The sequence below is a fragment of the Nicotiana tabacum genome, chromosome 17 (assembly GCF_000715075.1).
Source record: "Nicotiana tabacum cultivar K326 chromosome 17, ASM71507v2, whole genome shotgun sequence".
Classification (NCBI taxonomy): Eukaryota; Viridiplantae; Streptophyta; class Magnoliopsida; order Solanales; family Solanaceae; genus Nicotiana; species Nicotiana tabacum.
In genome coordinates, this window is record NC_134096.1 from 97,851,625 (window position 1) to 97,923,713 (window position 72,089).

General features: G+C 39.8%; 1 non-coding gene across 1 annotated transcript; it reads left to right on the top strand.

Moving 5' to 3' along the window:
• Nucleotides 1-70,887: 70,887 nt before the first annotated feature.
• LOC142172232 (small nucleolar RNA R71) lies at nt 70,888-70,993 on the top strand. The gene has a single exon (XR_012701606.1). It is a non-coding gene; the product is annotated as a small nucleolar RNA R71 (small nucleolar RNA).
• Nucleotides 70,994-72,089: the final 1,096 nt, after the last annotated feature.

Below are 72,089 nucleotides of genomic sequence, written 5' to 3' on the forward strand. Positions count from 1 at the left end.
GGTTACACCAAGGTTCTACGCTCAGCCCGTTCTTATTTGCCCTGGTGATGGACATGTTAACACACCATATTCAAGGGGAGGTGCCATGGTGTATGTTATTTGCCGATGACATAGTTCTGATTGATGAGTCGCGAACCAGTGTTAACGGGAGGTTAGAGGTCTGGAGACAGGCCCTTGAGTCTAAGGGTTTCAAGCTGAGCAGGACAAAGAAGGAATACCTGGAGTGTAAGTTCAGCACTGAGCCAATGGAATTGGACGTGGAAGTGAGGCTTGAATCATAGGTCATACCAAGTAGTGGAAAATTCAAGTACCTTGGGTCGGTTATCCAGAAGGAAGGGGAGATTGACGAGGATGTCACACATCGTATTGGGGTGGGGTGGATGAAGTGGAAGTTAGCATCTGGAGTCTTGTGTGATAAGAGAGTGCCACTGATACTCAAAGGTAAGTTTTACAAAGTGGTAGTTAGACCGTCCATGATGTATGGAGTTGAGTGTTGGCCTATTAAGAACTCACATATCTAGAAGATGAAAGTAGCAGAAATGAGGATGTTGAGGTGGATGTGCGGACACACTAGGATGGATAAGATTAGGAACGAAGATATTCGGGAGAAGGTAGGCATGGCTCCCATTGATGACAAGATGCGGGAAACGCGACTCAGATGGTTCGGACACGTATAAAGGAGAAGCCCAGATGCCCCAGTAAGGAGGTGTGAGTGGCTAGCTTTGGAGGGAATGAGAAGAGGTAGATGACGGCCTAAGAAGTATTGGGGAGAGGTGATCAGGCAGGACATGGCGAGGCTTCAGATTTCCGAGGACATGGCTCTTGATAGGAAGTTGTGGAGGTCGAGTATTAGAGTTGTAGTTTGGGAGGTACATAGTTGAGTCTCCCTTACTTCGTACCTTTGTGAGGCTAGTCTGGTAGGGTTTTGTCTATGTCAACTAGTGGCAAGGTTGTGTCTTACTACTTTTTTGTTTTTCATAGTGTCAGCTCTATGTATTGTCTATTGCGTTTGCTTTGCATTTACTTTCTCATTTTCATGATGTTATTTTTCCTATGGTTTCTGTTGGTGATATCGATATTGTATCTTTTTGTCTTCTTGAGCCAAGAGTCTTTTGGAAATAGCCTCTCTACTCCCTTGGGGTAGGGGTAAGGTCTGCGTACACACTACCCTCCCCAGACCCCACTAGTGGGATTTCACTGGGTCGCTGTTGTTGTTATTGTAAGCGCTATTAAGAAAGTTGATATGTACTAATTACATTATTTTATGTGCGGACGAGGACTATTAATATGATGGATATTAATTGGGTATGATAATAAGTGTACAAGGAATGTTATAAGTGATGTGGGGTGTAAGGAGAGCCCTAAGTCTAAGTCAAGTTGGAAATTACATGATAGACTAAAGTTTCAAATGAATATGCACAAAACCTAACTTTGGACGATTATATCTATATATATATATAAGAAGTTATGTGATGGACAACCTATCATATGAAAGATCTTTGAGTCTAGTTTCTAACACTACAAATCGTTCATCATTTGGACATTTCTACAAGAAGTTATGATCAAATTACCAAAGACTGGCAGTGAAGTACCGCCATAGCGTCCAGGCTTCGAAAAGGAGTGAAATGGGGATGCGAAGCATCCGGGGCCGCCTCCGAAACCCAGAAATTTGGGCCTATAAGTACAAGGTCGGGTGATAGGGTATTTTGGAGCTAGGATTTGGTGCTGTCATGGTGGATTCGACCTTTGGGACAACTTAAGAATACAAAGTGAGTTTTTATGGACACTTTAAGTTAATAACATCCTATTAACACTAGTATTAACATCATTCAATCTTTGAAATCCCTAGAAATCTTTCAAGTTGTTCAAGAACACCAAATTTTCCAAATATTGAATTTTGAGAAAAAACTTCAAGAAGGTAATCCTAATGCTTCAAACTCATTTCTTATGAGTCGGTGAGAGTAGTTATAATATTTGTTTCAACTTGTTATGGTTGGATAATTGAATTCACAAACCCTAGTTCATGGCATGAATAGTGTTTTTGAAAAAATAGGGAAGATGAAGAATGTTCTTAGAAATGAAATTAAAGGATGCAATGAACCTATGGAATCATTTTCTAGGTAAATTGAAAATGTTCAACTAAGTAATCACCAAATTGAATATTTTGGTAATGTTGGTTAATGAAGACGATGAGTAGTAATTTGGCGGTATTGGAGAATTAATGTAGTTTCATTGATGACTTCAAATGGGTATTAATTGATAAGAGTGGAGTTGAATATTCTAGTAAGTGAACTTATTTGGCGATTTGAGTTGTTGGAGGCTTGTAGTCAACTTATGAGCCATAAATGGATATTGATCAATTTTTATGTCATATTTTGATGTAATTGGGATACTAATTGTAGATATCAACTTTTTGGTGATGCTTGAGCATTTTAATCAACGTTGGAACGATGGAAGAAGATTGAAAGCTTATGAATATTAATAAAGCGAAAGCGAGGTAAGTTGATTAAAACCATGTGCTTTCGAGTTAATACTTAAGTTGTTTCTCTAAAATCATGTTTCGAGTTAATACTTAAGTTGTTTGCAAATGTGCTTTCGTGCTTGTGGGGACAAAAAAGTACAAATATCTCCATGTACAAAAATATTATGTTGCATATGTGGTGTCATGTTGTTTTATAAAATTCTATTTAAATCTTGTTAGCAAAATGACACTCAAGATAAATGTTATAAGTTTTTATCAAAACTTTCGTATTGACAAGAGTATACATATTTGAGTGCTAAAGGTAAGTTGTTACGGAAAGTATTCCTTTTAGAAATTGAGGAGCAGAATAGTACTTGTGGTGTCTTTTAAAGACTGATGTTAAATTGCTAAAGGCTTTAACATGTAAAAGTTGTTTATTTAATTTTTGTTCAAATGGTTTAGATTTTTTTAATTTAATGCTACGATTTGATAAAAATAGATCCTTTGAGGCTACTTTGCTATGAATATATTTTTGAAATATCAAATATTTTGGGAGTTACTTGTGTTCACTGAGATTGACTTTAGATATATTGTATTTCTCGTCATGAAACTATACGTGCCGGTATAGGCGTAGATGGCCACTTTGTGGTATAGACTATGGCAGAATGCACTCCCTCGAGAGGGTACTATTTTGTGCTATTATTAGCATGGCTGAGTTAATTCGCACGGCACTACGATTGCAATGTCCCGACCAGTCATTTTGAGTATTACAATCATGTTTCCCCATTTACTCCTCAATTTATGCTTTACAATTGTTTTATGACTTAACGGATTAATTGGTTCGGGTCCGGTGAGGTTTTGGAATGAATTGGAACACTTAGTTCCAAGGCTTAATGCTTAAGTTAAAATAGTGACCGGATATTGACTTATGTGTAAACGACCTCGGATTTGAAATCTGATGATTCCAATAGCTCTGTATGGTGATTTTGGACTTAGAAGCGTGTCCGAAAAATTATTTGGAGGTCCATAGTGGAATTAGGCTTGAAATGGCGAAAGTTGAATTTTTGGAAAATTTGACCGGGGGTTGACTTTTTGATATCGGGGTCGGAATCTAGTCCTGAAATTTTTCATAGCTCCTTTATGTCATTTATGACTTGTGTGCAAAATGTTAGATCAATCGGACGTGATTTGATAGGTTCTGGCGTCGTTTGTAATAATTGGAAGTTTCAAAGTTCATTAGGCTTGAATCTATGTGTGATTCGTATTTTTAGTGTTGTTGGATGTGATTTGAAGACTCGACTAAGTTTGTATGATGTTTTAGGACTTGTTGGTATGTTTGGTTGAGATCCCGGGAGTCTTGGGTGAGTTTCGGATGGTTAACAGATCAAATTCGGACTTAAAACCACTGCTGGAAATTTTGCTTCTGGTATTTTTGCACCTGCGGAGGTTTGATCGCAGGTGCGAAGCTGCATGTGTGCACCATCCATCGCAGAAGCGAGCTTTCCGCAGAAGCGGAGCTAGCCTTGCAAATGCGAGCCCGCAGAAGCGGCTCTTAGCTCGCAGAAGCGACTCCAGTGGAGGCTTGGCAAAATCGCAGAAGCGGTTGAATTCTCGCACTTGCGAGACCGCAGAAGAGGCTAAGTGAGTTGCAGGTACGGAATCCCTCGACAGTATACATTTCGAAGGGGTTCCGAGTTTTTCCATTTTTGGACCTTCAAGCACGATTTTTGGGGCGAGTTTGAGAGAGAATTCAAGGAAAACTCGAGATAAGTCACTTGTGATCATTTCTACTCCATAATATTGAATTATCATCGAATAATTCGACTAGATTACATGATTTTGAGGTGTAAATCAGAGATTTGAACTTATGGATTCGGAAATAAGATTTGATGATTTGGAGAGCGAGTTGAGGTCAGATTTTGTTAAAATTAGTATGGTTAGACTCGTGGTTGAATGGGCTTTCGGATTTTAACTTTTGTCAAGTTCCGAAACGTGGGCCCCACAAGTGATTTTTAAGTTAAATTTTGGATTTTTGTTGGAAAATTATTATTTTCTTATGGGATTAATTCCAATAAATTTTATTGACTGAATCGAATTAATTATGGCTAGATTCAAGGTATTTGGAGCCAATTAACAAGGCAAAGGCATAGCGGAGTAAAGAATTACACGGTTTGAGGTAAGTAACACTTCTAAACTTGGTTCTGAGGGTATGAATCCCCAAATTTGGTATGATATAAATTGTTTGGAGGTGACACACACGATAGGTAATGAGCATGTGGACGTGCACCATAGAAATTGTGTATTGAATAAATCCTGTGCATTTGTAAAATTAATGAATCATGTTATTATCTGTACATGTTCCACGTGTTAGAGAAATTGAGCTAAGACTCTTATTAAATATCATGTTTAGGCTACGTGCCACTATTTTGGGACCCATGGGGTTGTGTTGCTGTGGAATTAATTATTTCAAAAATATATATTTCACACTTAGTCACATTCGTCCATTATGAGGATATTTATGGGATCGAGCTGCGCGCCGCAGCAGACCATATTGGCTTTATATATGTTATCATTAACGGGATCGGGGATGCCTTCTTGCAGCAAGCCAGAATGGCTTTATACATTATTATTATTATTATATAGATCGGGGCTGCCCCCTGCAGTAGACCTTATAGGCTTTACTATCATTTGGATCGGGGCTGGCTGCCTGCACCAAGCCTTATAGGCTTTACTATTTTATGGATCGGGGCTACCCACCTGCAGCAGGCCTTATAGGCTTTATATCACGATTGGGCTGAAGGAGTCCCTTCGGAGTCTGTACATACCCCCAGTGAGCGTAGATGATCATATATATTTGGGATGGATTTCCCAGGGCATCGACTTTCCTTACTGATTTATATTATACTGAATATTCGGCTTGCCTAATATTGAGATAGGAGCCATCACGATAGGTGAGATCTTGGGTCGTGACAAGTTGGTATCAGAGCCTAAGTTACTTAGGTCTCATGAGTCATGAGCAGGTTTAGTAGGGTCTTGCGGATCGGTACGGAGACGTATGTACTTATTTTCTAGAGGATGTCAAACCCTTAGGTAATTTCACTTTATTGTATTCAGTCGTGCGAACTTGTTGATTCCGGAAACTAAAAGTCCTATTATTCTATTCTCTCAAAAATGGTGAGGACACATACTACCGGATCGGGCGGTTAGCCGCCAGTTAGGGCTGCGAGATGTCGGGGCCGTGGTAGAGGTCGGGGCCGAGGTAGAGGTCGAGGTGTAGCTCGTACCACAGTGGGACCAGCACCTGTAGTACCACCAGTTGCACCAGCTCAGGCACCAGCTATGCCCATTGAGATTCCAGGCCTTCAGGAGACTTTGGCCCAGATATTGATAGTTTGCACTGGCCTTGCTTAGGTGGATTTGACTCAGGCCGCACCTGCCACTTCTCAGGCCGGAGGAGGTACTCATACCCCTATTTCCCGTACTCCAGACTAGGTAGTACAGGGACTTCAGATACCGGGGGCACTACCAGCCCATCTAGTTGCAGCCGCTCAGGCCCCGATAGTCCATCTTATGGCAGATAATGAGCAGAGAAGACTTGAGAGATTTGGGAGGCTTAGACCTCCATCATTTAGCGGTGCTGAGTCAGAGGATGCTCAGGGTTTTCTGGATAAGTGCTAGCGGATACCTCGAATAACAGGTATTCTGAAGACCAGTGGGGTCTCGTTCACTACTTTTTAGTTTTGTGGGGCTGCCTTCAGATGGTGGGAGGCTTATGAGAGGTGCAGGCCGGTTGGTGCAGTACCACTTACATGGTAGGAGTTCTCCGTTCTCTTTTTGGAGAAGTTTGTGCTTCAGTCTTGTAGAGAGGAGCTGCGCAGACAGTTTGAGCAGTTACATCAGGATGGCATGTTCGTGACACAGTACGAGATGAGATTTTCTGAGTTGGCTCATCACGCTGTTTGGTTGGTTCCCTCTGATAGGGAGAGGATTATGAGGTTCATTGATGGCCTCACGTATCAGATGTATTTGCTTATGACTAGGGAGAGGGTATCTGGTGCCACTTTTGACGAGGTGGTTGACATTGCTCACAGATAGAGGTGGTCCATAGCCAGGAGCGTGGAGACAGGGAGGCTAAGAAGCCTCGAGGGTCGGGCAGTTTTGGTGGGGTACCTTCTGGAGGGCAGTTCTACCACAACAGGGGTCGTCCAGTTCACCGTGGTGCATCATCCATCAATGGTTCATACAGTTCTCATCAGAGTCAGTCAGCTCTCAGTGCCCTTCCAGCCTCGAGTACGCTCTGTGCACCATTAGTTCAGGGATCATATGTACCAGGTCCTTCTGGTAGTTATTCTGGTTCCCGAGGTCCGCCTCAGAATTTGCCACCATTCTTCGAGATAAAGTGGTATGAGTGTAGAGAGATGGGCCATGTGAGGAAATATTGTCCCCGCCATACACGAGGTCAAATTCAACTAAGGAGTCAGGCTACTACTTCTGCACCAGTTGCTCCACCACCCGCTCAGCCAGCTCGAGGTGAGACTCAGTTAGCTAGGGGTTGCCTAAGAGGGGGAGGCCAATCCGGTGGCGGTCAGGGCTGATTCTATGCTTTTTCTGCCAGACCAGATGTTGTTGCTTCAGATGCACAGATCACAAGTATTGTCTCAGTGAGCCACAGGGAGCATCTATATTATTTGACCCTGGTTCCACATATTCGTATGTTTCATCATATTTTTGTTCATTTTCTGGATATGCACGTGAGTCCTTAGTTTCACCTGTTCATGTATCTATCCCGGCGGACGATACTATAATTGTGTACCGGGTGTATCGGTCGTGTGTGCAAATTATTGGGGGACGAGACCATAATTGATCTTTTATTGCTTAGTATGGTCAATTTAGATATTATCTGGGTATGGTGAGATATCAGATATTTTGTTATATGACTTTGAGCCAAGTGGGGGAGTCTGTTATCTACGATTTGATTGTGCGATTATGTGCGGTATTGGTTTCGTTTCGAGGTACACTTGTGGATTAGTTATGACTTGCAGAGGTTGAGATCGGGGATGGATTGAGTAAGAAAATTTCTTGAATGCGGGTTATATTGCAATTTATGAAAAATCATGAGATGATTAAATTGTTATTTTGAAGAATGTAGTGCGCACAGAGTATGAATTTGATTGGTTGTGTTAAGGCAGGGTTACTTCTTTGGGGGTTGTTGTGCTAATGGGAGCTTGTGTCTTGTGGCCCGTTCGGGCGGTGCAATTTAGATTTTAGCATAGAGGGTGACTTTCGAAAGGGTTATAATGGATTCAAAATGTATATGTGTCAATTAAAACTTTTTCAGAATTTGTATATCGCCAGAATTGGTTATTGCACTGGATGGTGTGGGACTTGTGGTGATTCTGTATGACTATGGATTCTACATTCCAGTATAAGAAGGGAAAAAGAATAATTTTAAATTCACATAAGGTATTTTTAGTGTGAGTGTTACGGTTGTGGTACTTTTGTGGTGCTTAAGAAGAATACGATGGCTTATGAACCTTAGGACGGTGTGGTTTTATGTTGGGATCTCTTATAGTGAGCTTTGGGTAAGGGTAGTAGTGTTCTGATAACGAGAAATATCAACTTGCAGGTAATTCAGGAGAACCTCAGAGAAAATAGGACCACTGGATTGTAGGCTAGACCAGTATGGTAATGGCATGCTCAGTTCTTTTGGGTAATAATAATGTAGAGGCTTTACAGATGTTTTGGTGGCAATATTTTTGGGTTTTGGTGACCAGCGTGGCTTGGACGAGATAGAGGAAATTAGTTCTGATAGCTTGATTAGGTGAAAATGGATTTCAAAGTGTTCTTAATGGTTTCTACCATGGTTTGAACCGGATATTTTCTATCGGTGTGGGGAACGTGTTGTGCATTGTGATTTCCTCCTGGAAAGAAGCAAGAGAAAAGTTTCCAACTAATAGGGTATGTAATTTGCTGGTAACTCAGAGTTTATAATGAGATTCTCGTGCTTTTCACATGATAGGTGTGGTGTGTTGTGCGGGATTTAGATTTATATGTACGAGGTGGAAGTTCATTCTTGAAAGGAAGATCACGAATTCTGGATGGAATGGTCAGTGTTATATATTTAGATGAATGTTATAGTTGCTGGTAATCCCTGAGAAGGGTGTGTGGTTGAAAGGGGCATTATGTTTTGATTTACGGATGTGCATTGGTATTACGGTACTCTCCTGGTTGATAGACTGTTGATATTCAAATTATTGATATTATTGGCATGTGAGTTGTCTGTGCGGGTTCAGATATTGATACTATAGCACATGAGTTGTCCGTGCGAGTGATGTTAATGTGAGCTCTAGAAGAGCTGATTACTGTTATTAAATTTGTGTGTCTTGGTTCTACTATATATAATGAGCTTATAACATTACAGTTGTGGTGGTGCTTGTTGAACTTACAATACGGTTCTCTACTTTGAGACATCTTCCATTTTAGGTACAAGGTTGCACAGTTGTGGATTGAGTTGTATTGGTGTGGCATGTCAATGGGATAGTTGTGTTTAATAATATAAGGTCATTGGACCTAGAATGGATACCATCAGGTTTGATTTCTGTATATTGGGAGGATAATATTGAAGGTCAGCTTAGAAAGTGATTATGGTTCTGGTTGGGGCGAGAGAGCTCCATGACTTGTCGATCTGATAAGGTGCTATGAGATTTCGCGTGTTTCTTTTATTATTAGCAGTGCACGAAGGTTTTAAAATGAGGTTTTGTTTGATATGGGGTTTAATACTATTATCGGGTTACTTTGGAGTAGTCAATGTGATCGAAACTGGTGCTGCGAGCATGCGAGTTGTGTAGTCTGCTAAGTGATTATATCTGGGGTTATGGTTATGGCTTGATACAACTTGTTCAAACTCATACAGCATGTAGATGTGAGATTCAGGTCTTGAAAAGAAATTTTGAATTTTGGAAATTGAAGTCCAAGGTTTATGGGCTAAGACTGAAGTAATGATTTTCAATTATGATTGTGTTTTCAGGCCTACACAATTTACACATAATAGGGTGACGTGGGATCACCCTCGGTTATGTGCATGGTAGATGGAATAGTGATGTGATGGCTTGGAAACACCTCTTGGCACGTTCGAGGAAAAACGTATGTTTAAGTGGGGGAGAATGTAATGACCCGGCCGGTCGTTTTGAGTATTACAACCCTGTTTCCCCATTTACTGCTCAATTTATGTTTTACAGTTGTCTTATGACTTATCGGGTTAATTGGTTCGGGTCCGGATGTTGACTTATGTGTAAACGACCCCGGATTTGATTTCTAATGATTCTAATAGCTCCGTATGGTGATTTTCGACTTAGGAGCATGTCCGAAATATTATTTGGAGGTCCGTAGTGGAATTAGGCTTGAAATGGCGAAAATTAAATTTTTGGGAAGTTTGACCAGGAGATTGACTTTTTGATATCAGGGTCGGAATCCAGTCCAGAAATTTTTCATAGCTCCGTTATATCGTTTATGACTTGTGTACAAAATTTGAGGTCAATTGGATGTGATTTGATAGGTTCTGGCGTCGTTTGTAGAAATTGGAAGTTTCATAGTTCATTAGGCTTGATTTTATGTGTGATTCTTGTTTTTAGTATTGTTGGATGTGATTTGAAGGCTCGACTAAGTTCATATGATGTTTTAGGACTTGTTGGTATGTTTGGTTGAGGTCCCGAGGGCCTCGGGTGAGTTTCGTATGGTTAACAGATCAAATTCGAACTTAAAACCACTGCTGGAATTTTGCTTCTGGTATTTTCGCACCTGCGGAGGTTTGATCGCAAGTGCGAAGCCGCATGTGCGCACCAGCCATCGCAGAAGCATACTTTCCGCAGAAGTAGAGCTAGCCTCGAAAATGCGAGCCCGCAGAAGCGGCTCCTAGCTCGCAGAAGCGACTTTAGTGGAGGCTTGGCGAAACCGCATAAGCGGTTAAATTCTCGCACCTGCGAGACCGCAGAAGCGGCTAAGTGAGTCGCAGGTGCGGAACCCCTGGACAGTATACATTTCGAAGGGGTTCTGAGTTTTACCATTTTTGGACCTTCGAGCATGGTGTTTGGTGCGATTTTGAGATAGAATTCAAGGGAAACTTGAGGTAAGTCACTGGTGATCGTTTCTACTCCATAATATTGAATTATCATCGAATAATCTGACTAGATTACATGTTTTTGATGTGTAAATTAGAGATTTGAACTTAGGGATTCGGAAATAAAATTTGATGATTTGGAGGTCGAGTTGAGATCGGATTTTGGTAAAATTAGTATAGTTAGACTCGTGGTTGAATGAGCTTTCGGATTTTGTAACTTTTGTCGGGTTTCCGAGACATGGAATTTTTAGCTAAATTTTGAAATTTTGTTGGAAAATTAGTATTTTCTCATGGGATTAATTCCAATAAATTTTATTGACTGAATCGAATTAATTGTGGCTAGATTCGAGGTGTTTGGAGGCCAATTCACAAGGCAAAGGCATAGCGGAGTAAAGAATTACACGGTTTGAGTTAAGTAACACTTCTAAACTTGGTTCTAAGGATATGAATCCCCGAATTTGGTATGATATAACTTGTTTGGAGGTGTCACACACGATAGGTGACGAGCATGTGGACGTGCACCATAGAAATTATGTTTTGAATAAATCATGTGCAGTTGTAAAATTAACGAATCATGTTATTATCTGAATATGTTTTACGTGTTAGAGAAATTGAGCTGAGACTCTTATTAAATATCATGTTTACCCTACGTGCCAATATTTTGGGACCCAAGGGGTCGTGTTGCTGTGGAATTAATTTTTTCAAAAATATACATTTCACACTCAGTCATATTCGTCCATTGTGAGGATATTTATGGGATCGAGCTGCGCGCTACAGCAGGCCATATTGGCTTTATATATGTTATCATTAAAGGGATCGGGATTGCCCTCCTGCAGCAGGTCAGAATGGCTTTATATATTATTATTATTATATGGATCTGGGCTGCCCGCCTGCAGTAGGCCTTATAGGCTTTACTATCATTTGGATCGGGGCTGCCCGCCTGCAGCAGGCCTTATAGGCTTTACTATTTTATGGATCGGGGATGCCCGCCTACAGCAGGCCTTATAGGCTTTATATCACGCTTGGGCTAAAGAAGTCCCTTCGGAGTCTGTACACACCCCCAGTGAGCGTAGATTATCATATATATTTGGGATGGATTTTCCAGGGCATGGACTTGCCTTACTGATTTATATTGTATTGAATTTACCTGGACATGGATCTTGTCCGTATCATTTACATTTAGGGACAAATTACCCCAGGGCTGGATTAGCCTTATATGGTACTGAGTGACTGGCTGTCATTCGATGTGTATTGATATACGGGTTGGAACACCCCTGGGTTGGATTGGCCATAAAAAAAGGTACCGAGTGACCGAATAATTTGTGACCAGTATTTACATGAGGTCTTTCTACTGAGATGTCATATACCTCATACCATGCAGTATTGATATTTCACTTATACTGAGTTTAACTGTTAAACATGAAAGCATGCCTATATTTTTGTACCACTATTTATACTGGACTGTACCTGCGGAGCTCATCATTGCTTTCAGCCCAGAGGTTAGTCTTGTTACTTATTGAGTTAGTTGTACTCATACTATACTTTGCACCTTGTGTACAGATCCATGTGCTCCCGGATACGGCGGCTGCTAGATTTCGAAGTTAATTCTGTTGGGGACTATCAAGGTAGCTTCTTGACATTCGCAAACTTGATTCCCTTCCTGTATTATTATTGTATTGTTCTATATTTTCAGACAGTGATTTTATCAGTCAGACTTTGTATTCATATTAGATACTCATGTACTCAGTGACACCAAATTTTGGGAGTGTTATATTTGAAATTATGAGTTTCTTCCGCTGAATTTAATTATTATGTTTTCAAATTTAAAAGATATGGTGATTTATTGAGATTTTTGGCTTGTCTAGTATTGAGATAGGCCCCATCACGATATGTGAGATTTTGGGTCGTGACAACGATGAGACGACCTGAGCAAGTAGGGTATATGATACTTGCCGCTAGGTACATAACCTAGTTGACCTTCTTATGTCGGTGATGGTATAGTAATCTCAGTGAAAGTTAAGGATGATTTTCTTATGTTTAGGCCTAAGGAGCCGAAAGTGAATTTAATGACTTAAAGCAAATGGAATGGTTTTGTATGATTTTATCCAAAATCTTGGTTGATATAAATATTTTAAAAGTTTACATTGTGGGTTATATTTCACTTGGCTTTTATTTAAAATGACAAGGATCATGAATGAATAAATTTTTTTATTGTTTTATATCAAATATTGCTGCATTATTTTTAATAAAGTTTGTCCCAAGAACTTAAGTTAGAGAGAGTCTATGATACTTATTGAGTACCGCTGTAGTGTACTCAGCCCTTAGAGGGGACCTTCAGGGTCCCGCTTATTTTACATATTTCGGGATGAGGTAGGATATGTGGCATGTGGTCAGGGCTAGAATGACTCTTTTCCTGAGGTATATGGTGAGGCACCACTCCTATTTCGTGGTAGCTATCATGTTGCTTTCTTAATTTATGCTAGTCGGGTATTAGCCCAAATATTTAATTCTATTCTCTAGAGACTCCATAGATAGTTGTGAAAAGGTATAGTAATGGGGTTGTACATGACATACATGAAAGTATATTCATTTTACTTAGTCTCATTGTTATTATCATGAAAGGCGTCATGTGTGATTTTGAATTGAAAAATATTTTATCATTTCACTTGAAAATAAAAATGTATATGATTTTCAAGAAGCTTCTGCAGTTAAATTGGTTTTCATGCATATGATTTGGGTGCATCACATGGTTTGGTTCTCTAGGGTCGGGTAGTGTGCTGGGTGTCGGTCACGTGATTTTGGGTCGTGACAGTGTGCCAAACGAAAAAAGACCTTTCTAGTCCCTCTAAAAATTGAGTTGAGTTAAAGGGCCATTTGGTACAATGAATAAGGATAATAATTCCGGAATAGGAATTTAGATTGTATTTATCCCATGTTTAATTATAGGTATTAGTTAATCTCGAGATAAATTTTATACTAAAATAGTGCGACTAGCTATTTAATATAAAAAGTGGATAACTAATCCCATGAGATATTCTTGTTTAATCCCACCATTATACCCAACGAAGAATGAATTAACCATCAAAAAGTTGGAATCAGATCTAATCTTGAAAACAAATTTGCATCTTAATAGAGGGAAAATTAATTATGATGTCTAAATTTTGGTGAACAATAACAAATGTACACTTTTTTTTTAAAAAAAAAAAACAAGGTAGGTGAAAAATAAGCCATAACATTATAGTATTGCCGAATTTTTGTAAGAGTAAACCATAAGAGTACAATTTGTTTTTTCGGAGAACTACAATTATCATATGTTATAAATTCTTACAATAAATAAAGATGTTTCTCCTTGGGCCCTACTCGGTCCTTTTCTTTTTCTTTGAGGTATTCTGATATTTTCTCCTTACAAACAGAGCAACTTGCATTTTTGATACTTTCTTTTAGTATCGAATATTCCCAAAGAAGAGCCCCATACGCAACCTCAAACATCTCAGCCTCTCTCTTTGACCTGAGTAACCAAAAAATAAAAACGCATGTGAGCCATAAAACATTCAAGATTAATAAGAAAAATGGAGAGAAGAACAAGAAATGTCGAGGAAAATAGAAACTCACTCTTCAAGCTGTTGTTTGATTGACTTAGAATGTTTTCCTTGAGATGCCATTGGTTAAAAAGTTGAAGTTGATCCAAGAATTTTTCTTTCTTGAACCGATTCTTAGATTTTCTTTAGCGGCGAAAAGTTTAAGATAAGCAAAGTAGGTTTTGACGAAAAATGAATTGGATATATATAGTACATTTTAGAGTTTGTTTGCGTATAACTTACGCATGTGAGAGGGACCACTCCTTAAATGAACGAATTTTGCATGGTATTTAGAGATTACATATTATTGTATAATTAATAAATAATCCTGTAAGAAATGAGATTGTTTCTTGAAATTAATGATACATATATACATTTATGGCTGGTTTTTCTTTTTCTTTTTTTTTTTGTTTAACCATCTATTTATGGGACCCACTAACTCACTAATTCAGATCCGCATCGCGTAAGTCCCATTTAAGATTGAAATGCTCCTTACTAAGAATATCTCTAGAATTTGAACTCGAGACCTCTGGTTAAGGAAAGAAAAATCACATTCATCCACTACATCCCATTTGTGGTCCTTCTGTCAACTTTTGGAAGGTGTAACTAAATAATTATGTAAATATTCATCTAAAATAGTCGAGTTAGTGGGTCAAAATTTGTACTATTATTAAATTTTTGGTTCTACAATTTGATTCGTTTATAATTAGGGGGCTTAATTCCATTTTAAAATAATATTATTTGTGTAAGTTGTAAAATTATTAAAAAAATCGTAACTTGAAAAATTAAAAAGTTACTTTAAAGTTCACACAATAGGAAAATATAAAACAATTATAGAAATTTGCAGGGTGGTAATTGAAGCGATCAAAGGTGTCATGAAATTGATTAATCACTAAAAGGCATCTTGAAATCAACCGCCTCACGTGAAAAATGGAAACAATATAAATTGTACAATAAATAAATAAAAATTACAATGTTGAGTCTCTTTTACTAGTAAATCCCCCCTCCCCATAAACATCTCAAACTATTTTACGAACTCCCTTTATTGCAAAAAATTATCTTAGAGAGAGAGTGCCCCTTTCTCTCTAGGAACAAAATAAATTTGTTACTTTTTATTACCGTTACCCCCCCTTTCCCCATCTCTTACTGTTCCGACTAGCACATGGCCCAACCGGTGCAATCACTCGCCCCCCTGACCCACCACCATCACCAAATCTTCCTAATAGATTATCAAACTACCTTCCACCATCATTTATTACATCCCTCTCCCACACCACTTAATTCCCATCTAACCCCCCCCCCCCCACCCATTAACTACTATGCAATTACTTCTTCAATTCCCCTAAAGGATTTTCCACCTCTAAATGTTCTATCTTTAAATAGGGGCATGCTCAATAGTGGTGGTCTTGAAAACTCTGCGCCAACCTCCTACAAAGGGGCCTTAGGAAATAGACCCTCTATCTCTGAAAGAAATCGTGTCAAGCTTCATCATAGACCATTCGAGGTTGTCGATGGTAAACCCACTATCATATTCACCAAAGAGGAGAATGGCATCCTTGCTTAGAACTACAAATGGACAATTGTTGGAAAGTTTCTCCGAATTCGGCCGTCTATTGATATCATCCGTAGTGAATTTGCAAAAGCTTCCCAGGTAATGGGATCATTAAAATTGGAGCTTATGATTCGAAACACATTTTTATTGACTTAGATAATCTGGATGATCATTTGGATGTCATCTCGAGGAAATTTATTATGATTAGTCCAGACACAGTGTAACGACCCGACCGATCGTTTTGAGCTCTAGCGCGTCGTTAATCAGTTTGAGGCCATGAGCAACGTCACTTCAGGTATTATGACTTGTAGACATAGTCGGAATTTAGATTCAGGGAATTCATAGTTGATTTGGAAAGAAAATTCTCATTTCGGAAGTTTTAAGTTAGAAGAATTGACTAATGTTGGATTTTTGAGTAAACGATCTCAGAATCGGGCTTTGAAGGTTTCAACAACTTCGTATGATGATTTCGGACTTGGGCGTATGTCTGGATCGGATTTTGGATGACCTGGGAGCGTTTCAGCGCCTATTATAGAAGTTGGAATTTTTGGAAGAATTTTATAAATTTGGGTTGAAGTGCATTACAATGTTATCGATGTATGTTTGGAATTCCAAGTCTGAGAATAGCTCCGTATGGTGATTCCGATATTGGGAGCGCGTCCGGAAGTGGATTTGGAGGTCTGTAGGTCATTTTGGAGTTGTTTGGCGAAAGTTAGGAAATTGAAGGTTTTTGTGAAGTTTGACCGGAAGTGGACTTTTTGATATCGGGGTCGAATGTAACGTCCCAAACTCAGGGAGCGTGACCGGCGCTCAACCGAGAGAACCCGGCAGAGCAAGCCTATTAGACTTCCTTCTATCCAAACTCATCCATGAATAAAGACGAGTTGTACTCCATTAATAATCACTGAAAAGATTTTATTAACAACTTCCTTTTCATTCCCATTAGCATCTTCATTCATAATTTCCAAAACATTACGAGTTTATAGAATTAATGAAAAATATAATTTTCAAGTACCAACATTTCTAGTTCAATTCCCAACATCAACCATAACCCACAACCTGTCTACGGAGCCTCTAAGTACAATAGAAGAGTAATATGGAAATGCCGGTAATAAGGCCCCGGCTATACCTCAAAATACAGTACATGAGAAACAAAAGATACATGACCCCGAAATGAAATGGGGCTCACCAAATCAGCTGAAAAAAGTGTACTGCTATCACTGATCAATGCCGTCTGCTGAAGAACCACGTGCATCTATTAAAGATGCAGAGCCCCCGGCAAAAGGGATGTTAGTACTATCGAACAGCACTAGTATGTATAGCTAAAAATTCTCTTTCAAAATAGAATTCCCATACAAGAAAAGGCAACACATAGAAACAGCAAGTCACAATCAACAATATCCAAACGTCCAGTTAAGACATAATAATTTTAAAAATACGAACTTCATATATAATTTTGGTTGGGAGATCATTAGCACTGTTATACCACCGTCTTTGTTAGCACGGAATCCGATCACGCCCGATCAGCTAGGCCATCTCCCCACCAACAATGTGGTTTGACATGTGATATGAAAGAAAGTTGTTACCAAGAGTAGTACCACCATATGCGCAATATGGCGTCTGATCTCTACCCGATCAGCTAGGCCGCCTTCTCACATATGCTGTGTGAGTTGACTTTTCCAATCCACAAAGGTTCCAGTTTCATCCCAATTAAGGGGAATAATATCACGATTTCCAAAGGTCCCAATCCACCCCTACACTGGCATGTGTAGTTTCAGGTGTGGGCCTTATGACCCACCCTTCCTCGGTATTTCTAATGATGCTCCCAAAAATAGTTTTGATTTGATTTGCAAACAAAAATATCATAAATACAATTGTACTCACTTCAACATCTTTCACATTGTATGAATTTTCATTAGTATTTCCAGTCATTCATAATGACAATACTTCCTTGGCTCATTAGACCATTCACAAGATTCTTTATTCCTGGCACGATGGCCGTATTTCATATTTCACACTTTCACCTCTTTCAACTTCAAAGATCACCATCAAGTATCAACATATAGGATATTTCAGAAATCATATACTTCAAATCCATTTGAAATGGAAACTTCAAACACAAATGGTTTCTTCCCAAAGAATGAGGCATATCAACCAACAATAGAAACACACATGAAAAATCATAAACAATCAATATACCATTTACTCTTGCAATGCTTTTCCCCAGAAATGACAATGTACAATTTCAACACATGAGTATATAGAACTCGAATCACACTGGATATATTTATAAATCAAAGCATTAGTTAAAGCAACCACTAATGGGCATGAATTTAGTACAAAAGCTTTTACACAATTCTATCTTCGAAGTCATTTTTAAACAATTGAGTCGAGGCTCATTTCACATTCTTTATCGCATCTTCTCAAATCATTTGCACTACTAGACACAATCATAACTTAAATTCTTGGCACGTTGGCCACACTCTATATCCCCAATTAACTTATTTCACTTCCAACCATCTTTATAGATTATGAACAATAAGACATTTCCAAATCAAGACTTTAGGTACACATATGAGCAATTAAGAGTCTTAAGAATGTTGAGATTTTCTCACACAATTTGACATACTATCTTTCATTGAAACACGTCTCAAAGCCATAACCTTTTAATATGTAACCCATACTTTGAAACTTACGAAAACATTATGGAATTCAATTCCAAGAGAGAAAGTTTAGCCAACATACCCCAATCGAGATTCCTTAACTCTAGAATGATCCGGAATTCTTAGCAATCCATATCTGTTTTGAGACATAACAAAATTGAACCATAATTAGGAAGATATCCATGGTCTCAGCTCATTTGAGCATTTTATCAGACACTAGGTGTGCAAATTTAACCACAAGGTTCTTCTACAAGATTTCCTTCACTGCACAACCCAATCCTTACTTATTTTAGCTCAACAATCTTCCCACAATTCTTATTGGTACATGCATGTATAAATAATAATCTCATACCCATGAATCATACTCCTAATCAACCATCTTCTACCCAAATTCGAAATTAAAAACTAGGGTATGGAACCTTACCCCTTAGATGAAGAACTTGTGGGTTTTCCTTGTTAATCTTCCAAGATTTGAGCAAGACTTGATGAATAATTAGCCAAGGGTTTTCCTTTCTCTCTAAAACGCTCTCCCTTCTCTCTAAAACATCAGATTTTTGCTCAAAAATGACTCAAAGCTTGTATTTAACGAAGTAGGGTCGAGTTTTAAAACCCAAAAATGGAGCTCCGGAATAGGTTATGCGGTTGCATATGCGACCGCATAATGGATATGCGGACCGCATATTGGTCGCATAATTACATATCAAAACGATCAAAAATCTGTCCGTGTATGCGGTCACTATGCGGTCCGCATAACTATTATGCGATCGCATAATGCACCGTATAACAGTTATGCAGTTGCATAGCCGACAACATAATTGCCCCCATACTGGCCCTTCTCCTGCTCACTTATGTGGCCATTATGCGGCCCACAGAGTGATTATGCGGTCGCATAATGGACCACATAAACATGCTTTTCCGCCAAGAATTTTTCTTTACTTTTCGGTGTATTGTTCAACCCAAAAAGTCCGAACCGCACAAACACGTAAGCCTACTCCGGCACCACAAAACCTTGAATTCACTTGCGAAATTTACGGGGCTTTACACTGAAATACTTCAAAATTTTCCGGGGTGTTACATTCTCCCCCGCTTAGGATCATTCATCCTCGAATGAGTGTCAAAATCTGTCATTAGCATTCAATGTGGTTCAACTGTTGGTTCAGACACACCAGTAGTTTCAAAATTTGGCTAACTCCCTAAATTTCCAAAAATTTTGCTAGAGTCTCCCCTGTAACTGGGCCTATCCACCTGCCAGAGTAACACCAAAACAATTCCTAACAACACATCCACAACTTGACAAAACATCACCATGTATAACAACGTCACTAATCTCATCATTACAGGCATTATACTATCAAGAGTGGTATCTGGACATGAGTTGCATATATTTAAATCATAACACACAGAAGTACCTTTCAAATCACAATCATTTAACTATACACTCAAGTGGGAACATTTTATTTCCTTAACACTTTTGCCCCTCCATGTGTTCTCCTCGACTTACAGACTTCGCCATAACACATTAATGGAGACAATCTCAACTCTCGAACTTTTCTAACAAGGATAGCAAATAGTTGCTCCTCACAATCCCATTATCCCTTATCTTCACCTTATTAGACATAGACACATGAAACATCGGGTACACGGAGAATAATAATAGGGAAACATCATACTCATAGTTTAGCCTATTTCCTTTCAAAATTCCATAAGGCCTAATGTAACTTCACATACTTTACCTTTATTAACAATTCACATAGCATCCTCATGCAGAAAATATTGAGAATAACCCATTCACTTTCTTCAACTCTAAATCTCCACGCCGAACACCCAAACTAAACCTTTGGCAACCTCCAATAATTTCTCTAAGATGTGCAAGCTTGATTATGACCATAAAATTTCCTATCCCATATATTTGATCACAGGATGATGCTTCTTGTTTGACATTTCTGAACCTATAATACTCGATAGATCTACTACAAACAGGAACAACGAGGTTCGACATTTTGCTGGAAATATTCAAGAATCCATCAACGTGCTGAGCACGGCATTTCAGGAGGTTATATCCTAAGAGACATGAAGGTCACTACCAATAGCGCTGACATGGTGATTCGTTGTGGTGACATCATCGGTTCAACAAACAAGTCATAGAGTTGCCTAGTAGGCATTGATAACGTAGGGAGAATGTTCATGATTTTGAGATTTAAAAGAAAAGAGTCATGAAAAGGACATCAACAATTGTTTAATTCCATTCGTGCCTTATTTGGCAATAGTAAGTATCAAATAGAGCTAACACTTATGTGACACCAGTCGCCTCTTGGTATGTAGGAAAAAATCAGTTTAACTCGAAATGAGAATATTCTAGCACCCTGAATATGATATGGGTTTCAAGATACACAAAGTTGCATTACACTCTTAACAGTAACTAGCACAAGGAATCTATGCCACAAGATCACAAGGATGAAAAGAAGTTGAACACTTGTGAGATTATTATCATTCCCACAGCTTAACCTTTGCCAATATTTGATCCTATGTGAGAGGACTAGAGATACGACGAGTTTGTCTTTCAATTCAATATGCTCATCATAAGGCTGCTTAACTTTCAATCTCACACAAGTGGAATCATGTAGCTAGGACATCTTAATGTTGGGATGAAATCATGTATTAGTTAGAGAGAATGAACACTTTGCCGTGAGCTAGACATGTTTATGCCATAACAACTCTCAAGTTGCCATATCAGGCCAATTCACGGGCAACCACAATACTGGGAACAAGGTGAGTTACTCACTGAGGCATGATCTAGGTGGACATGAAAGTCATACTGAGATGGGTAAACAACAAGACCTCCCTGTGACGAATTTGTGATAAATCTCAAGTTGCTCAGAAACTTTATGCAAATATGTGGCCCCTTTCAATTGGCATGTACGCACATGATAGGTGCTAATATATACTATCATGTTACTAGACAATGAAAAGGATTCATGATACTATTCATAAAGAAGTAGAATAATTGTTCCAACCATAGAAGTCACATATACCGGAGAGGAAAACAGTGACTCAAGAAGGATCTCAACACTAGGCTGCTTTCCATTGGATATGATACCGCATAGGTAAGTATTATGGTGATGCATGTATAGGCACAAATGAGCAGATGTTATCCATTTGAATAAAAAGGTTTTGTACGAAATTCATCAGGTATTGTCCCTTGTTGAGAATTTAGGGAAGCAGTGGGAAGTATTAACCTAGGGTTATAACACAATTCAAGGAACCCATTATAGAACTCAATTTCTCAAGAGGTTTTAAATATAAGGAATTGTGATAAAGAGGCTTCACGAATACTGTGTCTCGTTCTAAGAGTAGATACAGAGAATGACTCATAAAGTTATTTCGGTTCTATCCCAACTTCCATAGTAACATAAGAAGTGACATATGACAAAGTGGAACCGGGATCAATAAGAGCATACACATCATGAGATTAGACAATCAATATACATGTAACCACATCTGGAGAAGCCTCAAACTTTTGACGTCTCCTCATAGCATAAAACCTGTTGGGCCCTCCCGAACTCTAAATACCACCCCTAGCTGTTCCACGCCCTACAGGCGTTATAGTGCCTCTAGTTGGGGGAGGCGTTGTGGATGTAGAAGCTATAGAACTGGCTGGCTGTGCCATACCCTTGCCCATGCTCTGGCAAGACAAATAACAATCTCTTTGAAAGTGGCCCGTCATACCACACTTGTAGCATACCTTTGTACCATAGTGACACACTCTCGGATGGCATCTCCCACACTTCACACAATGGGGATGAGGTCTGCTGAACTGACTCGTCTCACTGACCTGATATTTACCATTTTTGCATACATCATAAGCATACCCCTTATCCTTCCTCCAAGCTTCCAATGCGGGATTAACAATTCCAGCACCAGATTGTTGTGTGGGCCTTTGGAATTGCCCAAAGATACCACCTCTAAAGCGCTGCTGAGCATACTCACAACACGACGCGAAATGTTCCTTCCCGTATGACGGACATAACTGGATGGGTGTACCAAACCTATGGCATTTGTTCTTCTTGTGCCCCCTCTTTCCACAGCCATAACATATTTCAAGGGTCATCCAACATATTCCCAAGTGTCGCTTCTTGCAAATCACACAATCTGGTTCACTAGCACTAATAACCCTCTTTCGTTTCTTAGATTCTCTCACCACACGATCCGGTGGTGCGGTGACAGTGGTAGGAATAAGGACACTTCCCTTAGCAACAAGTTCTTCCAACCCCTCCACGGCTCGACACATTCTCCCAACGAAATCTTGTGTAATCTCCCCCAGATTCAATGGAGTGGTCATTCCCTCCTCGTTGTTTTGAACTCATGGATTACTCATATGAAAATAAATATGAGACATAACAAATAAATTAGCTTCCTATCTTGAGCTCAATCGCACGATCTGGAGTATCAAAGAAGTGTGAAATTCCTAAATATCCAAGTAGCCTCCTCATTATAGATGTGATCGACAACACACCGATAAGAAGGACTCTACTAGATACGGCTCCCATACATCCTAGGACACTTTAAAACCTTAGGCTCTGATACCAAGTTTGTCACTCCCCAAACTCAGGGAGCGCGACCGGCGCTCAACCGAGAGAACCCGGCCGAGCAAGCCTATTAGACTTCCTTCTACCCAAACTTATCAATGAATAAAGAGGAGATGTACTCCATTAATCAATCACTGAAAAGATTTTATTAACAACTTCCTTTTCATTCCCATTAGCAGCTTCATTCATAATTTCCAAAACATTACGAGTTTATAGAATTAATGAAAAACATAATTTCCAAGTACCAACATTTCTAGTTCAATTCCCAACATCAACCATAACCCACAACCTGTCTGCGGAGCCTCTAAGTATAATAGAAGAGTAATATGGAAATGCCGGCAACAAGGCCCCGGCTATACCTCAAAACACAGTACATGAGAAACAAAAGATACATGACCCCGAAATGAAATGGGGCTCACCAAATCAGCTAAAAAGAGTGTACTGCTATCACTAATCAATGCCGCCTACTGAAGAACCACCTGCATCTATTAAAGATGCAGCGCCCCCGGCAAAAGGGACGTTAGTACTGTCGAATAGCACTAGTATGTATAGCTAAAAATCCTCTTTCAAAATAGAATACCCATATAAGAAAAGACAACACATAGAAATAGCATCTCACAATCAACAATATCCAAACGTCTAGTTAAAACATAATAATTTTAAAAATACGAACTTCATATATAATTTTGGTTGGGAGATCATTTGCACTGTTATACCACCGTCTTTGTTAGCACGAAGTCCGATCATGCCCGATCGGCTAGGCCATCTCCCTACGAACAATGGGGTTTGACATGTGATGCGAAAGAAAGTTGTTACCAAGAGTAGTACCACCATATGCGCAATATGGCGTCTCATCTCCACCCGATCAGCTAGGCTGCCATCCCACATATGTCGTGTGGGTTGACTTTTCCAATCCACAAAGGTTCCAGTTTCATCTCAATTAAAGGGAATAATATCACAATTTTCAAAGGTTCCAATTTCATCCCAAATAAGGGGAATAATCCCAATCCACCCCTACACCAGCACGTGTAGTTTCAGGTGTGGGCCTTATGACCCACCCTTTCTCGGTATTGCTAATGATGCTCCCAAAAATAGTTTTGATTTGATTTGCAAATAGAAATATCATAAATACAATTGTACTAACCTCAACATCGTTCACATTGTATGAATTCTCATTAGTATTTCCAGTCATTCACAGCGACAATACTTCCTTGGCTCATTAGGCCATTCACAAGATTCTTTATTCCTGGCACGATGGCCGTATTTCATATTCCACACTTTCACCTCTTTCAATTTCAAAGATCACCATCAAGTATCAACATATAGGATATTTCAGAAATCATATACTTCAAATCCATTTGAAATGAAAACTTCAAACACAAATGATTTCTTCCCAAAGAATGAGGCATACCAACCAACAATAGAAACACACATGAAAAATCATAAACAGTCAATACACCATTTACTCTTGCAATACTCTTCCCCAAAAATGACAATGTACAATTTCAACACATGAGTATATAGAACTCGAATCACACTGGATATATTTATAAATCAAAGCATTAGTTAAAGCAGCCACTAATGGGCATGAATTTAGTACTTTTAGAAAATTCTATCTTCGAAGTCATTTTTAAACAATTGAGTCGAGGCTCATTTAACATTCTTTATCGCATCTTTCAAATCATTTGCACTAATAGACACAATCATAACTTAAATTCTTGGCACGTTAGCCACAATCTATATCCCCAATTAACTTATTTCACTTCCAACCATCTTTATAGATTATCAACAATAAGACATTTCCAAATCAAGACTTTGGGTACACATATGAGCAATTAAGAGTCTTAAGAATATAGAGATTTTCTTACACAATTTGGCATACTATCTTTCATTGAAACAGGACTCAAAGCCATAACCTTTTAATATGTAACCCATACTTTGAAACTTATGAAAACATTATGGAATTTAATTCCAAGAGAGAAAGTTTAGCCAACATACTTCAATCGAGCTTCCTTAACTCTAGAATGATCCGGAATTCTTAGCAATCTCGATCTATTTTGAGACATAACAAAATTAAACCATAATTAGGAAGATATTCATGGTCTCAGCTCATTTGAGCATTTTATCAGACGCTAGGTGTGCAAATTTAACCACAAGGTTCTTCTACAAGATTTCCTTCACTCCACAACCCAATCCTTACTTATTTCGGCTCAACAATATTCCCACAATTCTTATTGGTAAATGTATGTATAAATAATAATCTCATACCCATGAATCATACTCCTAATCAACCATCTTCCACCCAAATTCGAAATCAAAAACTAGGGTATGGAACCTTACCTCTTAGATGAAGAACTTGTGGGTTTTCCTTGTTAATCTTTCAAGATTTGAGCAAGACTTGATGAATAATTAGCCTACGGTTTTCCTCTCTCTCTAAAACACTCTCCCTTTTCTCTAAAACATTATATTTTTGCTCAGAAATGACCCAAAGCGTGTATTTAACAAAGTAGGGTCGGGTTTTAAAAACCCAAAAATGGAACTCTGGAATAGGTTCTGCGGTCGCATATGCAATCGCATAATGGATATGTGGACCGCATATCGGTCGCATAATTACAGACCAAAATGATCAAAAATCTGTCCCTGTATGCGATCACTATGCGGTCCGCATAACTATTATGTGATCGCATAATGCATCGCATAACAGTTATGCGGTTGCATAGCCGACCGCATAATTGCCCCCAGACTGGCCCTTCTCCTGCTCACTTTTGCGGCCATTATGCGGCCCGCAGAGTGATTATGCGGTAGCATAATGGACCGCATAAATGCGCTTTTCTGCCAAAATATTTCCTTTACTTTTCGGTGCATTGTTCAACCCAAAAAGTCCGAACTGTTAGCCTACTCCGGCACCACAAAACCTTGAATTCACTTGCGAAATTTACGGGGCTTTACACTAAAATACTTTAAAAATTTTTGGGGTGTTACACAGAATTTGATTCTGAAAGTTGGAATAGGTCCGTAATGTCAAATGTGACTTGTGTGCAAAATTTGAGTTCAATCGGATGTGATTTGATAGGTTTCAGCATCGAATATAGAAGTTTGAAGTTCTGAAGTTCATTAAGCTTGAATTTGTAACACCCCGAAAAATTTCGAAGTGTTTTAAGACCATTAAGAAGTTTGGCGGGTGCTAATTATATTAATTCGGGTATGAACAAGACTGATAATTTGAATGATACCAATTGATCATGATAATATATGTATGAGGTTCATTAATAATAGTTTATGGACTAAGAAGAGTCCTAAGGCTAAGTCAAGTTAAAAATTATATGATGGGACAAAGTTTCAAGTAAATTCGCACAAGACCTAACTTCAAAAGAGCATAACTCTCCATATATGAAGGGTTATGTGGTGTATCCAAATTAAAGCCCGTTGAGTCTAGTTTCTAACGCATTAAATCATTTGTCATTTGAATATGTATACAGAAAGTTATGGCCATTTTACTGGACCTGTGTAATATGCGCGGCCATATGCGCGGCTGTGCATATTTAAGAGTTTCTGCCTCAGGTGCGCGGCCAGATGCGCGGCCACTTGCCCAGGTGCGCGGCCTCGCTCGTAGGAGCCTATTAAATAACCCCAAGGATGGGTATAGAGAGGGGCTAAGTCATTTCTTCAAGACTAGGGGTTTCTCTCCATCACCCATCCGGCCAAGGCATCCAATACACACCTAAGGTGAGTTTTTAAGTGTGTTTTTATGATGATTTCACTTCTCAATCACTAGTTACAACAAGGTTTTGATTGGATTTCATAGGATTTTTTCAAAATTCTCAAGAACACCCCAAAAGTTGTCTTTCAAGATTTGGTCTACAATAGGTATGTCTACTACCTCTAACTAATTCATGGTGATTATTTATGTATGAAATATGTGTTAGGACTTATGGGATGGTGATTGGAAGAAAAGTGCCCAACCTATGTGTGTTGGTATTGTAGAGATTGTAAAATGAATTAATTGATAAGATTTGTGGGTTGAGAGTGAATTGTTGGGCATGCATGTGCTAAAGGAAATTTTGGATGACCTAGAGACGATTGTGAGATCAATCATTTGTGTGGAAGGTGATTCTTAGGTGAAGAAATTCCATTGAAGGAGGTTGTAGAAAAATATGCACATTAGATATTTGATAAAATGTCTAAATGACTTAACGTATAGAAATCTTGCTAATATTGGCGCAATTGTGTTGCATTGTTGTAGATTGAAATTTGTTTAGTGTGGTAACCCATCGTAGTATTATGAAGGGGCCAATTTCAGATTTGAGCCGTCCGGAGGTGGCTTCACTCGCGAAAATCATTTAAAGTACCGGTTTAGTTTCGTCGAGGTAAGTATCTTGCCTAACCTTGAGTGGGGGAATTACCCCTTAGGCATTGAGTCTTACGCGAGGTGACGAGTGCGTACTTGGTGTATATGTGCAAATTATATCGGTTGAAATTCGTAGACGTCCTTATGTATTAAATTGGAAGACTGTTGGAACTTAGTAAATCTTTGATTTGTCATGCCTTATTCCTTGTTTGTCGAATTTGTATTTTATATGATAATTTGGTGTTATTGTCATTTGAATTTTTATGTGAATTCCGTGTGTTGTTGATTTGATATTTCTTGGAAATAAATACATTATGGATTTTTCATCTGCAAATAATTTATTATGTAAGTTTAAAAGGAGGCATTAATCTATTTTCCAAAAATTGGATTAAAGAAGGCATTGTTCCTTAATGAATTACTTTCCAGTTCATGTTATTGCAATTGGTATTGAGTTATAAATGCCGTAAATGATATTTGAGGCCAAGTGTTAAATTGTAAAATATTATTTTGTTGAGTTGTTCCCTCCCAGATATGTTTGTTAAGATCTTTGTGCACATTAAGGTCGAGCCATGGGCTCCTTATTGTGGAAAATGATGTATTGTTGATTTCTGTGACAAGTTGAAATATTTGAGCACTTGAGATGCAATTTGTGATATGTTTTGATATTTGAGCACTTGATGTGCAATTTGTGATATGTTGTAATATTTGAGCACTTGAGGTGCAATTTATGAGATGTTGTGATATTGGCACATGATATCGTTGGGAGGATTGTTCGGGTGTTTGCACGAGGTTTCTGCCGTGCTATTGTTACTATTTATATATGCACATGCGACGTGACAATGCGGGCTATATATGTGGGTTTGCGCATGTGGCGAGACAAGGTGGGAATATTATTATGCGCGTGCGGCGTGACAAGGCGAGCATTTACTTTATTATTGCGCACCTAGCGAGAAAAGGTGGGCTATGTCGGGGATTGATTTGTGATGACTTGTGATGGCCTGGGGGCATTGTTGTTGTTGATATTTATGATTTGGGACCACGAGGTTGTCACGACCAAAACCGATGGGCCGCGATGGGTACCCGATACCTTACTCAACCGAGTACCAACATAACGTATCTTTCGTATCATTCCATCATAGGTATATGAACCGGAGTAAAAGCATGTGGGAATAAACTTACACATATGACATACTGGCCTATAAGACCCAAAATGATCACTCGTACACTGAACATAGGCCGACAAGGCCATACAACCTTTCATATACATGACATCTATCTACAAGTGTCTAAGAATACATAATTGTCATAAAGGTCGGGACAGAGCCCTGCCATACCAAACAATACACATCTAAGTCATACTGACCAAACAAGCAACTCTGGAGCAAATGGAGTGCACCAACATCTTCCACTAAGTTGATCGCCTACTTGGAGGACTCTCGACCAGTCTATCGAGACCTGCGGGCATGAAACGCAGCATTCCCAGGCAAAAGGGATGTCAGTACGAATAATGTACCGAGTATGTAAGGCACATAAATAAGTACATAAAAGACATAGAAGAAATATAGAGTAAATGACTCAACCTGTAGGTCTGGACAACTCTGTAAATCATGAAATACTTATAGTGTCATGCATATGCATATGAATATCATGTCGTGCATAAGTACATATGTTGATAATATCATCAAGCCTCTAAAGGCATCCCATCATATCATCTCGGCCACTGTGGGCAAAATCATCAACGTATACCAGCTGATCAGGTGGTGGTGCGTATATAACGTCGTAACCTTTTTCCATATCCCATATACATATAATATACCTATATATACGTGTATATAACACCATCTGGTCATGGGTCAATATACATATATAAATGAATGCAATGCATGAGAAGTACGTCAATAAAATCTCTCGAAACGTCATAAGACCATTATATCTCTGATTAATATCATGAAACAAACTTTATCAACTTACGTATTTTCTGAGACCCATGAACAGACGATAGAATAATAAGACATATGGGAATTCAAGAACATAGGCTTCTCTAATACTTCTATGAATAGAATCATTTATGAAAGTTGTGCATTTGCTCGTTTCGTTCGTGTCGCATAGATTATGCCAAAAAGAAAGAAGGGATAGCCTTAACATACCTGAGTCGATTCTCTTGACAATCCATCTAACATACGTCAATTGCGACAACACATAATAGCAAGATCAGAGTAGGGGAAAATCCATATGATATTCTTGAGAAAGATTGCACTGTACTCCATTATAACTGCAAAATCTCACTTTGATTTAAATTGTTGAAGGTCTTGCGTTGCTTATATGCTATATGCAGATGCATATTAAATGACCCAAATAACGTGATGAGATTCTTTAAGAGTCATAAGACTCTTAAGTTATAGATAATAACGTGATGTGGATTTGGATAATAATGTGAGTCATAAGAATCTTAAGTTTAGATTTCTTATACATGAATGTGGGGCCCACTTTATGTGGTGGCTTAACCACATATCCTTCATCTTTGCCACATAATCCACAAGATTTAAGATTCATAGGTCTTGGGTGGCTTGCTTCCACGTTAAGGATCTTATCCAATAATTAGCAACCAATTATCTTAATTAATTATTAATATTCCACTAAATTCAATAATTACCCGATTATCCACATAATTAAGAATCATCTCAAATTACTTATAATACTACTCATTTTAAACACACCTTATATACCTTACTATCATGGCCATGTGGTACCTTGTATGGTACTAGTCCATAAATACCGGGTATTTTAGCTCGGGCCGTATTTTATCCCAAAATGTCAAACTTCGACGAAATTCATTTTCTTCGATTTGCTTACCCTCTCAACTTCACGAATTTACTCATCACTTGTTTGAAATAGCATAATGCTTATAATCTCAAAATAATCTCATTCCCGATCTTATGTTGATTAGCTTACGACGAAATTTTAACATACAAAAATGCGGGATGCAACATCTCATTTTTCCGAGCTTCCATCTATTTACTTATGGCGTATTTTTACGTACGAAAACATGGGGTGTAACATCATTCCCCCCTTTGAACATTCGTCCTCGAATGTTAACTGATGCACTTATCATTTTCATAACCTATGTCTCCTGAATACTTTCGTACTCTCCTTGCCATCCCGACAACTATTCTGTGAATAAATCCAAAGGCCAAGGCATTCCCCCTTTAGGCCTCTTTCTCACACCACGACTCGTGGTCGGAATCCTCCCAATTTTGTAACTGTTGCTACCTTCTATCATGCAGCCTGTATGACTCTGACCTTGTAAATGCGCCTATGCGATTCTTCTCTCCTTTTTCCTCCAGCTTTTAGCCAATCTCCAGGCCTCACTTTGTAAACATATACATAGCTTGATAAGATTTCTCTCTGGGCATCTATAGATATATTGAAGTTCTTCACTTGATACTTTGTCGAACTTTCGAATATTGCTATATCTTATTTCATAGCCCCGTTTATCCATCCGTATGACTTTACTGTATCTAGGTAGGTCATACTACACCATAACTCTTACTTCGATTCATCATTACTGAGGTCTGCTACCAACCTCCAGCTTACTCTCATTGCTTATCCTATAGGTATAAGTCTAAGTCCTTTAATGCTTCCTCATTACTGTTTATCTTAAGAATGACGGCCTAATCTCATCTCATACTTTGTAACTTTTATCCACCCATTGTTGATTCACCTTAATATTGATTTATAATCTACCATTGATAACTTGACCTTCTATGTAATACTGTCGCTAGGGCTCACATCTCATCGGGGAACATTTGAAATGATTAGACTGATCCACCTGGGGCGATACCATGCCTTCATAACCGTATTTCATAGCATCCCGATGTGATTTACCCTACGTGGGTATTTTAATCCTATACAATTCATGAAATCATTACTACATCGAAGGCCCAAATGCCATCCTTCATCTATCTTAATTACACCTTCATTCTACTACCAGGGTAGCATTCCATCTCCTCTAAATGCTACTAGTCTTAGAATCCTTTGAGTTCATTCAGGCAATACTGAGCTTTCAATAACTTAGAGAAACCATCAGCTCTCTTATTTTCATGGGCTTAATCCTGAGGACTTATCCATTCTCATCATCTTCTCACTCGCCCTTTCTTATCCTTACTCCTATTTTCCTAAAACCTTGTCGCTTTACCATACTTCAGCTTGCGACCTACACATATTCATTTATACTACTCGCAATGTTTCTTCAACTTGCTTGCACCATAGATTTCCTTATGTTATTCTGGAACATTAAGCGAGACATCACATCATTTCAAACTCTTCTTTTACTCTCTTAACTAGACCTCTCGATACCTAGAAACCATAGGCTGGAAGATATGCCACTGATGATGCCGCTATCATTCCTGGATACTGAATCCTAGCACTTCTAACCTTCTATCTGTAGTATGGATTATTCGCAACCTTCTACATTTGAGTATCCCATACGTTGTTCACCTTTACCTTACTTACCTTAAAATTTTGTATCACGTCTTCTATCTCTTTCATGACCTCGCTTTAACACATGTATAATTCACATCCACAACTTGAAGCTCTATTATAATACTTGCACCTCTGGTGCATACACAATCTGGTGAGAGCTTTATACTGACTTCTTAGGAGGCTGGTACTCTTCTGACTGGATTTATCGTAGAGTCGTTATAGAATATGGCTATTGTACTATCTCTCTTGTACCTCTGATATTTAAGAGTGATCCTACAATGTTCTCAATCGCGAGGTCTATAATTGTCTGGGTCCAATAATCAGACTCTTGATTTACTTAGTTGGTGTAACTCTTTACTTTCCTCTTCCCTCTAATCAACCTTTATGTAGGCTTAAGCTATCTTCCGATCTGCGGCTCATAGTACTAGTTATTACTTTAGCCTTTCATAGACGCTATGGAATATCCGTGATACCATCATCTAACAATTCAATCCATTGTCTACGACCTGGACTCAATTCTTTATTTTAACTTATACCAGAGTCTTCTACAGCTGTATGATTGTCAACATACGTGCTGCATGGATAATACTCCGAAATCTTGAGTGCGTTCATAACGTAACTAACTCTGGATCATTAATCGAATAATTCTTTTCGTTCATTCTCATCTTTCTTTAATCGTAGGCAATTACTTTTTCTGGTCTTTCTGTCCCCTTGTTGCGTGCATACTTAGCTTATCTTAGTTCCCACGCATGCCGGAGTTTTCGCTCAATTCATATGATCTCAAATATTACTTTTGATTTTACTTCCTGTTCATTAGCCACAGTAGGTGCCACTTTCTTATGGAGTGCATACAATGTTGTAGGGAGACTGTTTTTTTACATGACCATTTCTTCTTCAAGTTACTATGTTTCGGTTGAAACCTTCTTTCTTATTTTCTCAGCTAGACTTTCATTGTAGTATTGAGGGAGACCTTCTGGCTCTTGTAAAGTTACAACTTATCACATTGTATCCTTGACAGAATTTTTGATGTTCTTACTTGCCTATAATTATCCGTAATTACTTATTTTCACGACCTTGTGCTTGTAGGGTTGTTCCTGAACTGAAGTTTTGACTGTCTTCCTAGTGAGACTTTTTATTTCCTTAACATTCATACGATACCTTTAACTACCCCAACTCTTATTTGAATATTTCTTAAGTATTACAATGACATTACTGCGAGGCTAAATTCACTATATTGGGTTTTACTATGTTTATCTTGCACAATCTGATGTCTCGTCTTTAACCTCTTGTTTAGACATAACTAGGCTCTTCCCGAATCAATTATTAACTACTCGTTGGCCCATTCTCATATCAATATTTCGCGTAATCTTTCTTGGGTTATTTCCTTTGTCTTAACTTACGTCTTGCACTGGCTCCTTATCTATAAATAACATCTCGGGTAGGGACCCTTACTTCCTTTCCTTGAGGTCGTGTTTGCATAATGTTCTGGAATCGTAGTATATCTGTAGGCTTGGAATAAGTGCAATCTCATCCCTTTTTCATCATTTTTTTTCGCATTCTTCCTTTACCATTCCATAATTACTAGAACCACTTAATTCTAACTTAATGCCACATTACACCATATTCCTCCCTTTAGGGGAGAGCTAAAGTTTAGTGCTACGTTGATCTACCTATAGATGTTTTACCTCTTCATCTTTGGCGTCTTTTCACATTATCGATGACCCTTACTCGCCTTGCGGTAATCCTTCTGTACCAAGGATAACAAAATTCCTTACTCGCGAGGGTGATACTTAGTCTAACTGGCACATACAGTCCCTTAAGCTTAACTTTGCTCATATTGCTTGCTTTAGGGAAGCATCTTCCCGAAGGACCTTTAAAGGGTATTCTTCTGTCGTCCATTCTATTATCGCCGGGATGCAATCTCTAAAATTCTCATGATGCCGACTATTACTCAGTCCCTAGTTCATGTTTAGTTTATCTTGTTCATTAGTCCATGCTGATTTCTTATTACTCTGGGGTCTAATTTTTCCTTTTGGTAATCACGTTGGAGTCACGAACTTATTTCTCGAAATGAGGATATGACTTTATGGCCTATACTCTTTTGTTGTCTCAAGGCCTGTTACCTCTCATCTTTTCCTTCACTTGACTATAGACTCTATAATACTGTCATCTTTCTGATCTACCATTGTCATCCATGTATCACATCTTACTCATAATGCTTTATTAACTCTCTTCTTATTTCCCGCTAATATTTATGTCTATCACTTTATTCTTAAAACTCGAACAAGACATTATTTTGCTTTTAGCTCCCCTTTTCTCCATCCAGTGGCTCTTCGGGTTGCTAATCATTCTCGCTCTACTAAAGACGCGAGCCACACTAAGATAATATTTATCCCTTCCAGGCTTCCAATGCCTATCTTTGTAGTACTCATATCTAGTTTTACTATTTTAGAGTGCACCATCTGGGTATCTCACAGGGAGATCTATTAGCACATTTGCTATATCCTTCGGAAATGTCAACTAACACAAATAATCCATTCACCATTTTGGGTTACTCTTACCCCAGTCGGATCCTGATATTTGTCCTTCTCTTATACTACTTTTGTTAGCCCCCATAAGGCATAAATGAGATGGGTGTGGCCAATTTTACATACCTCTGTTACTGTTGAAGGTATATCAAAATGCTTATATTTCTCTTCTTGAATTGTAAATACTGATAATCTTCATTAACTGGGCGTCTCGTACCCTTCTTCACCTTGCTTCTTTTTCTCATCATGAGCATCATGCAAAATCGAGTTCCTCTAACTTAAATCTTCCACAACTATATCTCTTATCATCTTTCTGGATGTAGGAATCGCCGTATTATGAATAAGATAGAGTTTAGGAAATTGAGTTCTTACAACTGAGCTCTACCACACGATCTAGAGTAAGAAGAAAGAGTGACAGTCCTAAATGCCCTGTAGCCTCCTGATTATAAGTGTGGTGCATAACACACCCATAAACAAGACTCTACTAGACACGACTTGTAGACTCCTTAGGATAGAACTGCTCTAATACCACTTTTGTCATGACCCAAACCGATGGGCCGCGACGGGCACCCGGTACCTTACTCAACCGAGTACCAACATAACATATATTTCGTATCATTCCATCATAGGTAAATGAACCGGAGTAAAGCATGAGGGAATAAACTTATACATATGACATACTCGCCTATAAGACCCAAAACGATCACTCGTACACTGAACATAGGCCGACAAGGCCATACAACCTTTCATATACATGACATCTGTCTACAAGCCTCTAAGAATACATAATTTTCTTAAAGGTCGGGATAGAGCCCCGCCATACCAAACAATACGCATCTAAATCATACTGACCAAACAAGCAACTCCAGAGCAAATGGAGTGCACCAACATCTTCCGCTAAGCTGATCGCCTACTTCGAGGACTCTCGACCTGTCTATCGAGACCTGCGGGCATGAAACGCAGCATCCCCAGGCAAAAGGGACGTCAGTACAAATAATGTACCGAGTATGTAAGGCACATAAATAAGTACATAAAAGACAAGGAAGAAATATAGAGTAAATGACTCAACCTGTAAGTCTGGACAACTCTGTAAATCATGAAATACTTATAGTGTCATGCATATGCGTATGAATGCCATGTCGTGCATAAGTATATGTGTTTATAATATCACCAAGCCTCTGAGGGCATCCCATCATATCATCTCAGCCACTGTAGGAAAAATCGTCATTGTATACCAGCTGATCAGGTGGTGGTGCGTATATAACGCCGTAACCTTTTTCCATATCCTGTATACATATAATATACGCGTATATAACGCCATCTGGTCGTTTGGTCATGGGGTCAATGTACATGTATAAATAAATGCAATGCATGAGAAGTACGTCAATAAAATCTCTCGGAATGTCATAAGACCATTATACCTCTGATTAATATCATGAAACAAACTTTATCAACTTACGTATTTTCTGAGACCCATGAACAGACGATAGAATAATAAGACATATGGGAATTCAAGAATATAGGCATCTCTAATACTTCTATGAATAGAGTCATTTATGGAAGTTGTGCATTTTCTCGTTTCGTTCGTGTCGCATAGATTATGCCAAAAAGAAAGAAGGGATAGCCTTAACATACCTGAGTCGATTCTCTTGACAATGCCTCTAACATACGTCAATTGCGACAACACCTAACAGTAAGATCGTAGTAGGAAAAAATCCGTATGATATTCTTGAGAAAGATTGCACCGTACTCCATTATAATTGTAAAATCTCACTTTGATTTGAATTGTTGAAGGTCTTGCGTTGCTTATATGCTATATGCATATGCATATTAAATGACCCAAATAATGTGATGAGATTCTTTAAGAGTAATAAGACTCTTAAGTTATAGATAAGAACGTGATGTGGATGTGGATAATAACGTGAGCCATAAGACTCTTAAGTTTAAGACTTAAGTTTAGATTTCTTATACATGAATGTGGTCCCCACTATATGTGGTGGCTTAACCACATATCCTTCATCTTTGCCACATAATCCACAAGATTTAAGAGTCATAGGTCTTGGGTGGCTTGCTTCCACGTTAAGGATCTTATCCAATAATTAGAAACTAATTATCTTAATTAATTGTTAATATCCCACTAAATTCAATAATTACACAATTATTTACATAATTAAGAATCATCTCAAATTACTTATAATACTACTCACTTTAAACACACCTTATACACCTTACTATCATGGCCATGTAGTACCTTGTATGGTACTAGTCCATAAACACCGGGTATTTTAGCTCGCGCCGTATTTTATCCCAAAATGTCAAACTTCGACGAAATTCATTTTCTTCGATTTTTTTACCCTCTCAACTTCACGAATTTACTCATCACTTGTTTGAAATAGCATAATGCTTATAATCTCAAAATAATCTCATTCTCGATCTTACGTTGATTAGCTTACGACGAAATTTTAACGTATAAAAATGCGGGATGCAACATCTCATTTTTCCGAGCTTCCATCAATTTACTTATGGCGTACTTTCGCGTGCGAAAACATGGGGTGTAACAGAGGCGGTACCTCGAGAGTGCCCTTTGTTGATATTTTTCTATGGTTGCACTTGCCTTTGGTTATTTTATTTTTTCGTGATATGTAAATTCTTATGTTCTTCCGTGATGTATTATTTGATTTTATTATGTGTTTTGTATTCCTTGTTGTATTGTGTTGGCTTTGGCTCTTTGTACAAGACTCTGAGGATTTGTGTTTATGGTTTTTACTAGTTTTCGAGATTTGACTTGTTTCGAATAAAAGAAATTGCTATTATGTTTTAAGTTAATAAATTTTTCATCCAAATTAGTAGTCATCAGATGCTTCATTTTAATTGAAATGCCATTTTCTTCACCCAAACGAGTTCAAAAATAAATTCATTTCTTTGATGATATCTTACTTGGTTTAAAAAAATATAAACTTACTTTATTGAAAATAAATTGATCCTACAGATCTTATATACATCGATATATTGGCACATGAATTGTCCGTGCAGTTGTGATATAAAATGTGGGCACGAGGTGTCGTGGTTAAATGATGATGATATTTGGCACGTGAGTTGTCCGTGCGATTGTGATAGAGAGATTGGCACAAGGTGCCGTGGGAATATGAAAGTGGGCTGAGACCCGTATTTTATGATTTTGAAATGTTGTGTCACAGGGTGACTTTATTCGAAAGAGATTTATTTGAAAGTATTATATCCTGAAGATTTCTATTTGAAAAATATATAGGCAAAAGATTTATATTAGAAGGACTTGATTAATTGGTTGTACTTGCATTCATTATTTGTTGCGCAATATTTATGGTGTTCTTGTCACCATGCTGTGTATATCACTGGTTGATTATTGTTGCCATCATTGTTATTTGTTTCCTATTATTTTTGCATACTATATTGTACAGGTTATTAGACTAGTGAGTGTCTCGACTGTACCTCGTCACTACTCCACTGAGGTTAGTCTTGATACTTACTGGGTACCGACCGTGGTGTACTCATACTACACTTCTGCACATTTTTGTGCAGAGATAGGTGTTGGAGATATCGAACTCGGACAGAGTTAAAGTGTGATCGCAAGGATTCAAGGTGGAACTGCTTGGTCGTCGCAGTCCCTTAGAGTCTTTCCATTTTATTGTACTGTTAATTATTAATCAAACAGTATTGAGCATTCGATCCTTGAGATCATTCTATGTATTCAGTTAGAGTTCGTGACTCAGTATTACTAGTCTTGGGAGGTTATTATATTTGTAATTATTTTCGTTGTTGGTTTATATAAAACAAAATAGCTTGAATTGTTATTATAATCGGCTTACCTAGTCTTAAAGACTAAGTGCCATCACGACGCCTGTGGCGGGATTTTGGGTCGTGACAAGTTGGTATCAGAGTTCTAGGTTTATAGGTTCTACGAGTCACGAAAGAGTTTAGTAGAGTATTGTCGATTGGTACAGAGACGTCTGTACTTATCTTCGAGAGGCTACAGAGCTAGTAGGAAAATCTTCACTTCTTTCATTCCTTATCGTGCGGTATTTATTCAACTTGAATCAGATATCTTATGTTCTTTTGCATCCATTCGTGTATGAAATTGCGCACTCGGTATCAACTATGCGCAAACGGTTCGTGATACTACATAGGGGTTATAAGGGAGCCAGGGTTGCTCAACCATTGTTATAACGTGTCGTCCAGATTGAGGATGCGGAAGTATTGAGAGATCATTCTATTGTGCACATGGGGGTGCAACAGGTTCTGACATCTGGTTGATAAGTGTGATCTTGAGAAGGTTTAATTAATTGCCTAATCGTCACAATTGTGGTAGGTTCACGAGATGGATGTAGATCTGAAGATAGTTGGTGGTATTAGAGACTATGTAGTTCGTATGGGATTTCTATTTAGCGAAGGGTACATACTAGCAACCAAGGCATTGAAGGCAGCGAGTTTAACTATCACGAGGATGACATGCGCCAAATAAATGGCTTGAGGTGTCTTATGACCGGTGTCGTATGAGCGATGAAGGTTAGTGTTGTGGATCATCGGACTGTGTCCTATAGCATCGCGCCAAGTGAGGGGAGTCCACTATTAACGATCGGATTGCGGGGTCATGTGTTATATCAGTTTTGGCCTGAGATGTATTAATGTGGTATTGAAAGGTTCTCCGAAATTTGTATATGATGAAGAGCTGAGATTTGTATGGGATGATGCTGGGACTTGCGGTATTCCTGTGTCCTTAATAATTCTACATTTCAGTATCAACGGGGTCACGAAAACAATTTTAGAATACTTGGGGTGCTCCAGTAAATTTTTTTAATGCACCACTGGCACAGAGTTCCTATAATGATTATTCCAATTATTGGGCACAAGCTCAGTATGAGCAGCCGAACCCGCATAGGGGTTGTTATCTGTGTGGTGATACTAGGCATATCATGAGAGATTGTCCCAGACTTGGGAGAGGCGAATTTCTTTAGATTACTCAGGCTACATGCTCTATTCCAGTGCCCACCCCACATGCACAGTCAGTTAGGGGTGGAGGACAGGCGGGTAGAGGACGCCCTAAATGGGGTGGCCCTACCCGTTGATATATTTTCTATGGTGTGGCTGAGGCCATTACACCAGATGGTGTCGTTACAGGTACGATCCCGATTTGTTATAAAAGGATATTTTTCCTTAATTTGATTTGGTTATGAATATTGAGGCGAGTCCTCCTATTATGCTTCGCTTATGGATAATCTTCGTAACTTTGTGACCCACTTATATGTTATCCTTGTTGGGGAGATTTGATGGTGTTAGCCCGTGTCTATCACTTTGTTTTACACACTATTGAGGGCTATGTGTCCAAAAGTGACTTTCTATTACTCACTACAGTGGATTTTTATATAAATTTGAGGTAGTGTGATTAAAATTTGTGAATTTTATGCCCTACCCGTATGAGGTTTTATTATGTGTAGTGAAATTGTCACACGAAATTTATTAAAGAGAAAGAAAGGAAATTGAAAATTTCAGTTGGCACAATGTGCAAAATACTTGTGATTCGGAGTTGAGGACAAAATCCTCGCATTTTTATATGAGATGAAATATTTAAACTGGGCTACGAGCTATGGTGGAAGTTATGTAAGGACGAGGTCCTTGTGGTAAAAATTTTATGAGTTTTAATTTTGTAAATTTAATTTGTACTATAGTATTAATAGGGAGTCATGCCTGTTAGGCTTATTTGATAATTTTGTATGTATTTTCTGTGCATATTTAGCCATATTCGTGCTGTAAATATTGAGTTTTAGCCTACGATATGAGTGCCCAGGTGGCGTTAAATGTGACTCGTTAATTTGGGTAAATAATGATGAGGTCTTCATGCCTCGCGTGTTGCTGACAATGTTGTGAAAATTTGAAATGCTATTTTGGTTAATATAAGATTAATTGAGGATGCTGAAATTAATTATGAACAGTTATTATGACCAGAGATGTGATTATGGGCATACGTATAATGTGTGTGTAGGCATGAAATTGCTACTTGAGACTAACACAGTATGTTAATATGGGAAATTAGGCCTTATGAAATATGAAGGAAATAGGCCAACTTATGAGTAGGATGTTTTCCTATTATTGTCCTCCATGTATTCGGTGTTTCATGTGTCTATATTGAAAAAAGTAGTTGGAGACCCGACACTCATTGTTCCGGTTGAGACTATTGAGGTTAATGAGAAATTGACTTATGAAGAGATTCCCGTTTCTAATCTTGATCGGGAAGTCCGAAAGTTGAGAAATAAAGAATTGCCTCTGTACAAGTGTTATGGCGAAACCAGCAGGTTGAAGAGGCCATTTGGGAAGTCGGGGAAGAAATGAATAAGAAGTACCCTCGTTTGTTTGAATAGTCATGAATTTATAAAGTTGTGTTCTACGAAAATGCTAAGAGTTACCTTCCATGAATTATGTATCAACCGTATAGCTAATGTTGAAGGTGTTCTTTTTTGGTAGTATGCTGCTCGTGAGCCCACAGTTGGCATTGTCTTAATGTTATGTTGTGTCGTTGGTTCATGTATATGTTGTTAGGACTAGTTTTGGTGATTCTCTGGCAGGTGGTTAGGGCTAATTACAGAAGACACTCTGCCGAAACTTCTAAAAAATTTGGGAGTCAGTCAAATATTTTGGGCCTTAAGGAAGTTGAAATGTTGGAAGAATATCTAAGATCTATATGAAGTCAAGAACGATTAAAGATGATGGTTAAGGTGAAAGGAGGATAATAGTGTGCCTAATAATGACTTGTAAAACATTCGAGGACGAATGTTCTTAAGTGGGTGAGAATGTAACACCCCGAAAAATTTTGAAGTGTTTTAAGACCATTAAGAAGTTTGGCGGGTGCTAATTATATTAATTCGGGTATGAACAAGACTGATAATTTGAATGATACCAATTGATCATGATAATATATGTATGAGGTTCATTAATAATAGTTTATGGACTAAGAAGAGTCCTAGGGCTAAGTCAAGTTAAAAATTATATGATGGGACAAAGTTTCAAGTAAATTCGCACAAGACCTAACTTCAAAAGAGCATAACTCTCCATATATGAAGGGTTATGTGGTGTATCCAAATTAAAGCCCGTTGAGTCTAGTTTCTAACGCATCAAACCATTTGATATTTGAATATGTATACAGAAAGTTATGGCCATTTTACTGGACCTGTGTAATATGCGCGGCCATATGCGCGGCCGTGCATATTTGAGAGTTTCTACCTCAGGTGCGCGGCCAGATGCGCGTCCACTTGCCCAGGTGCACGGCCGCGCTCGTAGGAGCCCATTAAATAACACCAAGGATGGGTAGAGAGAGGGGCTAAGTCATTTCTTCAAGACTAGGGGTTTCTCTCCATCACCCATCCGGCCAAGGCTTCCAATACACACCTAAGGTGAGTTTTTAAGTGTGTTTTTATGATGATTTCACTTCTCAATCACTAGTTACAACAAGGTTTTGATTGGATTTCATAGGATTACTTCAAAAATCGCAAGAACACCCCAAAAGTTGTCTTTCAAGATTTGGTCTACAATAGGTATGTCTACTACCTCTAACTAATTCATGGTGATTATTTATGTACGAAATATGTGTTAGGACTTATGGGGTGGTGATTGGAAGCAATAAGTGCCCAACCTATGTGTGTTGGTATTGTAGAGATTGTAAAATGAATTAATTGATAAGATTTGTGGGTTGAGAGTGAATTGTTGGGCATTCATGTGCTAAGGGAAATTTTAGATGACCTAGAGACGATTGTGAGATCAATCATTTGTGTGGAAGGTGATTCTTAGGTGAAGAAATTCCATTGAAGGAGGTTGTAGAAAAATATGCATATTAGATATTTGATAAAATGTCTAAATGACTTAACGTATAGAAATCATGCTAATATTGGCGCAATTGTGTTGCATTGTTATAGATTGAAATTTGTTTAGTGTGGTGAACCATCGTAGTATTATGAAGGGGAAAATTTTAGATTTGCGTAGTCCAAAGGTGGCTTCATTCGCGAAGATCATTTAAATTACCGGTTTAGTTTCGTCAAGGTAAGTATCTTGCCTAACCTTGAGTGGGGGAATTACCCCTTAGGCACTGAGTCTTATGTGGAAATTGCGTAATTGAAAACCATGTACGCGAGATGACGAGTGCGTACTTGGTTTATATGTGCAAATTATATCGGTTGAAATTCGTAGACGCCCTTATGTATTAAATTGGAAGACTATTGGAACTTAGTAAATCCTTGATTTGTCACGCCTTATTCCTTGTTTGTCGAATTTATATTTTATATGATAATTTGGTGTTATTGTCACTTGAAATTTTATGTGAATTCTGTGTGTTGTTGATTTGATATTTCTTGGAAATAAACACATTATGGATTTTTCATCTGCAAATAATTTATTATGTAAGTTTAAAAGGAGGCATTAATCTATTTGCCAAAAATTACATTAAAGAAGGCGTTGTTCCTTGATGAATTACTTTCCAGTTCATGTTGTTGCAATTGGTATTGAGTTATAAAGGCCGTAAATGATATTTGAGGCAAAGTGTTAAATTCTGAAATATAAATTTTGTTGAGTTGTTCGCTCCAAGATATGTTTGTTAAGATCTTTGTGCACATTATGGTCGAGCCATGGGCTCCTAATTATGAAAAATGATGTATTGTTGATTTCTGTGACAAGTTAAAATATTTGAGCACTTGAGATGCAATTTGCGATATGTTTTGATATTTGAGTACTTGATGTGTAATTTGTGATATATTGTAATATTTGAGCATTTGAGGTGCAATTTATGAGATGTTGTGATATTGGCACATGATATCGTTGGGAGGATTGTTCGGGTGTTTGCACGAGGTTTCTGCCGTGCTATTGCTACTATTGATATATGCACATGCGGCGTGACAAGGCGGGCTATATATATGGGTTTGCGCATGTGATGAGACAAGGTGGGAATATTATTATGTGCGTGCGGCGAGACAAGGCGGGCATTTACTTTATTATTGCGCACGTGGCGAGACAAGGTGGGCTATGTCGAAGATTGATTTGTGATGGCCCGGGGGAATTGTTGTTGTTAATATTTATGATTTGGGACCACGAGGCGGTACCTCGAGAGTGCCCTTTGTTGATATTTTTCTATGGTTACACTTGCCTTTGGTTATTTTCTCTTTCTATGATATGTAAATTCTTGTGTTCTTCCGTGATATATTATTTGATTTTATTATGTGTTTTGTGTTCCTTGTTGTATTGTGTTGGCTTTGGCTCTTTGTACAAGACTCTGAGGATTTATGTTTATGGTTTTTACTAATTTTTGAGATTTGACTTGTTTCGAATAAAAGAAATTGCTATTATGTTTTAGGTTAATAAATTTTACATCCAAATTAGTAGTCATCGAATGCTTCATTTTAATTGAAATGTCATTTTCTTCACCCAAATGAGTTCAAAAATAAATTTATTTCTTTGATGATTTCTTACTTGGTTTAAAAAAAATTGTAAACTTACTTTATTGAAAATAAATTGATCATGCGGATCTTATATACATTGATATATTAGCACGTGAATTGTCCGTGCAATTGTGATATGAAATGTGGGCACGAGGTGTCGTGGTTAAATGAATGATGATATTTGGCACGTGAGTTGTCCGTGCGGTCATGATAGAGAAATTGGCACGAGGTGCCGTAGAAATATGAAAGTGGGCTGAGACCCGTATTTTATGATTTTGAAATGCTGTGTCACAGGGTGACTTTTATTCGAAAGAGATTTAGTTGAAAGAATTTTATTCTGAAGATTTCTATTTGAAAAATATATAGGCGAAAGATTTATATTTGAAGGACTTGATTACTTGGTTGTACTTGTATTCATTATTTGTTGCGCAATATTTATGGTGTTCTTGTCGTCGTGCTGTGTATATCACTGGTTGATTATTGTTGCCATTATTGTTATTTGTTTCCTATTATTTTTGCATACTATATTGTACAGGTTATTAGACTAGTGAGTGTCTCAATTGTACCTCGTCACTACTCTACTGAGGTTAGTCTTGATACTTACTGGGTACCGACCATGGTGTACTCATACTACACTTCTGCACATTTTTTTGCAGAGACAGGTGTTGGAGATATCGGACTCGCACAGAGTGAAAGTGTGATCGCAAGGATTCAAGATACAGCTGCTTGGTCGTCGCAGTCCCTTAGAGTCTTTCCATTTTATTGTACTGTTAATTATTAATCAAACAGTATTGAGTATTCGATATTGAGATCATTCCATGTATTCAGTTAGAGTTCGTGACTCAGTATTACCAGTCTTGGGAAGTTGTTATATTTGTAATTATTTCCGCTGTTGGTTTATATAAAAACAAATAGCCTGAATTGTTATTATAATCGGCTTACCTAGTCTTAGAGACTAAGTGCCATCACGACGCCTGTGGCAGGATTTTGGGTCGTGACAGAATTGGAGTGCGATTCATGATTTTAGTGTTGTTTGATGTGATGTGAAGGCTCGACTAAGTTCGTAATGTGTTTTGGGACGTGTTGGCATGATTGGTGGAGGTCCCGAGGGCCTCGGGTGGAATTTGGATGGTTAACCGATTAAAATTTGACTTGAGGGATCTGTTGAAGTTGCTGTCATGACTGTTGTTGGTTTCCTTATACGCGATCATGAGTGGAAGTCCGCGATCGCGTAGAGTTGTTTGGGGGAGCGACTGTGAAATGTGTTATGCGGTCGTGATGATGGACCTGTGATCGCGGTGCGGTGGGTAGTTGTGCTACGCGAATGCGGCTGTGGTAATACGTTCACGAAGAAGGAATGATGGATGGCCTGATGCCACGCGTTTGCTCATCGCGATCGCGTGAGGAGGAGTGCGATCGCGAAGTGTTGGGTTACAGAACATCGTGTTTGCGTGGGCTTGTGTGCAGTCGCGTAGAGGAAAATGCGGAGGCAGTGTGCTTAGCCTTCGTGATCGCGAAGGCACTCCCCCGATCGCGAAGAAGGGCGGACCTGGGCTGGGCAGAATGTTTTAAAAGTGGGGTTTGAGTTCATTTCACCCATTTTCACACGGCTTAGGCGATATTTGGAGATTTTAAAGAGGGGATTTCATCATCAAGCATGAGGTGAGTGATTTCTACTAGTTGTGAGTTACATACAAAGTTTATATATGGATTTAGGCATGCAAATTTGTAGAAATTTGGGGTTTTGAAGAAAAATCTAGAAATTTGTATTTTTGGATTTTTTACCACGAAATTTGGGCATGGAATTGAGAATAAATTATATATTTGAGTCTGTGATATCATGGGAAAAGTTTATCTTCGAAAATTTTCGGAATCCGGGTACGTGTGCCCGAGGGTGATTTTATCAACTTTTCAAGCGGAGTTGAAAATTGTAATAAATTGATTAATTATGAGTATTAGAGTATATTTTGATTGGGTTGCAACTTATTTGACTAGTTGTGGAGAGACAGGCATCAGTTTGAGGTGTTATGTAAACTTTGGAGCCGGTTTTTGAATTTCGGAGCGAGGTAAATCTCCTTTCTAACCTTGTAAGAGGTAATTTACCCCATAGGTGAAATAATCAATGTGTGCTCCTAGTTGTGGGGGCTACGTACGCACGAGGTGACGAGAGTCCGTGCGTAGCTACTATTATGCTTAAGTTCGGGTAGTCTAGGACCCAAAAGCATGCTTTACTTGTAATATTTGCAATCTTGTTGTCAATTTAAAATGCTTAAATCATATCAAACTTTGTTAGTAAATTTCAAAAATGCTAGACATCATTTTTTTTACTTTTAAAAGAGAAATTGCCTTTTCCTTGGATAATTTCCCCTTGATGAATTCTTGATTGATTATTTGAATGTGTTATCTTTTGTGGAACGGGCTGAACGCCTCGGTAGATTAAATAGATGCATCTATGGTTCGCACCATTCGACCCTCTGGCAGTGCACACTTTAAATATTATGTTGGATAGGGTCGTACGACCTCGACATGATTTGTGCATGCTTGTATTGCTTGCCCTGAAATTTATGACAATTGATATGGCCTCACTGGCCGGAGATATAAATTGTTAAAAGATGAAAATAAATTTGGAGATTCCTTAATTATAAAAGAATTGCTTACTTACTTCAAAATAATGAGCTTACAGCCGTTCTGTGAAATCCATACTTAATCATACCATTGATATTTTATTTATAGCCCATAGTAAGTGTCCGAGTCGACCCCTCGTCACTACTTATTCGGGGTTAGGCGGGATACTTACTGGGTACGCGTTATTTTCGTACTCATACTACACTTGCTGCACGTTTTGTGCAGGTACATATATGACTAGTGGCTTTGTGGGCATAGAGGTGCGGTTATTACGGGGACATAGGTGAGCTACATCTTATGTACGACCCGCAGCCAGCAGAGTCTCCTTCAGAGTATTGTATTTTCTTTCCTGTCCAAATTTGTATTCCGGACAGTTATTGTATTTTATTTTAAATTCCTAGAAAAGGCTCATGCACTTGTGACACCGGGTTCTGGGATGATTATAGGATGTTCAGTATTGAAATTGGAAAACATTGTTATCTATTCTGTAAATTCATCTTTTATTAGTTAAAGTGAAGTAAATTTACGATTTCAAAAATATTAAAATGCGAATTTAATTGACTATTTAGTGTTGGCTTGCCTGACAGTGGTGTCCAGCGCCATCACGACCTTTAATGGATTTTGGATCGTGACAACATGGTATCAGAGCACTAAGTTCACTTAGGTCTCACGAGTCATGAGTGAGTCTAGTAGAGTCTTGTGGATCGGTACGGAGACTTCTGTACTTATCTTCGAGAGGCTATATGGCTGTTAGGAGCACTTCCCTTCTTGATTCCTTATCGTGCGATTTGATTCCTTTGAGGCTTATGCCTTCATTTCTTTCCCATTCAATCTTATGCGACGTGAAGTGCTGGTTATAAATCGGGAATTGAGGAATTGTAATGGTTCTACAGATGTGCGGGATGTTTCTCCCTGCGTATCTGATTAGGCAATTGTCGTCGCCTTGTGGAAGGATATTCTGTCATTCCAGCTTAGTAGCTGCACTTCTGAGAGATTTGAGGCTATGCACAGGTTGCTATGATGCTCATGAGTTGTTATCGCATAGTATTAATATGATGGTAGGGTGCTTTCCCATGTATCGGGGTAGTGAAGTACTTGAAAGGAGGTTTACTCAGTGCATGATTCTGAGATCCAGTATTTTATTTCCGGCGAAGGAAAGGCAATCGGACTATGAATGTTCATGTTTGGGTTGACGAAGTAGCGAGACTTAGTATTTCAAGCAAGGTGGAATTTTCATCTATGATGTGGTGTCATCGCCCTGGATTGAATGTGTTAAGTTCGCCGATGTTATGGTCTTCATCAATTTGCCTTCGGGGCAGGGTAGTGTGAAATAGTACCAGGGAAGAGGCTGTCAGAGATCGCAGTGTGCGGTGGTTCAGGACTTAATTGGTGGTACGGGTGTTGAAGGCTCAAGGAAGATGATCTTAGGAAAGGTTTAAAGTTGGTAGCGATCTATCGGTTCAAGTGCTACAGAGGTAGATTATTGTTTAAGGCAACAACTGGGCATCAAAGGATAAGGAAGCACAGGTGGGAGGTGTCTTGCAATGGTTAAACTTCTAGGAGGCCAAGTGTGAGAAACATGAGTCGAGTAGTTGCTTAAAGGAGAGGGTTTGACCAAAGTGCGAGAGTGGCAGAGTATCGGATGGGTTCTATGGTAGGATAGTGTAACGACCCAGCCGATCATTTCGAGAGTTATAGCCCCGTTTCCCCCATTTCTGCTTCCTTTTGTACTTTTCAACTATATTATGATATACCGGGTTATTTAGTTCGGGTTCGAAGTGGTTTCGGAGTGGATTGAGACACTTAGTCTCTAAAGTAGAAGCTTAAGTTGGAAAAGTCAACCGGATGTTGACTTATGTGTAAACGATCTCGGATGTGAATTCTGATGGTTCCATTAGCTTCGTTAGGTGATTTTCGACTTAAAAGTGCGTCCGAAATGTGATTTGGAGGTCTGTAGTAGAATTTGGTTTGAATTGGCGGAAGTTAGAAATTTGGCAATTTCGGTCGGCGGTGCAAAATTTGCTATCGGGTTCGGAATGGAATTCAGGAAGTTGGAGTAGGTTTGTGGTGTCATTTAGTACGTGTGTGTAAAATTTGAGGTCATTCGGACGTGGTTTGGTTGGTTTCGACATCGGTTGTCGAATTTAGAAGTTTAGAAGTTCTTAGGCTTGAATCCGTGCATAATCCATATTTTTTATGGTGTTTTAGGATTGGTTGGTATGTTTGGTTGAGGTCCCGGGGGCCTCGGGCGTGTTTCGGATGCTCAACTGGTCATTTTTGGACTTAGAGAGTTGGCAGATTTTCTGGTGTTATTGCAGACATTTTTCTTCATCGCGTTCGCGAGGGAGATCTCGTGATCGCGTAGGTCATCTGAAAGGCCAGCCAAATTTGCCCTTCGCGTTCGCGAAGATGAAGACATGATCGCATAAGGTTATCAGGCAGTGCACCGTGAACGCATGGGCTAGGCTGCGTTCGTGAAGAAAAAGTGAGGCAGCGGTGGAGTTTGAGTGTTACTCTTCGTCGTGTGAGGACATTTGTGATCACGTAGGTATGAGCAGCTAGTGCATCGCGTTCGCGTGAGGTGTTACGCATTTGCGTAGAGTAAATTTCTGAGGGAGCGAAGTTGTTCTTCGCGATCGCGAGGCTTTTCCGCGATCGCAATTAAGGAAATCTGGGCAGCAGTGTTAAATTTCAAAATCGAGGGTTTGAACTCATTTTTCATATTTTGAGCTAGAGACCACGGATTTAGGCGATTTTTGAAGGGATTTTCAGGGAATTGATTGGGGTAAGTGTTTCTCACTTGATTTTGGTTAAATTCCTTGATTTTATCTTGATTTTTAATATCTAAATTGTGATTTGGGGTGAAAATTGGGAAAAAAAGTGGAAGAGTTCTTGAGATGGAATTTTGAGATTTTGAAGGGGATTTTGTTGTCGGATTTTGGTAAATTTGGTATGACTAGACTCGTGAGTGAATGGGCTTTCGAGTTTTGTGACTTTTGTCGGATTTCGAAACGTGGGCCGAGGGGCGGGTTTGGGCCGATTTCGGATTTTGGCTATAATTTGGTATTTTTCTTGTGGAATTAGTTCCTTTAGCCTATATTGTACTGATTGTGAATAGATTCGGAGCATTTGGAGGCCAATTCGAGAGACAAGGGCATTGCGGATTGGAGATTTTCTCGGATTGAGGTAAGTAACTATTGTAAATCTGGTCCTGAGGGTATGAAACCCCAGAATTTTGTATCATTTTACTATTTGGAGGTGGCGCACATGCTAGGTGACGGGTGTGTGGGCATGCACCGTTGGGGATTTGTGACTTGGTCCATCCCGTATCAACTGTAAAGTTGAATATTTTGTTGAAATTATATGATTCTTATGTGTTTTAGAAAGAATTTCTATAAGTCAGGTTGGATGCATGTTTAGGCCTTATGCCAGTGTTGTTGGACCCTTAGAGGTCTTTTCTTGCTATCCTCTCATTGTTTTTGATTAAAATCTATACCCAGTCATGGTTAAACATATTTACAGCATAACTCAGTCTCTATTACTCTATTTTGATGCATCATATAAATGTTGTTTGGGCTAAATACTTTATTTTCTGAGAGCCCGAGAGGCTGGAGAGGTTTATGACTAAGTGAGGCCGAGGGCCTGATTTGTGAGGATATTTATGGGATCGGGCTGCATGCCGCAGCATGTTTGATATAGGCCGAGGGCCTCATTGTTTTATTCCATGATTGGCTTGATATAGCGCTTGGGCTGAAGAAGCCCCTCCGGAGTCTGTACACACTCCCAGTGAGCGCTGGTACCTACTGAGTACGAGTGCTGAGTGACTGAGAGGCATAAGTGATGGTGAGGTATGCCCGAAGGTCTATATATGAGTGATTGTGAGGTTTGCCCGAGGGGTTGTATATGAGTGATGTTACCCGAGGGGCTGATTATGATTTCATTATTTTTGCTCACCTTTGCATTGAACCTTTGCTTGAAAACTGTTGAAAGATGTCTTTAAATGATTTTACTCGAATTGGATTTAAAAGAGCTGATTTGATTCAAACCCTGGTTTTAAAAGTATGTTGTATTTTACAAAATTTTTGTGATATGAACTTTACATGCATTATTGCCCGTCACTACTTCTCAGTCTTTGTTTACTGTTATTACTTACTGAGTTGGCGTACTCACGTTACTCCCTACACCTTGTGTGCAAATCCAGGTGTATCTGGACATGGTAGCGGCTGTTGACTATCCCGGTTGCAGATTTTCTCGTGGATAGCAAGGTAGCTCCTTGGCGATCGCAGCCCTGCTCTTCTCCCTCTTATCTTCCTTTAGTTGTATTTAGCTATTTTCCAGACTATGTTAGTCTCGATATTTTCAGACGAATTGTAGTAGATGCTCATGACTAGTGACACCCCGATGTCGGGCTTTTCTTTTCCGCACTTTTGTTTTGATTTGAACTACTATACGAAGGTTTTTATGTTAAATAGCCTTGAAATTATCTTTGAAATGAAAATATCGGTTTGTTTTGGAAAATGAGTCGGCTTGCCTAGTTTCACGATAGGCGTCATCATGACAGTATTAGTTTGGGCCGTGACAAGTTAGTATCAGAGCCTAGGTTGCATAGGTCTCACAAGTCATGAGCGGGTTTAGTAGAGTCTTGCGGATCGGTACGGAAATGTCTGTACTTAACTTTGAGTGGCTGCAGAACCTTTAGGAAAATTCCATATTCTTGAATTCTTGTCGTGCGAACCTGTTGATTCAGGTAACTAAACTTTTGTTGTTTCATTCTCTCACAGATGGTGAGGACTCGCACTACTGGACGGGAGGACTAGCCCCCAGTACCACCAGCCAGAGCCGCCAGGGGCCGAGGCCGTGGTAGGGGCAGAGGTGCAGCCCATACAGCAGCTGGGGCAGTACCTGCAGATCCACCGGTTGTCCCAGATCAGGACCAGGTTCCAGTTGTTGATGCACCAGCTTAGGCACCACCTGTGCCTATTGTGATTCCAGGCCTTCAGGAGGCCCTAGCTCAGATTCTGACAGCGTGTACCGGCCTTGCTCAGGCGGTCTCTATCTCGACGGCTGTAGCCACTTCTCAAGCCGGGGGAGGCACTTAAACTCCCGCCGCTCGCACACCCGAGCAGATTGTTCAGGGACTCTAGACACCGGGGGCACTACCATCCCAGCCGGTTGCAGCTGCTCAGAACTATGTGGTTCCTGCTATACCTGAGGATGATCAGCATAGGTTGGAGAGGTTTGGGAGACTCGAGTCTCCACCTTTCAGTGGCACAGAGAGAGAGGATGCTCAGGAGTTCTTGGACAGGTGTCATAGGATACTCCGTACAGCTGGTATTCTGGAGACTTGTGGGGTCTCATTCACTACTTTTCAGTTTTCTGGGGCTGCACTCATATGGTGGGAGACTTACGAGAGGCGTAGGCCTGTTAGCGCAGCACCCCTTACTTGGAAGTAGTTCTCCGTGGTCTTTTTGGAGAAGTTCGTGCCTCAGTATCGCAGAGAGGAGCTGCGTAGATAGTTTGAGTAACTTCGTCAGGGTGATATGTCTGTGACACAGTATGAGATGCGGTTTTTTGAGTTGGCCCGTCATGCGATATAGTTAGTTCCCACGGACCGAGAGAGGATTAGTAGGTTTATAGATGGCCTCGATTTTCAACTTTGGTTGCTTATGACCAAAGAGAGAGTGTCTGGTGCTACTTTTGATGAGGTTGTCGACATTTCTGGACAGATTGAGATGGTTCGTGGTTAGGAGAGGGTTGAGAGGGAGGCCAAGAGGCCTCGTGGTCAGGGTGGATTCAGTGGTGCTCCTCATGGGGGGTCAGTTCCAACACGGCAGAGGTCGTCCATTCAGGCATGCTCAGTCAGCTCGCCCAGTTCACCGTGGTGCATCATCGATCCATAGTTCTCACAGTTCTCATCAGGGCCACTCATCACTTAGTGCTCTCCTAGCCCAGAGTTCGTCCCGTGCTCCATCAGTTTGGGGTGCCTCCATGCCAGGTTCTTCTACTAGTTATCCTAGTGCTAGGGGTTCCTTCAGTCCCCACCACCAGCACCAGGGAGTTGTTTTGAGTGTGGGGAGTTTGGGCATATGTGGAGGCAGTGTCCTCGTCATCATGTAGGTCTATCTCATCAGAGGAGTCAACCTTTGACTACAGCACCAGTTACTTCACCACCTACCTAGTTAGCTTAAGGTGGAGGTCAGTCAACTAAGGGTCGCCCTAGAGGGGGAGGCAGATCAGGGGGTGGCCAAGCCCATTTCTATACCCTCCCTACTAGACCAGATGTTGTGATTACAGGTATTGTCTCAGTTTGTCACAGAGATGCCTCTATATTATTTGACCCTGGTTCTACTTATTCATATATTTCCTCGTATTTCGCTCATTTTATGGATATGCCCCGTGAGTCTTTAGTTTCATAGGTTCATGTATCTACTTATGTGGGCGATACTATTATTATGGACCACGTATATCGGTCATGTGTGGTGACTATTAGGGGTCTGGAGACCCGAGTGGACCTTTTTCTGCTCAGTATAGTTGACTTTGATGTGATATTGGGTATGGATTGGTTATCTCCATGTCATGCTATTCTAGATTATCACGCTAAGACCGTGATGTTGGCGATGCCGGGATTTCCGAGGGTTGAGTGGAGCGGTTCTATAGATTATGTACCTAGTAGGGTGATTTCATATTTGAAGGCTCAGTGTATGGTTGAGAAAGGTTGCCTATTTTATTTGGAGTTTGTGAGGGATGTTAGTGCAGAGACTCCTACCATTGATTCTGTTCTGGTGGTACGTGATTTTTCGGATGTATTTTCTGCAGACCTGCCGGGCATGCCGCCTGACAGGGATATTGACTTCGGTATTGATTTGGTGCCGAGCACTTAGCCCATTTCTATTCCACCGTATCGTATAGCACCGGCAGAGTTGAAGGAACAACTTCAGGAACTCCTTAATAAGAGGTTTATTCAGCCTAGTGTGTCACCTTGGGGTGCACCGGTTCTATTTGTGAAGAAGAAGGATGGTTCCATGAGAATGTGATTTATTACAGGCAGTTGAACAAGGTCACAGTCAAGAACAAGGATCCTTTGCATCGTATTGATGATTTATTTGACCAACTTCATGGAGCGAGGGTGTTCTCCAAGATTGATTTGAGGTCCGATTATCACCAACTGAAGATTCGGAATTCAGATATCCTTAAGACAACTTTTAGGATCCGATATGGCCATTATGAGTTCTTGGTGATGTCTTTTGGGCTGACCAATGCCCCAGCAGCGTTCATGCATTTGATGAACAGTGTATTCCAGCTCTATTTGGACTCATTCGTTATTGTATTCATTGATGACATCCTGGTGTACTCACGTAGCTAGGAGGAGCATGCTCAGCATCTGAGGATTGTATTACAGAGATTGAGGGAGGAGAAGCTTTATGCAAAATTCTCCAAGTGTGAGTTTTGGCTCGGTTTAGTAGCATTCTTGGGGCACGTGGTGTCCAGTGAGGGTATTCAGGTGGATCCGAAGAAGATAGAGGCGGTGCAGAGTTGGCCTAGACCCTCCTCAGCCACGGAGATTAGGAGCTTCCTTGGTTTGGCGGGCTATTACCGTCGCTTTGGGAAGGGATTTTCATCTATTGCATCGCCCTTGACCAAATTGACCCAAAAGGGTGCTCCATTCAGGTGGTCGGATGAGTGTGAGGAGAGCTTTCAGAAGCTTAAGACTGCCTTGACCACAGCTCCATTGTTAGTTCTGCCATCAGCTTCAGGTTCTTACACCATGTATTGTGATGCCTCGAGGATAGGCATTGGATGTGTTCTGATGCAGGAGGGTACGTTGATTGTCTATGCCTCATGCCAGTTAAAGATCCATGAGAAAAACTATCATGTCCCTAATCTTGAGTTAGCAGCCATTGTTCACGTCTTGAAGATTTGGCGTCATTATTTGTATGGGGTTCATTGTGAGATCTATACTGATTACCGGAGTCTGCAGCATCTGTTTAAGCAGAAGGATCTTAATTTGCGTCAGCGGAGATGGTTGGAGCTTCTTAAGGACTATGATATCACTATTTTGTACCATCCAGGGAAGGCCAATGTGGTGGTTGATGCTTTGAGTTGCCGGGTGGAGAGTTTGGGGAGTTTAGCATATCTTCCGGCAGTAGAGAGACCTTTGGCATTGGATGTTCAGGCCTTAGCTTTCCAGCTTGTGAGATTGGATATTTCGGAGCCGAGTCGGGTGTTGGCTTGCGTGGTCTGCAGGTCTTCTCTTTATGACCGTATCAGGGAGTATCAGTATGATGACCCCCACTTGCTCGTTCTTCAGGCAGGGTTCGGAGAGGTGATGCTAGGGATGTGACTATTGGTGATGGAGTGTTGAGGATGCAGGGCCAAATATGTGTGCCTAATGTAGATGGGCTTCGGGAGTTGATTCTTGAGAAGGCCCACAGCTCGCGGTATTCCATCCATCCGGGTGCCGCAAAGATGTACCGGGATTTGAAGCAGCACTATTGGTAGAGGCGGATGAAGAAGGATATAGTTGGGTTTGTGGCTCGGTGTCTCAATTGTTAGTAGGTTAAGTATGAACATCAAAGACTAGGTGGCTTACTTCAGAGGTTAGAGATCCCAGAGTGGAAGTGGGAGCGAATCACCAGGACTTCGTAGTTGGGCTCCCACGGACTTCGAGGAAGTTTGATACTATTTGAGTGATTGTGGAGCAGCTGACCAAGTCTGCGCACTTCATTCCAGTTCGAACTACTTACACTTCAGAGCGGTTGGCTGAGATTTACATCCGAGAGATTGTTCGCCTGCATGGTGTCCTAGTTTCCATCATTTCAGATAGGGGCACTCAGTTTACATCGCAGTTTTGGAGGGCCGTGCTACGAGAGTTGGGTACTCAGGTTGAGTTGAGCACAGCTTTTCACCCTCAGATGGACGGGCAGTCCGAGCGCACTATTCAGATATTGGAGGACATGTTACGCGCTTGTGTCATTGACTGTGGGGGTTCATGGGACCAAATTCTTCCGCTCGCAGAATTTGCATATAACAACAGTTACCAGTCGAGTATTCAGATGGCTCCAAACGAGGCTTTATATTGGAGGATGTGTAGATCTCCAGTAGGATTGTTTGAGCTGGGTGAGGCTAGGCTCTTGGGTACAGACTTGGTCCAGGATGCATTAGATAAGGTGAAATTGATTCAGGAGCAGCTTCGCACAGCGCAATCTAGGCAGAAGAGCTACGCGGACAGGAAGGTCCGTGATATGTCTTTTATGGTTGGGGAGAAGGTTTTGCTGAAGGTATCACCCATGAAGGGTGTTATGAGGTTTGGGAAGAGGGGCAAGTTGAGTCCCCGATTTATTGGGCCTTTTGAGGTGCTTCACAGGATAGGGGAGGTGGCTTATAAGCTTGCTCTGCCACCCAGCTTGTCGAGTGTACATCCAGTGTTTCATGTTTCCATGCTCCGGAGGTATGTTGGCGATCCGTCCCATATTTTGGACTTCAGCACTTTTCAGTTGGAGGGTGATATAACTTATGATATGGAGCCGGTGGCCATTTTGGATCGGCAGGTTCGGAAGTTGAGGTCAAAGGACATAGCTTCGGTGAAGGTGCAGTGGAGAGGTCAGCCTCTAGAGGAGGCCACCTGGGAGACCAAGTGGGAGATGCAGAGCAGATATTCATGCCTATTCGAGACATCAGGTATGTTTCTAGACTTGTTCGAGGACGAACGATTGTTTAAGAGGGGGAGGATGTAACGACCCGGCATCGTTTCGAGAGTTATAGCCCTGTTTCCCCCCATTTCTTCTTCCTTTTGTACTTTTAAGCTATATTATGATATACCGGGTTAGTTGGTTTGGGTCCGGAGTGGATTAAGACACTTAGTCTCTAAAGTAGAAGCTTAAGTTGGAAAAGTCAACCGGATATTGACTTATGTGTAAACGATCTCGTATTTGAATTCTGATGGTTCCATTAGCTTCGTTAGGTAATTTTGGACTTAGGAGTGCGTCCAAAATATGATTTGGAGGTCCGTAGTAGAATTTGGCTTGAATTGGCGGAAGTTGGAAATTTGGCGATTTCGGTCCGCAGTGGAAAATTTGAAATCGGGGTCGGAATGGAATTCCGGAAGTTGGAGTAGGTTTGTGGTGTCATTTGTGACGTGTGTGTAAAATTTGAGGTCATTCGGACGTGGTTTGGTTGGTTTTGGCATCGGTTGTCGAATTTGGAAGTTTAGAAGTTCTTAGGCTTGAATCCGTGCATAATCCGTGTTTTTGATGTTGTTCGACACGATCTGAAGGATCGACTAAGTTTGTATGGTATTTTAGGATTGGTTGGTATGTTTGGTTAAGGTCCCAGGGGCTTTGGGCGTGTTTCGGATGCTCAACGGGTCATTTTTGGACTTAGGGAGTTGGCGGATTTTCTGGTGTTATTGCAGACATTTTTCTTCATCTCATTCACAAGGGAGATCTCGCGATTGCGTAGGTCATCTGAGAGGTCAACTAAAATTTCCCTTCGTGTTCGCGAAGATGAAGTCGCGGTCACGTAAGGTTATCAAGCAGTGCACCGCGAATGCGTGGGCTAGGCCGCGTTCACCAAGAAGAAGTGAGGCAGCGGTGGAGTTTGAGTGTTACTCTTCGCGGTCGCGTGAGGACATTTGCGATCGTGTAGGTGTGAGCAGCTACTGCATCGCGTTCGCGTGAGGTGTTACGCATTCGCGTAGAGTAAATTTCTGAGGGAGCGAAGTTGTTCTTCGCGATCGCGAGGCCTTTTCCACGATCGCGATTAAGGAAATCTGGGCAGCAGTGTTAAATTTTAAAATCGAGGGTTTGAACCCATTTTTCATATTTTGAACTAAAGACCACGGATTTAGGCGATTTTTGAAGGGATTTTCAGGGAGTTGATTGGGGTAAGTGTTTCTCACTTGATTTTGGTTAAATTCCATAATTATATCTTAATGTTTATCATCTAAATTGTGATTTGGAGAGAAAATTGGGGAAAAGGTGGAAGAGTTCTTGAGATGGAATTTTGAGGTTTTGAAGGGGATTTTTTTGTCGGATTTTGATAAATTGGTATGACTAGACTCGTGAGTGAATGGGCTTTCGGATTTTGTGACTTTTGGGGCCGATTTAAGATTTTGGCTATAATTTGGTATTTTTCTTGTGGAATTAGTTCTTTTAGCCTATATTGATGATATTGTACTGATTGTGAATAGATTCGGAGCATTTGGAGGCCGATTTGAGAGGCAGGGGCATTGCGGAGTAGAGATTTGCTTGGATTGAGGTAAGTAACGATTGTAAATCTGGTCCTGAGGGTATGAAACCCCAAAATTTGTATCATTTTATTATTTAGAGGTGGCGCACATGCTAGGTGACGGGCGTGTGGGCGTGCACCATTGGGGATTTGTGACTTGGTCCATCCCGTATCAATTGTAAAGTTGAATATTTTGTTGAAATTATATGATTCTTATTGTTTTAGAAAGAATTTTTGTAAGTCGGGCTGGATGCAATGTTTAGGCCTTATGCTAGTGTTGTTGGACCCTTAGAAGTCTTTTCTTGCTATCCTCTCATTATTTTTGATTAAAATCTATACTCAGTCATGTTTATACATATTTACAGCATAACTCAGTCTCTATTAATTTATTTTGATGCATCATATAAATGTTGTTTGGGCTAAATACTTTGTTCTCTGAGAGCCCGAGAGGCTTGAGAGGTTTATGACTGAGTGAGGTCGAGGGCCTGATTTGTGAGGATATTTATGGGATCGGGCTGCCCGCCGCAGTATGTTTGATATAGGCTAAGGGCCTCATTGTTTTATTCCATGATTGGCTTGATATAGCGCTTGGGCTGAAAGAGCCCCTCCGTAGTCTGTACACACCCCTAGTAAGTGCAGGTACCAACTAAGTACGAGTGCCAAGTGCTAAGTGTCTGAGAGGCATGAGTGATGGTGAGGTCTGTCTGAGGGGCTGTATACGAGTGATTGGGAGGTTTGCCCGAGGGGCTGTATATGAGTGATGTTGCCCGAGGGGCTGATTATGATTTCATTATTTATTTTCACCTTTGCATTGAGCCTTTGTTTGAAAACTGTTGAAAGATGTCTTTAAATGATTTTACTGGAACTGGATTTAAAAGAGTTGATTTGATTCAAACCCTGGTTTTAAAAGCATGTTGTATTTTACAGAATTTTTGTGATATGAACTTTACTTGCATTATTGCTCATCACTACTTCTCAGTCTTTATTTACTGTTGTTACTTACTGAGTTGGCGTACTCACATTACTCCCTGCACCTTGTGTGCAGATTTAGGTGTATCTGGACATGGTAGCGGCTGTTGACTATTCCGGTTACAGATTTTCTCGGGGACAGCAAGGTAGCTGCCTGGCGATCGCAGCCCTTCTCTTCTCTATCTTATCTTCTTTTAGTTGTATTTAGCTATTTTCCAGACTATGTTAGTCTCGATATTTTCAGACAAATTGTAGTTAATGCTCATGACTAGTGACACCCTGATGTCGGGCTTTTCTTTTCTGCACTTTTGTTTTGATTTGAACTCCTGTACGAAGGTTTTTATGTTAAATAGCCTAGAAATTATCTTTGAAATGAAAATATCGGTTTGTTTTGGAAAATGAGTCGGCTTGCCTAGTTCCATGATATGCACCATCATGACAGTGTTAGTTTGGGTCATGACAGATAGCTACATGCCTTGGGGGAAGTTTTTAGTGATTGGGGTTCATGGTGGACAGTGACTAGGTCTATGGGCTTAATTTGGAATATTGGCTGCTATATTGAGGAAGATTGGGTGTGACAGGAGGGGGTAGCTTAATATGAAAAAGGATACAACATGACTTTGGATTGGAATGTATTGTCACACGTTTAGTTGATGCCAATGGGGAATGAACGGGCTTGTACCGCTGGTGAATGAGCACGGGATCAGGATGGTTTGTTGGCTTCGTGGTAATTGTACTCGGTGCATCATTGTTGGAGGATGTCGACATGGAATTTCTATATGTGGGATATCTCTTGTGAGCAGGTTAGCGGTTGCGTGGTGTTGATGAAGCTTCTACGAAGAATTTTACTGGTTATCCAGTAAGAGGTCGAATATATGAATGTGGCTAGTGATTCAGAATGTTCATGAAATGTTTAACATAAGGATTTCGAGGAAATTTGGAGGGTTGATTGTGCAAGATCATGTCAATATGAGATAAGGAATCTTGGTGGGTTCTAGGGTTATGCTATAGTAGCTTCAGGCTAAGTGGGAGAGCCCCACCGTGTGTGATTGGATTGTGTAATTGTCAACTAGTGCGGTTTCTGGTTATCAGTGTATTGATGGGTTGCTATGACTAAGGGAAGAGAACATCAGCAGTAATTTGAGCAAAGGATTTGAGGAATGTGTGCTATATTTGGCCTTATCGATTCATGTTCAAGCTTTGGGAAGACTCAGAGTTTATGCTTCATGTAGATGTAATGTACAGGGAAAGTGAGACAGACGGGTGTTTCCTTGAAAAAGTGTCCATGTGCTAGCAGGGCCTTGGAGTTGATCATGTTTGGGAACAAGTCAGAGTAAGTGACTCTTAATAACGGTCTTAGTGGATTCAAAAAAAAATTAAAGTGCAGTGCCTGAGGATTTCGAGCCCGTAGTAGGGTTAAGTATCGAGCTTTTGCAGCGGATTATGAAAGGTGCTTGGAGTGTTTTGCGTTATCTTCGGGTTGCGGCGTAACATTGGAGAGATGGAAGAAAATAACTTCGGACTCATAGAGGAATTATCAGAATGGGTGTACCAGTTGAAGATACGAATATGCGCACAAGGAGGGTATGAGATGGTTCATGGGATTTGGGACAGCGTGGTCTCGTGAAATAAGGTCACTCGGGATGAGTGCAGATTTAGGTTCATGATGTAATGAATGGAGCTATTATTAATTCTAAGGCAAGTTAAGTATAAATTGGGAAAATATGGGTCGACTAACAATGGTTGAATTGTCATGATGGTGGCAATGATCAGTTCCTTCAGCGCATTGAGTTATGCATGTGATTTGTGGCAGTACGTGCGAGGCTTGACGGCCGCCGTAATTGATTTTATTGGGAGGAATTTAAGTATTATGGCATGTTATGTGTAGATGGATCCCGAAAGAGTTATGGTGGTTTAGACCACTACACGAGGTTGGCATTTTCTGCGGATATGAGAATTCAGTCACGTGTTGCAATGGTTCTCTTGAAATGAGTTAAGTAGAAGGTTTGTATATGATGAAGTGTTTACCCTATTAGTGGTTCAGGAGTTATGATGAAATTCTTGTACTCTTGCGCATTGGCATGATTAAGCGCATCAAGTAGCATGGGATTCGAAAGTTGAGGATTCGAAATTGCAATTCGGTGTTGACAAGGATGTCATGAGCTCGGATGAGCAGGAAAAAGTATTTAGATGTTTAAAGTAAGATGGCATTGTTTTCGGCGTCACCTGGGATCAGTGTCATGTGTAAGAGACTTTGTGTATTGATTTGCGGGTCCTTGATTCACTTTACAATATTAGTATGGTCGGTGGAATGGATGTGCAAATTTGTTATCTGGTGCGGAAGGTCGTGGGAGCATATTCCACGGGGAAATTGTATGAGTATGACCTGTAGTCACTTAATTGATCAAAGATTGAGACCAAGTATGGAGATTGTGGTACTATCGCTACTTTGAGAAATTATGCCTGAATGGCGCTCTATTCAGTTGGTTGAGAATTTTGAAAGTTTGTTTCGAAGTCGATGGTTGTTCCTGCGTGTCATAGGAAAAGGGGTCATTGTGGATCCTTGAGGGATTATATACCCAAGCGTGGTATGATCAAAATCAGTTTGAGGTCCATTAATGGGTCCAAATATGAATATGGGCTCTATATCAGGCCGGATGGGTTCATTTTAGCATAGCACTCTTTATGGAGGAGTATTCGGATGTTGGACGTCGTTTCGTCGACGGCTATTTCATGTAATACTATATTGTGCCGTGTGAGTTGTGAAACGGCTTGTTAATTTTATGTGTGTTGAGGTTTCGCGTAACAATGGTGTTATGTGAGCAGGATAGCTCTCGAGATTCAGATCATATATCGCACCTTAGTTGTGCTTAAGTTTTGTAGCGTATGGCGTTGTCAGTCCTCCCAGGGATGGTATTATGCACTTAGCATGCTTGTGTCTGATATTCGAGTATTTTTGTAATAATGAGCATTCTAGCTCGGTAAGTATCTCCTTATATAGATTTTATGTGTGGATCGGGTGGCACGCCGCCACAGGCATGTTGTTTGGATCGAGTTGCGCACCGCAACAGTGTGATGTTGAGTACAGTCCCCTATATTTATTTTTGAGTGTTTTGTTTTCCATTTTTCTGAGGAAGGTTCATAACACTTTTTCGGTTGTCTAGTTAATTACGTGGGTTGAGTAATCCCTTTCAGAGTTCATTTTCCTTATGTATCACGTTCGAGTTGGTAGCTTGTTGGCACATTGTGGCATCACATGAGACTTTTAATCGTGTCTGAGGTGGCTTATTGCCTAAGCATCTTGTACTGGGGTGAGACGATATTATTGGACCTGGGATCAGTGCGATCGGGTTATATGAAGTATAGTAAAGAGCAAATACCATTATTTGGTTATAATGGGGTGATGATTCTAGTCAGGAGGAGAGACTCAATGATTTGTTAACTCACAGACGGCTATGAATTTCTACATGTCTCTTCTGTCGTGGCGGTATTGCAAGAGTTGGAACCAGACTTATATATGTCATGAGGTGCATGGTAAGCATCATATTCGGGGAATGTCGCCTATTATGATTAGAGAATGTTATTATGGTCATGTGAATGTTGCGGTGTATGGTGTGAATTTAGCAAAGGTATGGAGTCATGTTCTGATACATCGTGTGGTGATTGCTACGATGTTCGTATGTTGGAAGCATGCCTGGCAGAGAATTCCGGATCTTGGAACTGGGGTCTAAGGCTTATTTGCCTAAATAAAAGAGAATATCTTCAGATTTGATCAAGCTAATGTGCTCAACTAAGTTGTGGTAGCATGGGTAGGTGCACGGGGTGTTAAACAGTGATTTCGGACAACTCCAGCGCACTTCTTAGCATGTTCGAGGACAAACGTATGTTTAAGTGGGAGAGAATGTAATGACCGACCGGTCATTTTGAGCTCTAGCGCGTCGTTCAACAGTTTGAGGCCATGAGTATTGTCACTTCAGGTATTATGACTTGTACGCGTAGTCGTAATTGAGATTCAGGGAGTTTAGAGTTGATTTGGAAAGAAAAATTCTCATTTTGGAAGCTTTAAGTTAGAAGAATTGACTGAGGTTGGATTTTTGAGTAAACAATCTAGGAATCGGGGTTTGAAGGTTCCAACAGGTTCGTATGATGATTTCGAACTTGGGCGTATGTCCGAATCGGGTTTTGGATGACACGGAGCGTTTCGGCGCCTATTGTGGAAGTTGGCATTTTTGGAAGAATTTCATAAATTTGGGTTGAAGTGCATTTCAATGTTATCGATGTCCGTTTGGAATTCCGAGTCTGAGAATAGCTCCGTATAGTGATTCCGGTATTGGGAACGCATCCGGAAGTGGATTTGGAGGTCCGTAGGTCATTTTGGAGTCGTTTGGCGAAAGCTAGGAAATTGAAGGTTTTTGAGAAGTTTGACCGGAAGTGGACTTTTTGATATCATCCGATTTCGGAAGCTGGAGTAGGTCCATAATGTCAAATGTGACTTGTGTGCAAAATTTGAGGTCAATCAGACGTGATTTGATAGGTTTCGGCATCGAATATAGAAGTTTGAAGTTCTAAAGTTCATTAAGCTTGAATTGGAGTGCGATTCATGGTTTTAGCATTGTTTGATGTGATTTTAAGGCTCGACTAAGTTCGTAATGTGTTTTGGGACGTGTTGGTATGATTGGTGGAGGTCCCGAGGGCCTCGGGTGGAATTTGGATGGTTAAAGGATTGAAATTCCACTTGAGGGATAAGTTGAAGTTGCTGTCATGACTGTTGCTGGTTACCTTATACGCGATCGCGAGTGGAAGTCTGCGATCACGTAGAGTTGTTTGGGGGGGGGGCGACTGTGAAATATGCTATGCAGTCACGATGATGGACCTGCGATCGTGGTGCGGTGGGTAGTTGAGCTATGCGAACGCGGCTGTGGTATTACAGAACGTCGTGTTCGCGTGGGCTTGTTGCGGTCGCGTAGGGGAAAAGGCGGAGGCAGTGTGCTTAGCCTTCGCGATCACGAAGGCACTCCCGCGATCGCGAAGAAGGGCGGACCTGGACTGGGCAGAATGTTTTAAAAAGCGGGGTTTGAGTTCATTTCACCCTTTTTCACACGGCTTGGGCGATGTTTTGAGCTTTTGAAGAGGGGATTTTATCATCAAGCATGAGGTAATTGATTTCTACTAGTTGTGAGTTACATACAAGGTTTATACATGGATTTAGGCATGAAACTTTGTAGAAATTTGGGGTTTTGAAGAAAAACATAGAAATTTGTATTTTTGGATTTTTACCATGAATTTTGGGCATGAAATTGAGAATAAATTATATATTTGAGTCTGTGATGTCATGGGAAAAGTTTATCTTCAAAAACTTTCGGAATCCGGGCACGTGGACCCGAGGGTGATTTTATCGACTTTTCAAGCGGAGTTGGAAAATGTAATAAATTGATTAATTATGAGTATTAGAGTATATTTTGATCGGGTTGCAACTTATTTGACTAGTTTTGGAGCGACGGGCATCAGTTTGAGGTGTTAGGGAGGCTTTGGAGCCGGTTATGGAATTTCGGAGAGAGGTAAGTCTCCTTTCTAACCTTGTAAGAGAGAATTTACCCCATAGGTGAAATAATCAATGTGTGCTCCTAGTTGTGGGGGCTACATATGCGCGAGGTGACGAGAGTCCGTGCGTAGCTACTATTATGCTTAAGTTCGGGTAGTCTAGGACACAAAAGCATGCTTTACTTGTAATATTTGCAATCTTGTTGTCAATTTAAAATGCTTAAATCATATCGAACTTCGTTAATAAATTTCTAAAAGGCTAGACATCGTTTTCTTGACTTTTAAAAGAGAAATTGCCTTTTCCTTGGATAATTGCCCCTTGATGAATTCTTGATTTATTATTTGAATGTGTTATCTTTTGTGGAACGGGCTGAACGCCTCGGTAGATTAAATAGATGCATCTATGGTTTGCGCCATTCGACCCTCTAGCTGTGTACAGCTTAAATATTATGTTGGATCGGGTTGTACGACCTCGGCATGATTTGCGCATGCTTGTATTGCTTGCCCTGAAATTTATGACAATTGATATGGCCTCACTGGCCGGAGATATAAATTGTTAAAAGATGAAAATAAATTTGGAGATTCCTTAATTATAAAAGAATTGCTTACTAACTTCAAAATAATGAGCTTACAGCCGTTCTACGAAATCCATACTTAATCATACCATTGGTATTTTATTTATAGCCCATAGTAAGTGTCTGAGTCGATCCCTCGTCACTACTTCTTCGAGGTTAGGTGAGATACTTACTGGGTACGCATTGTTTTCGTACTCATACTATACTTGCTGCACGTTTTGTGCAGGTACATATATGACTAATGGCCTTGTGGGAGCATAGGTGCGGTTATTACGGGGACTTAGGTGAGCTGTATCTTATGTACGACCCGCAGCCAGCAAAGTCTCCTTCAGAGTATTGTATTTTCTTTCCTGTTCAAATTTGTATTCCGGACAGTTATTTTATTTTATTTTAAATTCCTAGAAAAGGCTCATGCACTTGTGACACCGAGTTCTGGGATGATTATGGGATATTCAGTATTGAAATTGGAAAATATTGTTATCTATTCTGTAAATTCATCTTTTACTAGTTAAATTGAAGTAAATTTACGATTTCAAAAATATTAAAATGCGAATTTAATTGACTATTTAGTGTTGGCTTGCCTGACAGTGGTGTCCGGTGCCATCATGACCTTTAATGGATTTTGGATCGTGACACACAGTGATGACTCTTGATAAATTGGCTACCAATTTCAAATCTGATGGTGAATCCTCACATGCTCCTGTCTAGATCACTCTACCCGACCTTACATGGCATTACTATGAGTGGGATGCCATATGCCGCATTTTTGAGCACATTGGTATTCCTCTCACCATGGACAAAGCCACGATATCCAAATGTAGACCCACCCCAGCCAAGGTCCATGTGGAGATTGATCTTGCAAGACCTCTCCTCTATACAGTAAATGTTGAAGTCATAAATGCTGAAGGAAATAAGGAGATGTTCATTCAAAAAGATGAATATGAATCAACTCCCTCTTACTGCGCCCACTGCAAAGTACAGGGCCATTATATCTCTGTATGTAGAGTGCTTCATCCTGAGTTGAGAAGTGAGGGGAGAAAGTGTACCACCCCCACCAATAATAAATAGCAAAGTTATGGTGGCTACAACAGGAACAAACTCAGAGATTAGAGGAATACTCTTAATAACAATAATGGGAAGACTGATACCTTAATTGGTCCTACAAAAGCTATATACAAAGAAGAAGCGAATAATAACACCCTAAAAGAAACAAACGCAATGCAAATAAGGGATACCTCCAAAGAAGAAGGACGACAAAGGGTGACAAAGGAAAAATGCAAAGGAACCGGCAACACCAATTCTACTCCAGACCAGGCTGTTAAAACTCAATACAAATGGCACAGAGCTACTGCTAAAGTATCTGGCAAAGAAGCAAAACAAACTACCAAAGCCTTACTATCAAGAACATCTGTTGTTGTTTCTTGTTTCTCACAATTCCGCTGGCCAAGTAGAAAGTATGGAAGTTGCATAACCTCCCAACATCCTCAACTCTCATCAGCAATTCAAAACTAATACAAAGCATACTAGATTGGACAAAGATAAAGGACACAATTAGAGGAAGAAAAAGAGCAATTTTCAGAAGATAAAGACTATTGTAAATAAAGTAAGGCAAGAATCTAACATTCAGTGACCTGCTATTGATGAAGGCAACCTGGCTAGACCTTTCCTTAGTACAAGTTCAAGAAGGAAAGAAGCAGAGAGTTATCAGGAAACCTAAGAGGTTTTCCTCTAGAGCATTCATTCCCATAGATATATCTCTAGGCAATGCGGAACAATTAGAAAAACAAAGTAACAACCAATCAACACCTTTATTTGGTCTTTAGGAGATATGCAATAATGCGTAGTGGATTGGTCTTTAGGAGAACCTCTCTCGATTATCCTCCTAACTAGGTTTAATCAATGATCCAACTAGCCTCTTTCGATTACTAAGAAGAATTAATAAACTCAACCAACAATATAATGCAAAGATATCACAAGTTATGCCTCTATCGATTACATGAATAAGTGAATATAGATGCAACAATTAAATCATCCAACAATGCTTCAATACATAAAACTAGAGTTATAATCCATAAACAATCATCAATACACCAAATCCATCAAATCCTAAAGGGAACTACTCCATAGATATGAAGCAATTTATCACAAATAAAATTAAAGTATAGGAAAACATAAATTCAATCCAAACTCGGGTCTTGAGTGAGGAAGGAATGATGAAATCCTTGTGCTTTTGCTCCTCCCACTCCTTCTTAGCTTCCTTAGGTCTAAAGTATGTCAAAAGTCCAAAAAATAACGTTTTCCATGTATTTATACCAAGTAGGGTCGGGCCCAGACGAAACCACCTTCTCCTAGCAGAAATAGGAAAATTACTCTGTAAAAATTGCACAGGCACGCCGCATGGGGCGACGCGCCATGCGGGGCATTAGTGGGGAAATCTAGAGAGTTGGTTCTAACATGAAACAGAGAAATACACAAGCGCGGTGCCCCACGCGCTGCGGCATTGGGGATTTCTCAAAGTACAGATTTTTCTTTTGTTTTGATGTCCAGACTTGGTCCTCGACCCCCGAACACGATCCCGAATTAATACCTTGGGCTTCTACTCAGAATTCAAAGCTCCAAATCACTTGATTTCATTCGATAACATCTACATAGCTCAGAATCACTCTTACAAGGTATAAAACACACAATAAGTGCAAAACACTATCAATTAAAGCTCAAAACGAATAAAGTGCAGTAAATTTGGGTGCAATAAGCGACTAAAATACGAGATTATAACCTACCATCAACACCCCACATTTAAACCATTGCTCATCCTCGAGCAATCAAACTACACTTCATATAGACACGACCTCTTTCACCAACTCTCCTAACTCATCACACCAGGAATATTTAAAACAGATTAGGTACAATACAGTAACATCCTTGCCTCAAGATTTGACTCACCGGCTCCATGCATTATTTATAACCCGCTCACTTACTCTAACATAAAGGTCAACGACATTACCTTTCCTTCATGAATCAAGTACCCTCACACAACAATAGAGAGTAGTTCCACACATAATAGACATTAAGAACAATTAGGACCTCAAGATAGAAATAATTCGCTCACTCTCAGAAACAACATTCATATGCCACAAAAGATGTACCATAGGCTTTCCTGTAGTGTACTGCTCTACTAATTGAGCTCATTCAGTCAAGAATCAAGTGGGCCTTTAATTGATTGTAATGTAGGTTGCGGGATGGGTAGGATACATTTAGATATAAGAGTGACTACACCTACCTAAGGACTTTTAATACATACAATTAACAATTCAAAACCCCACACTTATGTCAAACCATAACTCCACCTTCACATCAATATATGTCAACTCCCAACTTCTTTAAGCACAAATACATCAAGAGTTACCACTGTCAATGAATATTTTTCCACAACAATACAACTATTTTTCTTTTTCTTTTTTTCCAATTCAAGTGGCTCTTAATTTTTTCAATGTAGTGCACCTTTCTCCTTATTTCATTAGTTCCACTCAAAAACCAAACCAACCACCCCACAATTCAACTTTTGCAAAGTTCATATCAAGTTCAAGTGCTCACGAGAGGTAAAAGGTTCAAATAGATGGTCAATTTAAATAAATAGGTAAGGCTTGTACTGTGATTGCCAAAGAAATAGAATTACAGGCTCAACGGGGTTAACTAAGATATATAACAATTAGGTGAGTAAAAGCATATAATTGGCTCAACAAAGAAATGCCTAGATCACTTCTAAGACTGAATAAAACTACTATTTTGCTTTGCAAACACACAGGGCAAGTTCTAGACATCAAATGCAATGCACAAAATAACATAAAACCTCATACATACATGGCACAGAACTCACTCAAGATCGGATTCATCAAGACACTCTAGTCAAAGCAGTTAAGCAAAATTAAAATCCTACAGTTTAAGGTACTTATACAAGAGTCAAAAATTGAGCCTAAGCATCACAACTAAAGCACTCACTATTCTCAAGGCATAGTAAAGTCAAGAGATATTTCCTTCCATTCAATTCATAGCACAAGGTTTCCTACTACTAACAAAAATAAAAACTAACTACACCCAGTTCAAACAAAGACCTTGGAAAAGAACAGTCGCATAAAGAAAAATCAAGGGGGAATTAATACACTACCTAACAAAAAAAACTCTTTTTGTCTTTTTCTTTCAACTTTAATCCCTCAAGAACTCCGTCGAATGATATCCATCGTCGGGAAAAATTGGAAAGTTTTCAATTTTTATGGTTTTTTCAATTTTCCAACTACTACAACTAACAAAACTAACACATATACATACAACATACAATTATCCCCCACCCCACACTTTAAGTTGTGGCATATCCCCCTGACACACAATTAAAAAGCATAAGATAAGGGAAACTTCCCTGAACATCTAGTATGGGTCTGGGTCTGAGTCAAAGTCGGGATCCATTCCTCGCCTTCGGACTAATGCGCACATCCATACCGACAGCTTCTTCTCAGCCTTTTTGGGGTACACCCCACACTTATCTTTCTTGTTCACTGCAGCCTTTTCCTTTGAGCCCTTCACTTTCCATTCAACACTTGCAGCTGGTTTTTCCTTTTGTTCCCCTTTTTCTACATTCATATCAAAAGTTACCATCTCTTCGCCCACTCTAAGCATGAGTTTCCTCTTGTGTATATCTAGTATAGCTCTACCCGTCGCTAAGAATGGTCTTCCTAGGATGAGGGGACCTCCTTGTTCTCCTCCATATTCACCACTATAAAATCCACAGGAAATACGAACTTATCCACCTGAACTAACACATCTTACACTATCCCCTCGGGTATTAAGGTCGTTTGGTCTGCCAGCTGCAAAGATATTGGCACCGACCTTATCTCTCCAATCTCCTTCTCCAGTTTCCTGTAAATAGATAGAGGCATTAAGTTAATTGAGGCACCATAATCACATAAAGACTTGTCAAAATTTATAGTTCCTAATGAGCAAGGTATAGTAAAACTCCTTGGATCTCCACACTTTTGTGAGAGTTTATTTTGCAATATAGCACTGCAATGCTCTGTGAGCTTGACCACCGAGGTATCCTCTATTTTCTTCTTCTTTGTAAGGATCTCTTTCAAGAATTTGGCATAAGCAGGCATTTGTGAGAGCACTTCTGTGAGTGGTAAGTTTACATGAACCTGTTTCAGCATATCCAGAAATTTCTCAAACTGCTTGTCCAGCTTTTCTCTACATAGCTTCTGAGGGAAAGGTAAAGCAGTCATATGGTTGCTCTCCTCATGTTCTTCCCTTCTCGATTTTTCTTCCTTCTTCTTGTCATCATCACTTTCCAGCTGCTCCCCACTTTCTTTTGCAATTATCATATCTTTTTGGATTAGGGTGGGATCCTTCAACACTTGCCCACGTCTCAAGGTCATAGCATTCACTGTTTCTTTAGGATTTCTCTCAGTATCAGCGGGGAGAGTTCCTGGAATCCTTTCAGACAATAGAGTGGCTAGTGCCCAACCTGTCTTTCCAAGTTTCGAAAACTAGTACCTATTTCTTTGATAGTTGCTCCATGTTCCCGTGTAGCTGCGCTATGAGTTTCAATCCTCTCATCAGTTTTCAGAATTAAGGCCTTCATGAGATCTTCTATGCCAGTCTGAAAGGGTTGTTGAGGCTAAAATTGCTGCCTCTACTGATTTTGGAATGTTGGAGCTCCTTGTCCCTGGGTTCTAGAGTTATTTTGTTATCATGCATTCGCAGTACCCCCAGGTGAACTCCATGAAAAATCGGGGTGCCTCTGACCCATTGCATTAAAATTATAGTTTCCCATAGCATTTACTTCTTCAGTTGAGGCTTGACACTCATGAGTAGGGTGTTCTCTTCCACATATATCACAAGCTGCGTGAGGCTCACTTTGTATCGACGCTAAGGTCAGCTTCCTTATCTCTTTGGCCATTGCATCAAGTTGTACCTGCACAGATGTGTTAGCATCAACCTGGTAAGCACCAGTTGATCTTTTTCTTTCAGCACTCTCAGAGGGCCACTGATTTGCATCTTCAGATAACTCGTCAAGAATTATGACTATCTCCTTTTGAGTCTTCTTCATCAACGGACCTCCAGCTGCATTGCTCAATGTTTTACGTGAGGCCGGTGTTAATCCATCCCAAAAGTCCTGGAGTTGCATCCAGAGTTCAATTCCGCTATGTTGACACTTTCTAACAATCTCCTTAAACCTCTCCCATGCTTCAAAACAGTTTCATTCTCTTTCTGGCAGAAGTTATGGATTTCTCTTCTAAACTTGCCCGTTTTAGCTGAGGAGAAATATTTATCAAGAAATATTTTGGTCATCTTCTCCCAAGTTCTAATTGATTCTGTGGGCAAGCTCCGAAGCCACTTCTTAGCATCATCTTTGAGTGTGAAGGGGATTTCCCTTAAGTATACTGCATCTTGTGAAGCAGCATTATATTGAAAGGTGTTCATAATCTCCTCTAAGTCCATTAGATGTGTGTTTTGATCTTCGTTTGGCTTCCCTCTGAAGACACAACAATTCCGAAGGGTTTGAAGCAAACCTTGCTTCAATTCAAAGTTATTTGCTGCAATTGGAGGTGGTCTCATACTTGATAATCCTTGATTGTAGACCGGTCTAGCATAATCTCCAAGTGGTCTCCCAGGCATGGGAGCTATATTTCCAAATTGTTCTGCACCCAAAAGTTGATTTTGAGCAATTCTACAACCCCTCTCTTCTTCATACATAATCGGTTCATCTCTAATAGTTGCTTCCTCAGCATCCCGTGCAGCTTGTTCTCTTCGTTGGGGTGCCTCTCTCGCAGCTAAATCTATATTATCATCACTGATTCCATCCATATCTTTGGTTGAGGATTGCCCAACCTTTTCTGATATCCCAGTGAGACTTATTTACTTCCTCAACTATCATAGTTATTTTTCAATTTCTGGCTCGTATGGTAGCACTTCCTTCGCAGAAGCTTGAGTCATACACCAATCTAACTTGTAACATGCGCACAATCAAAGAACACCAAACATAAAAAGATAAAAATAAAAGAAAAATTCCTGAATTAGCAATACAAACTATTTCAAACATTATTGATTGCCAATCCCCGGCAACGGCACCAAAATTTGACGAGCTCGAAACACACACTTAAATTATGCTCGCTATTCAAATATAGTATAGTATAATATCGTATCCACGGGGATTAGATTTTAAAGATTATTTTCGTAATTTCTAGCTTGATTGCTATCCAGGAGAATCAACAATTGAGATTTATATGATGAATAACTAAAATTAACTAAGAATCTAAAACTATTGACTAATGACAATCGAAATAAGGAATAAGCAAAGAAAGTTATCAGTGGGAGAATATAGGGTTTTGATAGGATA